The sequence below is a fragment of the Euphorbia lathyris genome, chromosome 2 (genome assembly GCF_963576675.1).
Source record: "Euphorbia lathyris chromosome 2, ddEupLath1.1, whole genome shotgun sequence".
Lineage (NCBI taxonomy): Eukaryota > Viridiplantae > Streptophyta > Magnoliopsida > Malpighiales > Euphorbiaceae > Euphorbia > Euphorbia lathyris.
In genome coordinates this window covers 75,432,787-75,504,875 of record NC_088911.1, presented here as the reverse complement: position 1 = coordinate 75,504,875, position 72,089 = coordinate 75,432,787, and the positions used below count along the sequence as shown (strand labels likewise).

General features: G+C 40.2%; 1 protein-coding gene and 1 long non-coding RNA gene across 7 annotated transcripts; both read left to right on the top strand.

Annotated features, from left to right (window-relative positions):
• The first annotated feature begins 35,484 nt into the window (after positions 1-35,484).
• Positions 35,485-39,338, top strand: LOC136218630 (frataxin, mitochondrial). 2 transcript variants are annotated; one of them, XM_066005641.1, is made up of 6 exons: positions 35,485-35,637; positions 37,250-37,546; positions 37,653-37,725; positions 37,830-37,877; positions 37,968-38,062; positions 38,927-39,338. In XM_066005641.1, exons 2-6 carry the CDS (start codon positions 37,299-37,301, stop codon positions 39,054-39,056), a joined length of 594 nt encoding a protein of 197 aa, XP_065861713.1. In that variant the 5' UTR covers positions 35,485-35,637; positions 37,250-37,298; the 3' UTR covers positions 39,057-39,338. The 2 variants fall into 2 exon arrangements, with proteins under 2 accessions (XP_065861713.1, XP_065861714.1); XM_066005642.1 differs by having other exon boundaries at positions 35,485-35,641.
• Positions 39,339-62,313: 22,975 nt separating this feature from the next.
• On the top strand, positions 62,314-66,367 carry LOC136218629 (uncharacterized). Of its 5 annotated transcripts, none has more exons than XR_010683864.1 (4): positions 62,314-62,695; positions 63,062-64,702; positions 65,209-65,381; positions 66,130-66,367. It is a non-coding gene; the product is annotated as an uncharacterized lncRNA (long non-coding RNA). The 5 variants fall into 5 exon arrangements; XR_010683863.1 differs by lacking the exon at positions 66,130-66,367 and having other exon boundaries at positions 63,062-63,248; positions 64,609-64,702; positions 65,209-66,101; XR_010683862.1 differs by lacking the exon at positions 66,130-66,367 and adding an exon at positions 62,831-62,962 and having other exon boundaries at positions 65,209-66,101.
• Positions 66,368-72,089: the final 5,722 nt, after the last annotated feature.

Genomic DNA, 72,089 nt, shown 5'->3' with positions numbered 1-72,089 from the left:
TAAACGTGATAAATAAATAAATAAAATAAAGACTAAAAATAAAAATAAATAAAATAATTAAATAATTAAAATAAATAACACGAGTCTAGTCCTCGGATAATACCTCAAGATCAGTATTGACAGTTGAAGTCGGTTGATTCCACGAATCGTGATTTTCCGGTGTTTTTTGTGTTTTTGGCAAAATTTTAACTTTTAGGAAATTCGGATTTTTTAGGAAAAAAAATGACTTTCTCTCTCTAAAAAATGTTTTAAAGTGAGAAGCTCCCAAAAATCCTCCTTTCCAATGCATGGGGATCCGTGCCTTTTATAGGCACGGATTCCAAAAAAATTTGGGCGTAGCCCGACGGGCGTCGGGCTACGCCCAAGATGTTGGGCGAACGCCCAACATTATTTGGGCGGACGCCCAACTTTTGTTGGGCGTACGCCCAACTTCTGTTGGGCGCGGCGCCCCGCGCTGTCGGGCGCGCGCCGACTGCCGCTAGGCGCTCGCACCACGTCGCTGAGCACTCGCGAGCCGTCCACTCGACGACCGCAACTCCTACTGACCTCTCGTTTTTTTATTATATTTTTTTGCTTTAAAACTCCCGGAACCAACCGCTTCAACCGTCTTGTCACAGGTTTTCATCACAGGTCCTCCGACTCGGTGTCTACAACTACATTTGCAACCCAAAGGGGATAGTCGATTACTTCGATGAACCCTGCTTCTAACTGTTTCTTCACTTCCTCTCTGATCTTATCTGCCCATTCCGGCCTCATACGTCGGAGTTTCTGTTTCACGGGCTTAGCATCGGGGTATGTTGGAATACGGTGAGTTACGATTGATTGATCGATTCCTGGCATGTCTTCATATGTCCAAGCAAACACTATTTCGTATTTTTTAATTATTCTCTCAAATTCTTTCCTCTCTTCAGTAGTTAATTCTTGAGCAATTTGTATAAGTTTAGGATTTTCATCCGTGCCAAGATTGAAAGTTGACATTTCTATTGTATTGATTTCAAATGTAGGCATGTTATATGAATGAGAATGCATGGAATGATCAGAATCAACATCAAGCAAGTAAGCAAAATCAGAATTCATTTCATTGGTAGTGTTGGCGAGTACATCATTGGATTCAAATAAAGCAGTAATACAATTTTCATCATCAGGGTTCCCGGGTTTCTCATAAGCCTTGGAGGTGTTGGGCTCGTCCTCCGCTCCCACAGTTGCCTCAATAGTGATGACCTGCTCCTCGGCATTCAGATTTAACATCATGATCTCCTCGACGAAGCAGTTTGCCTCTCCTTTGCCCCAGCTGGTGACATCATTGAAGATCTCAAAGCCCGGCAGAATCTTTCCTTCGGCGCTAGTCTCTGACTCGGGAGTCCCAGAATAAACCTTCCCGTGTCCCTCATTCACAAAATACTTCTTTAGGCCCACCTTTCCTTCACCACCTGTGTTGGACGGGCCTCCCAGCTCATATCCCAAACCCCTCCGGGTTTTCTGACTCTTGAAGTCCGGAGATTCTGGCAACCCTTGATGGTGTGCTCCCAAGCCCATACCGGGGATGAAACCCCCTTTCATCATCTTCACCACATCGACGGTCATGCTAGACTCGTATATCCCTGAAACTTGGAATCCGGAGAAAAGCTGAGGCTCAATTCCCAACGCCGCCACTGAACTCAACTTCTCAGCTCTAATCGTCACTATCTCCTCCCCGAAGGGAAATTTGATCATTTGGTGGAGCGTGGAGGGCACCCCTCCTAGCTTATGGAACCATGGGCGTCCCAACAACACAGCAAAAGTCACCGGTATATCCAGCACAATGAACTCTGTTTCTTCCTCGTGAGGCCCCACTTTCAGCTTGGCCTTAAAGACTCCTTCAATGTGCCTGCGGCTATCATCGTAGGCTCTGATCACGGTTTCCGAGGCAGTCAAGTCTCCTCTTTCCACTCCCAACTTGGACAAAAGTTTCAGCGGGCAAACATTAATGGCCGATCCATCATCAACCATCACACAGCTAGTCTTCTTCCTGTTAATTTCAGCTCGGATGTATAAAGGCTTGTTGTGAGCCTTACCCTCCTCCGGGAGATCTTCATCGGTGAAAGTGATTTCAGTCTTCGTCCGGGCCATAATCGCCCCTACTAGCGCTGCCGGCTCATTATCGGTAGAAATGACCAAATTCTGTAGCTCCTTCATCAGATTCTCACGGTGGTACTTGGAATGACATAGGACTTCCCACACCGTAGACTTAGCTTGTGTTTTCTTCAACTGCTCGAGGACTTGGTCATCTGGCTTGGGAGCCAATCCTTCCCCTATTTCTGTCTCAACCATAGGTGCCTTCCCTTCGGCCACCCGACCTGATCTTGTCATAACGGCGATCTCCGGCTCATCATCAGATTCATCCCAAATATTGATAGGAATTCTCCGATCAGCATCCTCCTCATCCGAGGAACTTTCCCAAATGTCCACCACCATCAGATCCATTACATGAGGGACGTTTGAATTCAAATACAAGGGATCTGATGATCCATACACAGCCCAGCCTATCAAATCATTATAGTCCCTGAGGGACACTCTGTTCATCCTTCTTGCCGCCATTGGAATTGCGCCTCTTTGTATGCACATGAGCTGCACCTTATCACTTATCATCTTTTGACACTGCTCGTAGTGGTACCTCTACCTCCTAGCGTAATCCACAAACGGTTCCTCGGGGAATTGCCTGATCCTATCCAGATCTTCCAGGGATCCCGTCCATGGAACATACATCTCATACCTTGACACAAACGCATCCCTAAGAGGTATCCAATGACCCATTTCTTCCTCTGATAGGCCTTGGTGCCACAACAAGGCTTCTCCCATGAGAGTTTCCGAGAAGTGTTCATGTAACTCACATTGAGGGAACCCAGCGTCATACATATGGTTGCGGAACAACCTCGCGTGCTCCACGGGATCCCGATATCCGCCATACTTGGGCATTGCCAACACCGCTTCAGGTGTTTCATAAGAGGGTGAGTCTGGTGTTTGCTCCGCAAGCATCCATACTGTATATTCCTTAATGAACCTCTTGGTCATCGCGGCCCAATCGCACTTGATACGCATCGGGAGAGATATATACCACATCAGCGGCTCCCCCATCAGTGAATTGCAAAACAGACTAGTGATCTCTTCTTCCTTAAAACCCAACGGCCCCATGGCCGACAAGTAGAAGTGAAGGTGCTCCATCGGATCCTTGTTGCCGTTATACTTACTGACAGCTGGTAACGGACGCTTAATAGGCCCAATTTGCAGCGCAAAACACTCTGCGGTCCTATCCTTAGTTTCTTGTACTTCTCTAGGAATAAATCACACAACTGTTCCCAATCATGCTTGCAGGAGTCAGGCAATGAGTGGAACCACCCCAAAGGCTCGCCTATTAACGAATGGTGGAACCACTAAGCAATCTCGTCCACCCCAAAGGATTCAACAAACATATCATGCATATACTCACGCAAGTGCACATCGGGATTCTCTCCTCCACTGAATAGACTCAATTCTGGCACAATAGTTCGAGACGACCCTTCCCCGGTCTCTTCAGCACTATCTTCATCATACGGTGCTCCGCCGTCTAACCCTTCATCCATCGGTTCACCCTCCTGCTCCTTGCCAAGGAAGGACACGTATAAACCATTTCCAATATTACTCTTCTCATCAGAATCCAACAACTCCTCTTCATTTTCCCTGAAGGATTCCATTACTAAACTTGCTCCGAGCCCAGACCCGATCATGCTCACCCTATGGTTAGGCAATGGATTACGCCTAGTGGAAGGGTTCGCTGACGAAGGATCAGCTATCTTCTTTTCCTCAATCAAATCCTGAATCTCGTGTTTCAGCCTCTCGCAGTTCTCAATAGTGTGCCCATAATTACTATGGAACTCGCAGTGTCCCCTAGCTTGTATCTGCGGAGTAGGCGGTACTTTTCTATAAGGAGTGAGGGCTTTCAACAATCCCTTTTTCTGCAATCGTTCGAAAACTTTTGCGTAGGTCTGATCAAACTTGGCGAACCGCCTCTTCTCGATAGCATTAAGATCAAGCACTTTCACTGCGGCCGATTCTGTACTCGCGCTTGGCCCTCCGGCACTATATCCAGACTTTGTCCACTTGGTATAAGCTTTCTTCGGCTCTCCGTCCCCCTCGACTGTCAAGGCGTAGCTATACATCTGATTGAAATCGGTAAAAGACATATACCGCAGCTCATTCTTAATATACGGCAACGTGTTGCCAATTACCATTCGGATCTGATCCTGCTCAAGCGGCTTATATAACCGCCGCCTTGGCTCTCCACCTCCTCACAAAATCGGAAAAAGACTCACCAGTTTGTTGCTTAGTGCTTTCCAGCTCCTTTAGAGTAACCTCAAGCATAGTGTTGAAACTATACTGAGCGATAAATGACTTCGCCAACTCTTTCCAATCTCTCTTCGTCACCAACGGCAACGCGTGAAACCACACGAGGGCAGCCCCCTCCAGGTAAGTATTGAACAGTCCAAGAACTTGTTCCTCAGTTAAGATCGTGTGTTTCATCACAGCAACATACTGATTCATATGGGCAGTGGGATCCCCAGTTCCATCAAACTTCTTCATGTCAGGGAGCCGAAACTTCAAAGGCAAAGTAGTTGCCGATAAACAATTCTTTAAATTATAAAAGTCTTGACTTCTGGAGCTTCCCCCACGCAGATCCTGCACCTCCTGAGTAATGTGCTGCTTCCATTCCTCTTCCTTACCTTTCTCCTTCTCAAGCTGTTTCTGGATGTAATCCTGATAGTCATCCTCGTTCCCGAAGCGGGGACCAGTGTTCACCTCATTCTCAGCGCGCTTACTACCACTCTTGTTATCCTTCAACGCCAGCTCAGCTAGCTGGGCCAAAATTGCGGCCAACTGATCATTAATGTTGTTCACAGAATTTTCTAATTCGGCCACTTTTTCGTCGGTCGCAGACATACTGGCAGAAGACTGAGTATACTCGGACGAAGGTGATTCAAAAGCCACAACTGCCGATTCGGAACTGTCAATCTGTAGCTGATCAAACTGCCTGACTAGCCGGTTACTCTCGCGAAACCACAACCGCTTAATGATGAAGTCTGCGTGAACGGCATCCATTAGTATGTATGCATGATTTTATATGCATGATTCATGGTGTGTGCGTTTATTTATTTACGGATATATAAGATAAGAAGAACAAATGTCAGTCTAATTACACGTATCACAACATCTCTCTTCCACCCTTATTCCTCCACACACTCGATGGTCCAAGTCTCTTTCCTAGGATTTTGGTTTGGGGCTCACATTGCGGTCCAGGGGACGCGTGATGCCATCGATTATTGCGGAAAAAGTAAATCATCTATCAGACAATACAGTTCGTTTTGACATATCAACGTTCAGTGACTAAGATATCGACCAAATTGGATTGTCCTTTCGGAGTAACTCATCCCTCGTTATTTTACAAGATGCATCAGTTCCGGTTTTGACACCCTTTGAACGCATCTCGGTTTTTAGACGTGGTACGAGTTATTCTTCTGGTTCAATCGTCCGTTATTCACAATGACTCGTTCCCTTTTATTCGCGTGGATTCGTGCCTCGATTTTTGGATTACGACGGGATCTTTTGGATCTATCGAGAGACGTAACCACGTGTTTATTCAGTGATGAAATCACTTTTTATTTTAGGGAACGGACTCATCGTGTAACGTGTTTGTTTTTAGCGTCAAGAATCTGTTTGCTCGTTTTGGCTATATGAGAAGACAGCGAGTCTTATTTGAGCGCACGGTAATCTTTCGGCTAGCAACAAGTTTTTATTTCTTCCAATCTACGGGATATATCACCCTAGCGTGGTTATAGAAAATCAACGTTTCGTTGAATCGCATGCTTATTCGAAGCAGAGATATCACCGTTCTTTTTCATTTAGGCACGAGTCAAGCGAATACGCAGATCGGGCCATACTTCTTGTAGTTTTGGTAACGGTCGAAATGATCGAGCCATTAGTCAAACCCACAGTCTCGTCCATATGGCGCAATTATGCAGTTTAGCTTAATTCGGCTTTATGATTTTAAACGGCGTACATACCGGCTCAAGGCACGTATTTAACAGTATTGGTTCATTTTCTTTAACTACCCTCGGGATGGATATACATCGCAGGTACAGAATGACTTTGGTCGTTTGTTTATTTTTGCTTTTCTTTTATTTTCTTAGTCACTTTTTGCGGATACGTCCATTTCTCTTAGGAGCAACATAAGGCGTAACGTAAGAGTTCATTTTCCGTTTAGAAGGGTCGGGCCACGTTTATGAAACTCTTTATGTTACAACGGGGTCGTTCGAAACAGAAATGTTCTTTGTTTTCGTTTTGTCATAATCTCGTTTTATCCCAACCTATTTAAAGAATGTGAATAACGGCTACTGTTAATATAGTCTTTTAAATCGAGATATAGCTATCCTCAATACCAAACCGATTCATACTAATACGTGCTTACGTCACAATGTATTTCCTGAACATATGCCTTCTTAGGGACACGGAAAGGGACCAGGCGGGTCGCACAAGTTCATTCATACGAGATGACTAAGTCGTCTTTAGTTCGAATCGTTTCGATGTTTTGGGGTAGTTTGTATATCGGTTTAAGAGTATATATTAACGTATCGTTTCATTTTCTTTACATATTTTAGGATTAGACACGTATCATGGCAATTTAAAAACACGAACTGATTCATTCATCACATCAAAAATGGTAATGGGTAATCCTATGGCAACTTCTAAGGCTACTATATGCTGACACGGCTGATCGCGGGACCTCACAGGACCGCACAAATTCGCCCCTAACGAATGGATGGGGACCCTTTGGCGCCTTACTGTAAGGGGGAACTTACACTAGCCTCTTTCGAGCAACGAATGGACTCTCGCTAGAGGTTTCGCGGAAATTACCCAAAAGGTTTGCAATAATGCTTATGAATGCATACGAAAAGAAATAATACGATCCGTCCCCGTTAAGGGCTTAATACACGCCTTCCGGAATCAAATTTCTCGCTTCCCCAGCAGAGTCGCCATTTGTAGGTGCCGCGGCCTCGCCCGGGCGGACCGGGGGGTGGACACCGTTGACGACAGATGCTGTGATTGGCGCCGAAAGCAACCAATCGTGGAATCAAGCTGCTCGGTAGAACCGGAGCCTGGAGTATGGAAGAGTCACCACCCACGAATGGGAAAATGAACACCGATCCCTTGCGGGAGACCGGTGAGGGTTCGGGAAACTTAGGTACGAGCCGAGAAGGCTAGCTCCTTTTCGGAGAAAGGCTACTAGGCACCCCGACATCGCCCGGTTATGAACCACCGGCCTCCTACTTAGCGTGTTAGGCGATAACGGACTAATCGTATATTTCTTTAAGTTTAAAATTCATTTGAAACCTTTTCTTTCTCGCTTTGAAAACCGTTTTGAGCATATTATTGAAAGCCATTTTATTAAAGAATCACCCATTTACAGAAATTTAAAGAATGTAGGAGAGAGAATGAGATAGGAAGCGGAGTTGATTCATTTACAGTGTGATTTATGCTTTTAAACTATACATTAACTCGAAGCTAATCTCACTCCCCAAAACGAGCTTATTTACATGGTTCGTGCTTTAATCGACGTTGGAACGATTTAGGCACATTTTAAAACCCCGTAGATTTATATGATGTCTTCTCGAGTCGCCGTTGGAACGACTCGAGTGTTTGAAAACGTGAAATAAGAAATTGTAACTGAAAACGTGATTAAGCATACAAGTCCATTTATTTTTCTACAAAACCGTTTAGTTTGGAAAACGATTCAAAACTCTATTATTTAGAAAGAAAACGATTTTAATTACAAGATTCGCTTAATCCGTCGTTGGAACGAATTAAGGTTTTAAAACGTGATATTTTGGAAATCAATTGAAAGTGATAACGAACCCGAATCTTTTATTTATTAGAAAAACCTATAGAGTACTTTTTAATTAAAAACTCAAATTAAAACCCCCTTTTTTACCTTTTAACTCCTCCCTTTAGACTTGAGCCCCTCTTTATCTAATTAAACCCCATGAATATAATTACAATATATAACCCATTAGACCCACAAATCACCTAGTCCATAATTACCCAAAAATATATACTTATATAGTCTAAGAATAAGAGTAACTAGTAAATATACACATAATAAAAAATAATAGTTATAACTATAAGTTAATAATGAAAATAGAGTAAAGGAATGATATATACTATAGATATATATGTGTATAAATAAAAGTAAAAATATGGCTATGTATATTGTACTTTAATTCAAATAAAAATATGTGAAAATACTAAATAATATTAATAGGTAGAAAAACTAATATTTGACCCAAAACACCCCCAAAATAGTATTTGTACATAAAATGTGCCAAAAATAATCAAGTAAATACACCCTCAATATTAATAAACCCAAAAATGCTAATACCATAAAAATATCAATTAATTAATTAACCCAAAAATAATTAAAATGAAAAGATAGAAAAAGTAACCTCATCCATACCCAAAAAAATATATGTATAGACAACCCTAAAATTGAGAATAAAATGCATTAAATATCTTAAAATACCCATATGCCTATTCACAATATTTCAACCCACCAAAACATACCCAAATAATTAATAAAGACTTAATAACCCGAAAAGTACATAAAAAAAACTCACTAACAGTCCCTATTTTAATTAAGAGTCTCAAATAAACCCAAAATAATAACAAAAAAATCCACACATAAATAACTAATATATATATAATGATAACCTAAATACACCCACCCCGCCATATATATATATACTTAACATAATAAGCTAAATTCACCCACCCCCGCCATATATATATATATATATATGTATAATGGCAAACATCAGGATCAGCCCCTGATTTATTTAAAGATTCAGAAAAGGGACCCAAAACACCATAAAACAAAAAGATAAAAATATCAGAAACAGTCCCTTTAAAATTTCAGATTTATCAAAACTTATTAGATCCACTCTATTTTATCGTTTTAATCCCCGAACTACCCAAATCGGGTCATGGTTTGTAACGGAGGATTCTAAAACGACGTTTTATTGAAAATAATGGTTCAAAACATTTGTAAACACACGGATCTACGACATTTGGATCCCGAACTACCCTTAAATCGGGTCACGGTTCGTATTGGGATCCAAACGAAGTTTTTTATTTCAAAACCAAAACCAAATACTTGTTCAAATGCAAAACGAAAAATTAATTTGACAAATCAAAACAATCAAAGTGCAAAAATAAATAAATAAGTAGATATAAACAACAAAAGTGTAATAAAGAATAAACGGGTCTAGTTCCTCAGATTATTACCTCTCAATCGGTAATGGAAATGTCAAATCAAGTCGATTGATAGTGTTTTGAGTCGAATTTTTTTATGTTTTTGCTTTGTTCGGGTCTCGTGGAATTTTTTCAGAGGTTCGGGTGTATTTTTCCCCCCCTCAATGCATTAGGCTCCATGCTATTTATAGACATGGAGCCCTAAAAGGGTAATTTGCCTTTGCTTGGAGCCGAGGTAGGCTCCAAGCAAAGATGAGCAGCTTACCCTTGCCTTGGAGCCAAGGGTAAGCTGCCAATCATCATTTCAATTTTTTCATTTTCTTTTTTTTTTAATAAATAGATAAATGATGCATTTGGCATTCGGCCAACACTTGGCCGAATGCCAAATGCCATGGGGCTGGGCCTGGGCGGCCCAGCTCCCGTCACGGGCCGTCCAACGGCCCGTGACGAAAATAGCGGCCCCCGATGGGGCCACGTTTACATATATAGAAAATAAAAATAAAATACGCCTAAAATTATCCAAAACTAAAAAATGATTTTTATCAAAAGTATTTTTACCAAAACCGATTTTATAAAATTAGCTTTTATAAAATTGGTCTTTTTACAAAACTCTCTTTTTATTTTTCGAGTTTTAAAACAAAACCCTTATTGATCCGAAATTTTATTAACAATGAAATACTCCGAATTTGGCGAAATGATTTAAGATTTCATTCGCGGAACCGATTCGCCCGTCATCTCGATTTGATTTCCGAATTTGATCAAACCGGTCTCCACGGTTCCTTTGAACAACGTTTTTTATTTATTATTTTTATTGACTCATCATTTATTTTAATCGACTGATTCGGATCCCTTTTTATAATTTTTCTTCATCGGTCCTCCGACCCCGGTGTCTACAACCGCCCTTTTTTACTTATCACTGTCTCCTCTTGAACATTTTCCCCCTTTGTATATTTTTGAACAAAAATCGAAAATCCTTTCTCTCCCGAGCAAGAAACTGAAATTCTAAAAAATGGACCCGAGAACTCCGAAAATGGACACGGGGTAACAAATCGATTCAAGAACTACAAAATAAACGTTTTGGCAAAAAATTGTTTTTTTCATTAATTTTCTCCCAACTGCCCTAGGGGCAGGTGGGAGTTCCACACGCCTACCCTAAGGGCAAGCGGGAAGTTCATTCGCCTGCCCTTAGGGCATACAGATGGCATAAGGGCTGCACATGCGATGGAGATGATAGAGCTTAAGGAAAAACTAAGAAATACTGAAGAGAATTTGCAGAACAATCTCAACAATATAGGGGAATTCAGCCATTGATCAACACGAACACCCATGAGGTACACCTGAAATCCATCACCAACGAGAAGATATTCCAGATCAAAGATTCCCTCCAGATGAAAGGAAGGACCTGAAATCCCAAAAGAAAAGCCAATGCGTTATTCTGAAGAAAAGAGTAAAAGTAGTAGGTGATCCCCTCATAGGCCTTGGTCGACTCACAAAAGATATGGTGACAAAAACAAACCAAAAGAAGAGGATGAAGATAAGTCTGTCACAAAAAAAAAGATGTACGAAATCCTTAGGAATGAGATTTTGAAGAGGTCCCGCCCATATACTGGACCTTCAACACGCACGGACACATGCACACATTTTGTCTAAGGAAATCCAATGTCAACTGATCCCTAGAGGGTTTCGTATTCCTACCTTCAATTAATATGGAGGTAGCAGAGATCCAGTAAATCATGTCAAAAAAAATTAGACGGATTATGGAAGCCACAACAGCCACAGATGCAGTTTTTTATCGACTCTTTCCCACAACTATAAAAGATCCAGCAACCTTCTAGTATGAGCACCCCCTTCCTAGAGCTATCTACAGCTTCAATCAAATGGAAGAATCCTTTGTAAACCACTTCATAACCTTCATTTAGAAGGGAAAATGATGCAAGACCTTAATATGAGTGTCCAAGCCAAAGGCAAAATCCTATATCAGTTTATCAGGTGATTTCAGCATAAACGGAGCCATCGATGCCATGACAAGCAATATCCAAAGCCGGGAATTCCAATAAAGCATCATCACTTCTAGACCCGTAGATATTTAGCAGTTAATGAAAATGGCAAGAAGTTACACTCAGTAGGACAAGCACAAGTCGAACCCTCTACTCAAAAGGGAGCTAGGATCAAACAATGATAAATCCTTCAAGGAGAAGGACCGAAAGGATAGAAATCAGTCGAGGCTAGGAGAGCAAAAGGATAAACCATGTGTCACCTTTAACGCACCTAGAAAAGAGAATCTCTTTTGGATTAAGGACAACAAAATGTGAATCGAATACCCACCCAAGCTTAAAAAAGGCTGAAGCAATGGAAAGTATTGCCACTTCTATAAGAGTGAAGACCATGAGACCGAATATTGTAGGCAGTTAATCATAGAATTGGTAAAGATGGTTGAAAGTGGCAAGCTTGACCGATTCCTCAAAATATATAGTGAAGAATCAAAGAAAGAAAAACAGAAGCCTAAAGGCCACACCCTTAAAGGAGTAATCAATGTCATAGCAGGGGGGCTGACCGAATAGAAAAAAAGAAGAAGAGATAGCCACCTTGGAAAAAGTAAAGGAGCAGTGATCTGATTTTTACTTCAGCAACTGTAGACACCGAGTCGGAGGACCTGTGACGAAAACCTGGAAACAAGACGGTGGAAGCGATTGATTCTGAAAGTTTCAAAAAGAAAAAATAATAATAATAAATAAATAAAATAAATAAGTTACGGTCGGTCGCTGTTGTCGATCGGATAGCTCGTGAATGCTTAACGGCACGGTACGAGTGCTTAGCGGCGGCTGGCGCGCGTTCGACGACAGTCGGACGCCCGCTCGACGACGCGAAGCGCGCGCTCGATGTCTGTCGGACGCACGCATCCAACCACGAATGGTTCGCGCTCGGTGTCCGAGCAATACACGAGCTTGGCGGCACGGGACGCGCGCTCGTCAGCCGCGAGGCGTGTGCGCCCGGCAGCGCAGAACACGCGTTCGGCGGTCAGGACGTATGAACGCCCGACGATGCGGAGCGTGAGCTCGACAGCCGCGGGGTGTGCACGCCCGACGACGTAAGACGCGCCCCGGCGACCGTTGAGCGAATGCCCGACCGCGTCAGGCGGAAGCCCAGCGGTAGGCGGGTGCGAGCGCCCAACCGCGTCGGGCGGACGCCCAACGGCAGTTGGGTGCGCTCGCCCAACGCTGTTGGGCGACCGCCCAACAATCGTTGGGCGGCCGCCCAACATGGTGTTGGGCGGCCGCCCAACGGCTTTGGGCGACGCCCGATTTTACTCGGGTGTCGCCCATTGATCCGGGACCCGTTTCCCTATAAAAAGGGGCACGGATCCCAATGAAGAAGAGGAGGAGGAATTTTGGAGCCTTTCTCACTCTAAACATTTTTAGAGAGAGAAAGTGAATTTTTTTTGAGGAAAATATTTTTTTTTCTCAAAAATTCCGAATTTCCTAAAGTTAAATTTTTACTAAAAAATATAAAAAACGGAAGAAGGCGACTCGTGGAATCAATCGGCTTCGACTGTCAGATACCGAATTTAAGGTATTATCCGAGGACTAGACTCTTTTATTTTATTTTATTTATCTTCTCATTCTATTTATTTTTATGCTATAGTTTTTATTTATTTAGTGATTCATTTATCTTGTCACGTTTTATTTAATTAGCGTATTTATTTAATTTTCGTTTCGTGTTGAATAAAATTCGGTTTTGTTTTAAAATAAAAAACCTCGTTTTGATATCCCAATACGAACCATGATCCGATAAAAAGGTAGTTCGGGTATCGAAAAACGTTGAGATTATAAGCTTTTTTGGATCTAAAAGAAATTTCCAAATAATGTTTTAAAATAAAAAACATCGTTTTAGGAACTTCCGTTATTGACTATGATCCATTTTTTGTAGTTCGGAAATCCAAGGCGGTTGAATTAGATTTATTTTAAAGCTTTTGAATAAATCTGGAAATAATTGGAGTGCTGCTGTAATTTGCCATTTCTGTCACTAATTGCTGTTTACCGACGGATTTTCCGTCGGTAAATCTGCCAAAACGTAAAAAATGCCATTTCAGTCCCTTTTTCTTAACTTTTAAGCTTTTAATCCTTAATATATATATGTATGGTTATGTAATGTATGTTTTTCAAACTATTTTAGATATTTAGTGTATATAATTATTTAGGATGTTTGTATATCATTCTTTATTTAATTTTTAAACATAAGTATATGTATATATATGTTCTTTTTTATTCATTTGAGTTATATTAGATCCTATTTTAAAGGTTATTTACTTGGGCATTTTGAAAAATAATTAGTAGATATTGGTATATGTTATTTTTTATATTTAAAACTATATTAGTTATGTATATATGTAGTTTTGGGGTATATGGGTTATGTTATTGATTATTATATGAAACTATTTTGGATAAAGGATTATTTTCTTATTTGTGAGATTTATTTACTATTTTCACATTTTTAAAGTATAAATGTAGTATATCTAGTATTTTCATACATGTATTATATAGTTCCTTCTTTTATTAACTTTCATTCTCATATTCTCTTTTTGATTTAAATGTATATATATATGCTTAAATTGTTTTCTTTATTCCTTTGGCCCATCCATGGGCCCGGGTTTCAAATGGGCTTTATTTGAGTGTGAATCTTGGTTTAGATGGGTTTATTATTATAATCATAATAGGTAAAGAGTCCATTAAGTAAGAGGGGAAAATAAATCACAAAAAGAGAGTTTTCAATTTAATCATTTACACTAATGAATTTTTAGAGGTTCCTAATGTAAATAAATGGAGTTATTTTTGTTAATATTTCTAAATTGGTTCCAAAACATCACGTTTTAAAACCTTAATCCGTTCCAAAGGCGGATTAAGCGAACATTGTAATTAAAATCGTTTTCTTTGTGAATAATAGAGTTTTTGAATCATTTTCTAAAAGGGTTTGTACAAAATAAAATTGACTTGTATGATTAATCATGTTTTCCTATTAAAAGGTTTTTATCCTAACGTTTTCAAACACTCGAGTCGTTCCAACGGCGATTCGGGTGAACTTCATCAACCGGGGTTTTAAAACGCTCCTAAATCGTTCCAACGGCGATTAAGGTGCGAACCATGTAAAGGAACTCGTTTTGGGGAAATGAGTTAGCATAGAGTAAACACACAGCATGACATTTAAATAAAGTCGTAAACCACTTCTTTCTTCCCCCTTCTCTGTGTATGTATCATATAAATGGGTGATTCTTTACTAATGTGGCTTTCTAATAATATATGCTCAAAACGGTTTCTAAAAAGAGAAAGAAAAGGTTTCAAATGAATTTTAAAGTTAAAGAAGTATACGATTAGTCCGTTATCGCCTAACATGCTGAGTAGGAGGCCGGTGGTTCATAACCGGACGATGTCGGGGTGCCTAGTAGCCTTTCTCCGGAAAGGAGCTAGCCTTCTCGGCTCGTACCTAAGTTTCCCGAACCCACACCGGTCTCCCGCAAGGGATCGGTGTTCATTTTTCCATTCATGGGTGGCGACTCTTCCATATCTCCGAGCTCCGGTCCTGCCGAGCAGCTTGATTCCATGATTGGTTGCTTTCGGCGCCAATCACCGCTTACGTCGCCATGAGGTTGTCCACCCCCCGGTCCGCCCGGGAGATTAGGCCGCGGAACCTCGTCTAACAAGTGGCGACTCTGCTGGGGAAGCGAGAAATTTGATTCCGGAAGGCGTGTATTAAGCCCTTAACGGGGACGGATCGTTTTACTTCTTTTCGTATGCATTCATGTGCATTATTGCAAACCTTTTGGGTAATTTCCGCGAAACCTCTAGCGAGAGTCCATTCGTCGCTCGAAAGAGGCTAGTGTAAGTTCCCCCTTACAGTAAGGCGCCAAAGGGTCCCCATCCATTCGTTAGGGGCAAATTTGTGCGGTCCTGTGAGGTCCCGCGGTCAGCCGTGTCAGCATATAGTAGCCTTAGAAGTTTCCATAGGATTACCCGTTACTATTTTTGATGTGATAAATGAATCGGTTCGTGTTTTCAAACCGCCATGATACGTGTCTAATCCTAAAGTATGTAAAGAAAATGAGACGATGCGTTAATATATACTCGTGAATCGACATACTAATTACCCTAAAACATCGAAACGATTTGAACTAAAGACGACTTAGTCATCTCATATGAATGAACATGTGCGACCCGCCTTGTCCCTTTTCGGTGTCCCGACGAAGGCACATGTTCAGAAAATACGTTATGACGTAAGCACGTATTAGTATGAATCGATTCGGTATTAAGGATAGTTACATCTCGATACAAAAGATTATATTAACAGTAGCCGTTATTCACATTCTTTAAATAAGTTGGGATAAAACGAGATCATGACGAAACGAAAACGAAGAACATTTCTGTTTCGAACAACCCTGTTGTAACGAAAAAAGTTTCGCACAAGTAGCCCGTCCCTTCCGAATAAAAGACGAGCTTTTACGTTATGCCTCGAGTTGTTCTTAAGAGAAATGGATGTGTCCGTAAAGATGACTAAGAAAATAAAAGAAAAGAAAAATGAACTAAACGACCAAAATCATTCCGAGACTACGATATATATCAATCCCGAGGGTAGTTAAAGAAAATAAACCAATGTCGTTGAATACGTGCCTCGAACGAGAGTATACCCCGTTTAAAATCTCGAAGCCGAATTAAGCCAAACCATATAATTGCGCCATATGGACGAGACTGCGGTTTTTGACTAACGACTCGATCATTTCGACTGTTACCAAAACTGCAAGAAATATGGCCTGATATACGTGTTTGCTTAAATTCGCGCCTAAAGGAAAGAAAATGGTGATATCCTCACTTCGAACAAACACACGATTTAACGAAAGGTTGATTTTCTATAACCACACTAAGATGATATATCCCGTAGGATTGGGAGGGACAATGAACTGTTGCTAGCCGAAAGGTTACCGTGCGCTCAAAATAAGACTCGCCGTCTTTCACGTAGCAAAAAGGAGCAAACAGATCCTCGACGCTAAGAACAAATGCGTTACGCGATGAGTCCGTTCCCTAAAATAAAATCCAAAAGTGATTTCATCACTAAATAAACGCGTGGTTACGTCTCTCGATAGATCCAAAAGATCCCGTTGTAATCCAAAAATCGAGACACGAATCCACGTGAATAAAAGGGAATGAGTCATGGACGATAACGAACAATTGGACTAGAAGAATAACTCGTACCACGTTTAAAAACCGAGATGCGCTCAAAGGGAGTCAAAACCCGAATTAATGCGTCTCGCGAAAGGACAAAAGACGAGTTATTCTAAAAGGACAATCCAACTTGGTTGATTTCTTAGTCACTGAACGTGGATACGTCAAAAACGAATTGTATTGTCTGATGGGTGATTTACTTTTCCGCAATAATTGACGGCATCACGCGTCCCCTGGACCGCAATGTGAGCCAAAAACCAAAATCCTAGGAAAGAGACCTGGACCAACGAGTGTGTGGAGGAATAAGGGTGGAAGAGAGATGTTGTGATACGTGTAATTAGACTAACGTTTGTTCTTCTTATCTTATATATCCGTAAATAAATAAACGCACACACCACGAATCATGCATATAAAATCATGCATACATACTAATGGATACCGTTCGCGCAGACGTCATCATTAAGCGATTGTGGTACCGAGAGAGCAGTCGGCTAGTTAGGCAGTTTGACCAGTTACAAATTGACAGTTCTGAATCGGCAGTTGTGGCTTCGGAATCATCTTCGTCGAGTATACTCAGTCTTCAGCCAGTATGTCTGCGACCGACGAAAAAGTGGCCGGATTGGAAAACTCTGTGAACAACATTAATGAGCAGTTAGCGGTGATAGCGGCCCAGTTAGCTAAGCTGGCCATGAGAGATGATAAAAATGGCAGTAAACACGCTGAGAATGAGGTGAACGATGGCCCTCGCTTTGGGAATGAGGAGGATTATCAGGATTATATCCGAAAACAGTTAGAGAAAGAGAAAGCTAAGGAAGAGGAATGGAAGCAACACATCACGCAGGAGGTGCAGGACTTGCACGGAGGAAGTTCCGGAAGTCAGGACTTTTATAACTTGAAGAAGTGTTTATCGGCAACAGCTTTGCCTTTGAAATTTCGGCTCCCTGACATGAAAAAGTTCGATGGAACTGGAGATCCCACCGCTCACATGAATCAGTATGTTTCTATGATGAAGCACACGATCCTGACTGAGGATCAAGTCCTGGGGCTGTTTAACACTTACCTAGAGGGGGCTGCCCTCACATGGTTCCATGCATTGCCTATGGTGACAAAGAAGGATTGGAAGGAATTAGCGAAGTCATTCATCGCTCAGTATAGCTTTAACACCATGCTGGAGGTCACTTTGAAAGAGTTAGAGAGCACTAAGCAACAGGCTGGGGAATCCTTTTCCGATTTTGTGAAAAGATGGAGGGCTAAGGCCGCAGTGATGAAACAAAAGCCGCTCAAGCAGGATCAGATTCGAATGGTGGTCGGCAACACGTTGCCGTATATCAAAAATGAGTTGCGGTATATGCCATTTACGGATTTCAATCAGATGTATAGTTGTGCCTTGACAGTTGAAGGGGATGGAGAGCCGAAGAAAGCTTATACCAAGTGAACGAAGTCGAGATATAGTGCCGGAGGGCCTAGTGCAAGTACGGAATCCGCAGCAGTGAAAGTGCTTGATCTTAATGCTATTGAAAAGAGGTAGTTCGCCAAGTTTGATCAGACTTACGCAAAAGTTTTTGAGCGTCTGCAGAAAAAGGGATTGTTGAAGGCCCTTACCCCGTATAACAAAGCTTAACCTACTCCGCAGATACAGGCTAGAGGGTATTGTGAGTTCCACAGCAGTTATGGGCATACAATTGAGAATTGTGAGAGGCTGAAACACGAAATCCAGGATTTAATCGAGGAGAAAAAGATAGCTGATCCTTCGTCAGCGAACCCTTCCACTAGGCGTAATCCATTGCCTAATCATAGGGTAAGCATGATCGGAATTGGTCTGACAGAACGTGTAGTGATGGAATCCTTCGAAGAGAACGTAGAGGAGTTGCTGGATTCCGATGAAAGGAACAATGTAGGAAATGGTCTATATGTGTCCTTCCTTGGCGAGGAACAAGAGGATGAACCAATGGAAGAGGGATTGGATGGTGGAGCACCGTATGATGAAGATAGTGCCGAAGAGACCGGAGAAGGGTCGTCTCGAACTATTGTGCCTAATTTGGGCCTGTTTAGTGGAGGGGGAAATCCCGAGGTGCACTTGCGTGAATATATGCGCGATATGTTTGTTGAATCCTTCGGAGTGGATGAGATTGCTCAGTGGTTCCACCATTCTCTGATAGGCGAGCCTTTGGGGTGTTTTCACTCATTACCCGACTCTTGCAAGTATGATTGGGATCAATTGTCAGATCTATTTCTAGAAAAGTATCAAAGGGCTGAGGACAGGGCCGCGGAGCGCTTCGCAATGCAGATTGGACCTATCAGGCGTCCGTTGCCGAGGGTCAGTAAGTATAATGGCAACAAAGATCCGATGGAACACCTTCACTTCTACTTATCGGCCATGTCGCCCTTGGGTTTTAAAGAAGAAGAGATCACTAGCTTGTTTTGTAATTCGTTGATGGGTGAACCATTGATGTGGTATATGTCACTTTCGATGTATGTTAAGACCGATTGGGCGGCAATGACGAAGAGGTTTATTAAAGAGTATACGGTATGGATGTTGGCGGATCAAACCCCGAACTCCCCCTCTTATAAAACGCCCGAGGCAGTGTTGGCAATGCCTAGGTATGGTGGATACCAGGATCATGTTGAGCATGCGAGGTTATTCCGCAACCATATGTACGACGCCGGATTCCCGCAATGTGAATTACATGAACATTTCCCAGAAACTTTAATGGGAGAAGCCTTGTTATGGCACCAGGGCCTATCAGAAGAAGAAATGGGTCATTGGATACCTCTTAGGAATGCTTTTGTGGCGAGATATGAGATGTATGTTCCATGGACGGGATCCCTAGAAGATCTGGATAGGATCAGGCAATTCCCCGAGGAACCATTCGTGGATTATAATAGGAGGTGGAGGCACCGGTATGAACAGTGTAACGAAACAATGAGCAATAAGGTGCAGCTTATGTGCATACAACGAGGTGCTATTCCGTTGGCTGCAAGAAGAATGAGCAGAGTGTCCCTCCGTGACTATGATGAGTTGATAGGTTGGGCTTTGTATGGATCGGCGGATCCCTTTTACTTGAATCTGAATGTTCCTCACGTCATGGATTTAATGGTCGTGGACATTTGGGAGAGTTCTTCGGACGAGGAAGATGCCAATCAGAGGATTCCTATTAACATTTGGGACGAATCGGATGATGAACCGAAAATCGCGGTAATGACGAGATCAGGTCGTGTGGCCGAGGGAAAGGCACCTATGATAGAAACTGAGATTGGAGAAGGGTCGGCTCCTAAGCCCGATGACCAAGTTCTGGAGCAGTTGAAGAAGACGCAAGCTAAGTCCACAGTCTGGGAAGTCTTATGCCATTCTAAGTACCATCGTGAGAACCTGATGAAAGAGTTGCAGAATCTGGTTATTTCCACCGATACTGAGCCGGCAGCGCTAGTGGGAGCAATTATGGCCCGAAAGAAGGCTGAAATCACATTTACTGACGAGGATCTCCCAGAAGAGGGGAAGGCTCACAATAAGCCTTTGTACATCCGAGCGGAAATCAACGGAAAGAAGACTAGCTGTGTGATGGTCGATGATGGATCGGCCATTAATGTTTGCCCGTTGAAACTCTTGTCGAAGTTGGGAGTGGAGAGAGGAGACCTGACAGCCTCTGAAACTGTGATTAGAGCGTATGATGACAGCCGTAGACACATTGAGGGAGTCTTCAAGGCCAAGTTGAAAGTAGGGCCACATAAAGAAGAAACTGAGTTCACCGTGCTGGATATACCGGTAACCTTTGCTGTACTGTTGGGACGCCCTTGGTTCCATAAGTTGGGAGGTGTGCCCTCCATGCTCCACCAAATGATTAAATTCCCCTTCGGGGAGGAGATAGTGACAATTAGAGCTGAGAAATTGAGCTCGGTGGCAGCATTGGGAATTGAGCCTCAACTTTTCTCCGGATTCCAAGTCTCCGGGATTTACGAATCAAGCATGACCACCGATGTGGTGAAGATGATGAAGGGAGGTTTCATCCCAGGAATGGGTTTAGGAGCACACCATCAGGGGTTGCCAGAATTTCTGGACTTTAAGAGTCAGAAAACCCGGAGGGGTTTGGGATATGAGCAGGGAGGTCCGTCCAATGTGAGTGGTGAAGGAAAAGTGGGCCTAAGGAAGTACTTCGTGAACGAGGGGCATGGAAAGGCGTATTCAGGGACCCCCGAGGCATGGACTAGCACAGAAGGGAAGATTCTGCCGGGGTTCGAAATCTTCAATGATGTTGCCGACTGGGGCAAAGGAAAGGCGAGATGCTTTGTCGAGGAGATTATGATGCTGGATTTGAATGCCGAGGAGCAAGTCATCACCATTGAAGCAACTGCAGGAGCGAGAGATGAGCCTAGTACCTCCAAAATTCATGAGAAATCCGAAGACCCTGATGATGAAAATTGTATTACTGCTTTGTTTGAATCAGATGATGTAATCACCCATGCTATCAATGAAATGAATTCTGATTTTGCTTACTTACTTGATGTTGATCATGATCATTCCATGCATTCTCATTCATATAACATGCCTACATTTGAAATCAATGCAATAGAAATGTCAACTTTCAATCTTGGTACGGATGAAAATCCTAAACTTATACAAATTGCTCAAGAATTAACTATTGAAGAGAGAAAAGAATTCGAGAGAATAATTAAAAAATACGAAATTGTATTCGCATGGACATACGAAGACATGCCGGGAATTGATCAATCTATCGTAACTCACCGCATTCCAACTTACCCCGAAGCAAAGCCCGTAAAGCAGAAGCTCCGACGTATGAGACCAGAATGGGCAGATAAGATCAGAGAGGAGGTGAAGAAGTAGTTAGAAGCAGGATTCATCGAAGTGATCGACTATCCCCCTTGGGTCGCAAATGTGGTGCCAATCGCAAAAAAGGACGGCAAAGTGAGGATGTGCGTTGATTACAGAGATCTTAACAAGGCATGCCCCAAGGATGAGTTCGCATTGCCTCATATCAACGTATTGATCGACAGTGCAGCGTCAAGCGTCTTACACACGAATGTGGACGGTTTCATGGGCTACATGCAAGTTCAGATGGCCGAAAAGCACAAAGCAAAAACCTCATTCACAACCGAGTGGGGGACATACTATTACAGAGTAATGCCGTTTGGTTTGAAAAATGCCGGGGTAACTTATCAGCGAATGGCCACAGCACTGTTCCATGATATGATACACAAGGAGGTAGAAGTCTACGTGGACGATATGATGGTCAAATCAGAGACAAGAGAAGGGCATTTTACCGCGCTCGAGAAGTTTTTGGCCCGAATTGCAGAATTCAAGCTAAGGTTAAACCCGAAGAAGTGCTTTTTCGGCGTTTCGTCGGGGAAAATCTTAGGCTATGTAATCGGAAATAAGGGAATCAAGGTGGATCCTGATAAAGTGAAGGCTATACAGGAGATGCCGGCGTCGATAAATGAGAAGGAAGTGAGAGGGTTTCTGGGGCAGGTTCAGTATATCAGTCGGTTCATAGCGAGACTCACCGCAATCTGCGAGCCAATCTTTAAGTTGCTAAGGAAAGACCAACCCGCTACTTGGAATGATAAGTGTCAGCAAGCTCTGGAGAGCGTCCGGAACTATTTGTCTAATCCGCCAGTGCTGAGACCGCCTAAACTGGGAAAGCCGCTTCTCCTCTATGTAGCAATTGAGGAGCGATCCATTGGGGCAATGTTGGCTCAAGAGGGAGACACCGGTGTGGAGCACGCGGTGTATTATTTGAGTAAGAAATTCCTGGAGTACGAGCTCAAGTACAACATGATCGAAAAGACATGTGTGGCAGTAGTATGGTTGACAAAGAAACTGCGGCACTATTTCCAATCGTATAAAGTGATCATTATTTCTCGGATGGACCCCGTGAAGTATCTATACCGAACTCCATCCTTAACGGGGAAGTTAGCCAGATGGTTGTTACTTTTGTCCGAGTTTGACATTGAATATGTGACGAAGAAGGTTATCAAAGGGAGGGCCGTGGCAGAATTTTTGGCCAACCAACCCCTGAATGCAGAGGAAGAGGAGACGAACTATGATTTCCCCGATGAGCACTTGAACGCAATCGAAGTTATACCGTGGAAAATGTTCTTCGACGGAGCAGTTAATTCGAATGGAGCCGGAGTAGGAGTACTACTTACCTCATCGGAAGGAGAAAGGATCCCGATGGCCAAGAAGTTATCCTTCCCTCTCACCAATAATATGGCCGAATATGAAGCGTGCATTTATGGTTTAGAGTCATTAGCGGCACTGGGAGCGTCATATGTCGAAAGGCACATAGATGGATTACAACTAAGATGCTTGGATGCGGGAGAAGCCCGCGAGGCAATGGAATCAGTACATTCAGGAATTTGTGGAGCCCATATGGGGGGAGCAGTACTAGCTAAGAAAATTATTAGGCAAGGCTTCTATTGGCTCACCATGGAAAGAGATTGTAACGAGTATGCAAAGAAATGCCATGATTGTCAAATCCACGGCGATTGCAGTCATCTTCCGGCCATAGAACTACATGTGCTAGCACCTATTTGGCCATTCGCTGCTTGGGGCATTGACATCATCGGCGAAGTAAGGCCTAACGCTTCAAATGGACATAAGTTTATTGCTGTCGCCATCGATTACTTCACCAAGTGGGTAGAAGCAGAGTCGTTTAGCAAACTGGGGTCCAAACAGATGAGAAAGTTCATTGAAAAACACTTGATCACCAGGTTTAGAGTGCCTCATCACATGATTACGGATAACGGGGTCCAGTTTCAGGGGGAAGTAAGAAATCTTTTCCGAGAATATGGCATTGAACATCACAGGTCTTCTCCGTACCGTCCCCAGGCTAATGGAGCAGTAGAAGCAGCTAATAAGAACCTTAAGAGGATTCTCATAAAAACGGTGGAATCACATCGGAATTGGCATGAGCACCTCCCCCTCGTGTTGTGGGCTTATCGCACGACAATTAGAACCTCAACTGGGGCAACGCCATTCTCTTTGGTGTATGGAACAGAAGCAGTCTTGCCGATTGAGATCGAAAAGTGATCATTGAGAATCGCAGTGGAGGCAGAAATTCCCGAGGCGGAATGGGTGAAGAGGCGATGTGAGCAGTTGGCTCTAGTTGACAAAAAAAGGATGGAAGCGCTTTACCATGTACAGTTATACCAGAGAAGAATGGCTCGGGCTTTCAATAAAAAAGTCAAGACCAGCCCTATCAAAGAAGGAGATTTAGTGCTGAAACAGATCCGTGTGACGCACACCGACCCAAGGGGGAAGTTTAGGCCTAACTGGGAAGGGCCATTCGTCATGAAGAAGATACTAAACAAAGGAGCGGTGAAGTTAACTACAATGGACGGCATGGAATTCTCCGAACCTACCAACCTGGATAGGCTTAAGAAATACTTTTCGTAAAAAAAAAGAAAAAGAAAGAAAAATTCCCGATAGGTTGAAAACCCGCAAAGGGCGACCTATGCAACAATGAGGGAAATCCCAATGGGTGAAAACCCGAAAGGGCACTCATTTAAAAATTCCGGGATAGTAAAAGGAGAGGAGAAAAATCGCTGGGATCCGAAAACCGAAAGGCGGGTCCTAGTAACAATAGTTATGACTTGAGCAATTACAAAAACAATGTATAAGAGACTAAGTATTTCTGTTGTTTGTAAATAAATAAAGGCATGAATATATTTGACGAGAATGATTGGAATCATCATAATCTACTGAATGCATGGTAATATGAATCACGAGTTATACATTTCCTATCCTACTTTTCACAAAAAGCCTACCTACTATCCACCCCACTCCCTATACATCAGCTATACAGCGGGGAAACTCCAATAAAAGCTACAAAGCAATAATGAAAGCTACAAAGCAATACATAACGAGCCTAATACGGAGGGAAATCCCAATAGTCCTCAAAATCTCTCAAGTGTGATTCCCGCTCCGCAGATAGTGCCTCCTCGGCAGCTCGCGCTCGTTCATCAGCAACTCGTGCTCTCTCATCGGCGACCCGTGCTCTCTCCTCGGCAGCGAGGCGTCCGATCGACTCATCGCGCGCCCTCTCCTCGACGGCAAGGGGACCCTCAGTCTCCCGTCGCATCATCCCTGACCAGTGGTCATTTCTCTCCTGATACACCTGACCGACCCGAGCGTCGGCCTCCCGCACCAACTCGCTCTGCCTCCGCTCGTGGGCATGCAGATCGCTCTAAAGCAAAAGAAAGGAAAAATAGATAAAAATAAGAAGCAGCGTAGGCACGAACATAAATCATACATACATGCATACATTCCACTACACTAAAGTAAAATAATGATACATACCAGGTGATCGGTGCAGTGCAAGCTGAGGCGGTCTCGGAGATAACCAGACAGCCCCACGTAATCCGTACAAGTCTCCCTCGTAGTCAGCGAAGCGTCTGAGGGATCAAATGGGACCCTCGAGGAGAAGATGGGAGGAGCCGCCTCGAATCCCGTATAAGCGGCCCCGAACTCGTCATAACAAATCGTGGCAAAGTCTCTCCCGTAGTCTGGTAGGGGCACACCTAGGGAAGACCTCTCCGGTCGGGCAGCGCTGGAGGACTCGCCGACATAGTAGGGCTGCTCGCACACAGGCGTCTGAGCTCGAGTGCCGTCAAAGAAATCGGATAAATGGGCACTCCTCCAGGATCCCTCCTGCAAAAAAAAACACACAATAAAAACCTCTAAACGTCTCATGAATGAAATGTAAAATGAGAAGGGGGCGGAACCACTTACCGGGACCTCCTCCTGACCAAAGACTGCCGCAACAGCCTCCCTCGAAAATACATCTGCCACCGGATCCACCTCCATCGCTGCCGCTGGGGCATCCCTCGCGCTCAGCAGAGTAGATAAGTAAAGCTCGCGGCCCCCGGAGTGAACCCACACCGCTCTACCAACGAACCGACGAGACAAGTCCCGACGAACGACCGATAGGGGCATGGTCCGCACCGCAAACATAGAGACGGGGATCTCACCCGGTGTCCAATGTGTGTCACTAACTCCGGTGATGCCTCGGTCCCCCAAATACCACGCCCGCACGCAGGGGCCGGTGAGCACACACTGCTGCTCCTGGATCATAGAAACATACGTATAATCGGGACCGAAGTCGAGGTCGTCCCACCTGAACTTAATCTAAAAAATGCACAAAAAGAAAGTCAGAAAGACTCAAACAAAAATCTCGCACGACTAGGCAAAATCTACCTGTCTGAGGGTCAACGAGTTGATCCAATCGAGGAGCCACGGCACCATCCGACTCCTCTCGGTGCTCAAGTCAAAATCTCTCCATCGGGTCATGAAAGGCAGCCTCGGTACTCTCGGTCGAGGTCGAGACCGGCTGGGGAGAATATGCCTCTCATACGCCCACACCTGCGGTAAAAACAAGGATTAGGAGTGTGAAAGACGCAAAGAAGATAAGACGGGCAAGTCAAAAAGGCGTCGCGTACCAGCAAAGCGAAGGTGTAACCACCGAAATCCTTGCGCTTCCGGCAAGTCAGATCCAAAAACTTGTAGAGAAAGGCTAAGCCTGCCCCCGCCCAATCATAGGAAGCCGCCGCATCTAGATCGCTGAGTGCCTGAATGAGACCCGCGTGTACCTTCCCGCCCTTCGTACGGAAAATCGTCTCACTCAGAGTATATACCAAGAAGCTACGAACCGCCAAGTCGGTATCGTCGGTCTCACAAAAATCTCGCCGACTCAAAAGGCTCGCGGTGGAAATAAACTTCGCCGGAGTAGATTTGGCGCATGGGCGAACTCCCGGTCCTATCAAAGCAGCGAGCCTAGCGAGGTCGACCCGTGGTCGCATCATATCGAAATGAAAGGGAACGGGAGTGCTGCTCCCTCGTAATCCTGTCAACAGTGAAAAATCTTTGGGCGAGATGGTCATCTCCCCGAAAGAAAGGTGGAAAGTGTGGGTCGAGTCAACCCACCGCTCACATAAGGCGCGTAAGCCAAAGCGGTCGCATACCCCGTTGGTGCGGGGCAACGCTGCAATAAAAGGCTCGAAGCCCAACTCACGCACGCGGGCTCTCGCCGCGGTGCCCAGCCTAGCATACTACGAGTGAATCTCGGCGGTGGTCCCAGAAATCTCAATAAACTAGAAAGAATAAGACAAGAAAATTTAAATACAGTTCCTAAAGCATGCAATCAATGAGGACGCGTTAAGACTATGCGTTCTTTCATTATCTAACCTAGAGACATCTGGTCAATTAGGGCCAACTTTCTGTAAAAGTCTCTCCCTTAGGGTCGCTCATGTAAGGTTTAGTTAATTCTTTAATCCACTCTCGTCCGCATTGACAAGGAGCATAGGTTAAGTTTACTATTCATGTGCATTAGTTAAGTTTTCACTATTCACGATTTTTTACTATTCACGTGCACTATTCACGTTTTTACTATTCATGTGCATTAGTTAAGTTTTCACTATTCACGATTTTTTACTATTCACGTGCACTATTCACGTTTTTACTATTCACATGCATTAGTTAAGTTTTCACTATTCACGTTTCTACTATTCACGTGCACTATTCATGTTTTTACTATTCACGTGCATTAGTTAAGTTTACTATTCACATGCATTAGTTAAGTTCTCATTATTCACGTGCATTAGTTGAGTTGTCACTATTCACGTTTTTACTATTCACGTGCACTATTCACGTTATTTTTACTGTTGGCATGCATAAATTCGTAGTGTCACTATTCACATGCATATAGCGCGCATTCTCACACAGAAATAAACAAGTGTTACTTGTAAGTGAAGAAATTCATGTTTTCTAGCTAAAGTCCTCTAAGGCAATCTAAAAGTTAGCATGCAAATCATGTTCGGATAGGAATGCTAAAGCCTGGAGTTTGAATCAAATAAAAGTGAGAAATTACTTACCTCGTTGTAGCGTGTCCGGCTCAGATGCGTTGTAGGGTCGTGGAAGGGATCCACTCTATCTAAGTTTACGTAAACCTCGTCCATGCCTCTAGTGTCATCCCATTCATCTAAATCCATCCCGAGAATAATCCAAAATCAAAGTCTAGAGAGAGAAAGAAGAGAGAGAAGGTGTGGGGTTGAAATGAAACCCCACCACCTTATATAGTAAGAGGGAATGACATTCCCGTAAATAGTGAAAAAGGTACGATTTGACATAAAGGTAAAAAGTAAATAATTAATTACTAGGTGCACAGACCTCCGATTTGCAGTCCGTTTCAGCCTGCATTTCTCCCAGACAGCAGCCAATATTGTCAAGATATGAACTCCAGACAACAGTCAATTTTTACAGAACAGTGACACCAGTCAAAATACAGACGACAGTCAACGGAAAAACAATCATTAGTCTATATCATTTCAGACTAAAACATGTTCCCATTAAACCTCCGAGATGCTAGCTCCAGTAAGAAAATACAGACAACAGTGTTGTAGAAGAATCCAGAGACAATCCCCTCTTTTGTGCCATCTTACTCACGGTCGCAGACCGGAGTTGCTTTTGAGCCATCTAACTCACGGTCGCAGACCGGAGTTGCTTTTGAGCCATCTGATTCACGGTCGCAGACCGGAGTTGCTTTTGAGCCATCTGACTCACGGTCGCAGACCGGAGTTGCTTTTGAGCCATCTGACTCACGGTCGCAGACCTGAGTTGCTTTTGAGCCATCTTACTCACGGTCGCAGACCGGAGTTACTTTTGAGCCATATTACCCGCGGTCGTGGACCAGGGTCGCTTTTGAGCCATCTTACTCCCGGTCGCAGACCGGAGTTGCTTTTGAGCCATCTTACTCACGGTCGCAGACCTGAGTTGCTTTTGAGACATTTTACCCGCGGTCGTGGACCAGGGTTGCTTTTGAGCCATTTTACCCGCGATCGTGGACCAGGGTCGCTTTTGAGCCATCTTACTCATGGTCGCAGACCTGAGTTGCTTTTGAGCCATTTGACTCACGGTCGCAGACCGGAGTCGCTTTTGAGCCATATTACCCGCGGTCGTGGACCAGGGTCGCTTTTGAGCCATCTGACTCACGGTCGCAGACCGGAGTTGCTTTTGAGCCATCTGACTCGCGGTCGCAGACCGGAGTTGCTTTTGAGCCATATCACCCGCAGTCGTGGACTAGGGTGGCTTTTGAGCCATATTACCCACGGTCGTGGACCAGGGTTGCTTTTGAGCCATCTTACTCACGGTCGCAGACCGGAGTTGCTTTTGAGCCATCTGACTCACGGTCGCAGACCGGGGTTGCTTTTGAGCCATTTTACCCACGGTCGTGGACCAGGGTCGCTTTTGAGCCATCTTACTCGCGGTCGCAGACTTGAGTTGCTTTTGAGCCATCCCATTAACGGTCGTAGACCGAAATTGCTTTTGAGCCATTCTTACCCATAACCAACGTACGCTAGATTCCGAGAAAAGAACATTCGTCGACGGCCGCGCCAGAGGCGACGACGGAAGGAATCAGAGAACAACACCAGAGCGCGTAGCGCGAAGGTCAGGTATGCTTCCTCCTACTCTTTACGTGTCTTTTACTTTTATATGTTTTACATTGCATGTGTTACGTTAGCAAAAAACATTTTCAAAACACACACATCACTGTCAAAATAGAAAAGTAGGGGCAACTGTAGACACCGAGTCGGAGGACCTGTGACGAAAACCTGGAAACAAGACGGTGGAAGCGATTGATTCTGAAAGTTTTAAAAAGAAAAAATAATAATAATAAATAAATAAAATAAATAAGTTACGGTCGATCACTGTTGTCGATCGGATAGCTCGCGAATGCTTAACGGCACGGTGCGAGTGCTTAGCGGCGGCTGGCGCGCGTTCGACGACAGTCGGACGCCCGCTCGACGACGCGAAGCGCGCGCTCGACGTCTGTCGGACGCACGCATCCAACCACGAATGGTTCGCGCTCGGTGTCCGAGCAAGACACGAGCTTGGCGGCACGGGACGCGCGCTCGTCAGCCGCGAGACGTGTGCGCCCGGCAGCGCGGAACACGCGTTCGGCGGTCAGGACGCATGAACGCCTGACGACGCGGAGCGTGAGCTCGACAGCCGCGGGGCGTGCACGCCCGACGACGTAAGACACACCCCGACGGCCGTTGAGCAAGTGCCCGACCGCGTCAGGTGGAAGCCCAGCGGTAGGCGGGCGCGAGCGCCCAACCGCGTCGGGCGGACGCCCAACGGCAGTTGGGCGCTCGCCCAACTCTGTTGGGCGACCGCCCAACAATCGTTGGGCGGCCACCCAACTATCGTTGGGCAGTAGCCCAACGTGGTGTTGGGCGGCCGTCCAACGGCTTTGGACGACGTCCGATTTTACTCGGGCGTCGCCCATTGATCCGGGACCCGTTTCCCTATAAAAAGGGGCACGGATCCCAATGAAGAAGAGGGGGAGGAATTTTTGAGCCTTTCTCACTCTAAACATTTTTAGAGAGAGAAAGTGAATTTTTTTTGAGGAAAATATTTTTTTTTCTCAAAAATTCCGAATTTCCTAAAGTTAAATTTTTACTAAAAAATATAAAAAACTGAAGAAGGCGACTCGTGGAATCAATCGGCTTCGACTGTCAGATACCGAATTTAAGGTATTATCCGAGGACTAGACTCTTTTATTTTATTTTATTTATCTTCTCCTTCTATTTATTTTTATGCTATAGTTTTTATTTATTTAGTGATTCATTTATCTTGTCACGTTTTATTTAATTAGCGTATTTATTTAATTTTCGTTTCGTGTTGAATAAAATTCGGTTTTGTTTTAAAATAAAAAACCTCGTTTTGATATCCCAATACGAACCATGATCCGATAAAAAGGTAGTTCGGGTATCGAAAAACGTTGAGATTATAAGCTTTTTTTTATCTAAAAGAAATTTCCAAATAATGTTTTAAAATAAAAAACATCGTTTTAGGAACTTCCGTTATTGACTATGATCCATTTTTTGTAGTTCGGAAATCCAAGGCGGTTGAATTAGATTTAATTTAAAGCTTTTGAATAAATCTGGAAATAATTGGAGTGCTGCTGTAATTTGCCATTTCTGTCACTAATTGCTGTTTACCGACGGATTTTCCGTCGGTAAATCTGCCAAAATGTAAAAAATACCATTTCAGTCCCTTTTTCTTAACTTTTAAGCTATTAATCCTTAATATATATATGTATTGTTATGTAATGTATGTTTTTCAAACTATTTTAGATATTTAGTGTATATAATTATTTAGGATGTTTGTATATCATTCTTTATTTAATTTTTAAACATAAGTATATGTATATATATGTTCTTTTTTATTCATTTGAGTTATATTAGATCCTATTTTAAAGGTTATTTACTTGGGAATTTTGGAAAATAATTAGTAGATATTGGTATATGTTATTTTTGATATTTAAAACTATATTAGTTATGTATATATGTAGTTTTGGGGTATATGGGTTATGTTATTGATTATTATATGAAACTATTTTGGATAAAGGATTATTTTCTTATTTGTGAGATTTATTTACTATTTTCACATTTTTAAAGTATAAATGTATTATATCTAGTATTTTCATACATGTATTATATAGTTCCTTTTTTTATTAACTTTCATTCTCATATTCTCTTTTTGATTTAAATGTATATATATATGCTTAAATTGTTTTCTTTATTCCTTTGGCCCATCCATGGGCCCGGGTTTCAAATGGGCTTTATTTGAGTGTGAATCTTGGTTTAAATGGGTTTATTATTATAATCATAATAGGTAAAGAGTCCATTAAGTAAGAGGGGAAAATAAATCACAAAAAGAGAGTTTTCGATTTAATCATTTACACTAATGAATTTTTAGAGGTTCCTAATGTAAATAAATGGAGTTATTGTTGTTAATATTTCTAAATTGGTTCCAAAACATCACGTTTTAAAACCTTAATCCGTTCCAAAGGCGGATTAAGCGAACATTGTAATTAAAATCGTTTTCTTTGTGAATAATAGAGTTTTTGAATCATTTTCTAAAAGGGTTTGTACAAAATAAAATTGACTTGTATGATTAATCATGTTTTCCTATTAAAAGGTTTTTATCCTAACGTTTTCAAACACTCGAGTCGTTCCAACGGCGATTCGGGTGAACTTCATCAAGCGGGGTTTTAAAACGCTCCTAAATCGTTCCAACGGCGATTAAGGTGCGAACCATGTAAAGGAACTCGTTTTGGAGAAATGAGTTAGCATAGAGTAAACACACAGCATGACATTTAAATAAAGTCGTAAACCACTTCTTTCTTCCCCCTTCTCTGTGTATGTATAATATAAATGGGTGATTCTTTACTAATGTGGCTTTCCAATAATATATGCTCAAAACGGTTTCTAAAAAGAGAAAGAAAAGGTTTCAAATGAATTTTAAACTTAAAGAAGTATACGATTAGTCCGTTATCGCCTAACATGCTGAGTAGGAGGTCGGTGGTTCATAACCGGGCGATGTCGGGGTGCCTAGTAGCCTTTCTCCGGAAAGGAGCTAGCCTTCTCGGCTCGTACCTAAGTTTCCCGAACCCACACCGGTCTCCCGCAAGGGATCGGTGTTCATTTTTCCATTCGTGGGTGGCGACTCTTCCATATCTCCGAGCTCCGGTCCTGCCGAGCAGCTTGATTCCACGATTGGTTGCTTTCGGCGCCAATCACCGCTTACGTCGCCATGAGGTTGTCCACCCCCCGGTCCGCCCGGGAGATTAGGCCGCGGCACCTCGTCTAACAGCAACATAAATAATAAAACCGAGGAATGGCATGATGACGCCCTAATAATTGAGATGTTGATTGCAGACTTCAAAATCCAAAGGATTTTTGGACACAGGCAGCTCCATCGGAAAGTCTTTGAAAATCTTGGTATTGGGGAAAATAAATTAACCACAACCACATCTCCTTTAGTAGGAATAAGTGAACATTACATACTTCTCTTAGGTAGTGTTCATTTGGAAGTCGAAATTGGAGGCTCGAGGCCTAACTAGGGAAGCACAGTGGAATTCCTCGTGGTAGACACCACTCTTCCCTACAATGCCATCGTAGGAAGACCCCTCTTGGCCAGTTCAGTAGGAGCCCTGTCCATTCAACATTTATCTTGGAAAATTCCAACCAAAAGAGGCATGACCATTGCACAGGGAAATCAATTGGTGGCTCATCAAACTTATATGGTATCCTTAACCATGAAGCCCTAGGTTGAAGATGAAAAAAAGGGTGAGAAAGTGTCGAGCCTGTGGGTTCGTTAGAGACGGTGTGGTTTGAAGAAGGCAAACCAGTTCAAATAGCTGCAGAGTTAGCTGAACCAATCAAAACATACATCACTAAATGTTTGAAGGACAACATCGACGCCTTCTCCTGGTGCCTGACAGACATCACAGGAATATCCCCTGAGGTCATGATGAATTCATTGAACATCGATAAATCAGTGGAAGGTATTCGTCAGACGAAAAGAAACCATGTCCCGGAGCAACAAAAGATATTTATTTAACCCTAATGTTTTCAAGCAAGATCAATTTTAGCTCTACGTTATCGAAAATTAGAAAAAACAGGTTTGATTGATATTTAACTATCACTTCAAACCTTCCAAATATCAATTATGTCTAAGATATTTAGTGTATTGCTAACAAAATTACAAAAATTTTGTTAAAATGCTAAAAACTAAATCTACTACATATAAGTTAATCACAATTTTTTTTTTCGAGTTGCCTAAAATATTTATTATGTTATTAATATAGTTAAAAAAATCAACTAAAAATGTATATGAAAGTGTTTTAATTTATCGACAAACTTGTTTGGAAGGTCTGATGTGACAGTTAAATAGCAGTAAAACAAGTGTTTTCAAATTTTCGATAGCACAAAGCTGACATTTATTTTATTTGGAAACATTAAGGTTAAATTTACACCATTTAATACGTTAGGACTAAATTTGGACATCACTTGAAACACTAGGGTTACCTCCTTATCCCTTTATTTTATGTATCGGTCATTTGGGGCAAGAAAAGCAACTAATTTCCTTTCTTTCTTTCTATTTATTTTTGTGTTGTATTTCTTTTCTGATCACCGGTGAGTATATATATGGTGCATTATGTTAGTGAATTTGAAGGAGAAACTGGTACTTTCATCTGATTGTTAATTAATAGTGAAATGATTTCTGGAAAAGTGGAGGCGAGGCACTCACCTCAAACAATATGCTAATTTGCAATTCTAAACGAGTTTTCTACCTTAGCTTTTCTTAAAGTGCCTTGCCAATGCAATTTTAATTAGATTTCTGCTCTACTAGCAATTTAATGTGTGACTAACAACTCATCATGATGAAATATTTATGCTTAGTGCTTCAACTATAATCAGAGTCGGATACAATCTAGAGCTTGGGGTCCCTTATATAATATTGCTTGCTTCGGTATTTGATAGTCCTCCTAATTTTAGTTTATGTGGACGTTTTTGTAGTATAATTTCAATATTTTAAGATGACTAAATTAGTTAAAATATATTTTTTAATTAAAAGATCTTGTATTCAAATTACTTTCTATATTTTTAAACCTTTTTCAACTATTATTTTTTCTAAAAATTTATAATTAAAAATAAAAAGATAAAAGTTTTATAATTTTAAAAAAAAAGCAATGTTGAATTTATAAAACATTAAATATATCTAGTTTTTTTCAGACTGGGTATTTTTAATTTTTTAGCATTCAACATACTAAAACCACAAATGTTGGAGGTTAAAATAAAATTTGCTCAACCCTACGCGGTCAACTTCGAAATTTTTTTCCAACTCCATAAATCTAACTGTGACACCGCCTGCAAGGTTAAATTTAACTCCCATATATCAATTTCTAGCTTCGCCACTGAATATAACGAGCATTTTAAACTTGTATTTCATCCAAATAGTCCCTTCTAACTATACAACTTGGAGGAGTTGTACCAGGTAAATAAATAAATAAATGTTAAAATAAAATAGCCAAATATTATACACACGACACAAGAGCATGGAAATCATGCACCTCTTTTTCTTGATTTGACATCCTTACCAGGTGCAGAGCCAATGAGGGTCGCAAAGGGTCGATCGACTTTTCGATCTGTCGGAACCCCTAGAAAAGGTTGGCCTGGTGGGTTCCGCCCTTAAGGCTATCATGATGGGAGTCCTCCAACCATGTAGGGTCGATCCTGGATCTAGGTTAGGTGTACATCCGTTTAGGGTAGTCCAAATTTTTTTTTATTAGGTTCATATATATATATGGGATAAAAAAAAAATTACATATATTAATACCATTTAACTTTAAAGGACTAAAATAATTGATCTTTTAAACTTTAAAAAAGTCTAATTGATTTTTTTAATATATATTGAGACTTAATTTAAATTTTTCTTTATGAATATATTGATTTGATTTGGAATAAATAAAGGTGAGAAGATTGGCAAAAAAAAATAATAATAAGTCTTCGAATTTTATCTGTTTTAAGAATTTAATCCATTATTTTTCTACATTAAGCATTTGATCATTAATTCTATTATAGGTCTGGCCCTTTTTGAACTTTTTTGTCGAATTTAAAAAAGGGGAACATCCATTTGGCGATTATAATGCTGAAAATCGTAAATTGAGAGAGAGGATAAGATTAAACTTGAAAGAACCTACTGAAAATTGATTTTTTTAATTTCTTTTTAGTTTTTACTCTCTGTCTATCCTAATTAATAAACTCTTATTTTTATTTGTTTACGTCAATAAGCCGAGTCACCCTAACAATGTGTACCGCCCAAACTTGACGAAAAAGTTCAATAAGAGCCGAATCCATAACAGAATTAATGATCAATGGTTTAATATGGAAAAGTAATTCATTAGGGACTTGGTCTTTAAAACATGTAAAGTTTAGGGACTTAATTATATCTTTGTTAAGATTTGAAGATGAGGTTCCTCTGCGCCCCTCATCTGTTCTAATTTTTTAAAGTTGGCATGGGAAACTACGTCGTTTTTCCCTGCAAACTTTAAAAGTAATAATAATAATAAAAAAAAAAAATCAGATTTCAGAATCTATTTCTTAGAGAAACAAAGAAAAACGAGAGAGGGGTAGAGAGGAGAGGAGAGGAGGCGAGCAAGACCAATCCCAACCACGTCGACCGGAGAGAGGCGTCAGAGGCGCAGAACAGTCGACCGGAGACGAGGAGCATACGATCGGCGACTGGAGAGAGGTAGGTTAGTTGATTTTTTTTATTTAGGGGTTTTCTTGTGTATATTTGTTTTAGTTAGGTTAGGGATTGCTATTAGTTAATTACTTATTTTGTTGTTAATTTTGTTTCGTTAATTATTAGAGATAAATTAGTTGTTGAATTGATGTTTCTCTAACTCAAATAGTGTGGATCCTCCATCCTTATTAAATTTGCTCCATTTCAGGAACTCGGTCTAGACGAAATTTTGTTCATTTTCATTTATTCTTCTTTTGTATCGGTGGTTAAGGTTTTTTTTATCAATTTATTCTTTTTCATCAGCCCTTATTTTGTAAGATTATCTCTTACATCAAATAAAAGCTTTCATATTCCTACGCCTAAATTGCACTCATGCTTTCACCAGTGTCTGACTTTGTAGCCCCCATTCCATGTTTCTGATAGTTTGTTACTTGCACTTAATTCAAATTTTTTGCTTAGTACTTGTTTCAGTTTATATCTGTTATTTGCTATGGAGAATCTATGTTTCCAATTCAGTTTGTTAAACTAGTATAGACTTCTAAACCCTCAATGTAATGCAGTAGACATGCATTTTTTGCTCGTATTTTTCATGGTTTATGTGTACTAGGGTGCTAACATTGTAAACCTTTTCCAATTATTGTGTGTGAACAAGAGAGTAATTTAGCTTAATCATCCCTTGTGTTATTGAACCATTTATTGTGTGAAAAAAAAAATCAAAGCCTTCAATCGTTATCCAATTTTTTTTTTCTACACGTGATGGAGCCCCGAACTTTAGGTCCTGGCTCCGCCACTGCTCATTACAAATTGTATAGTTGGAGAGCCTATTCATCCCAAAAGTTAATTTGAACCATTTTTACAGACAATACAAGATTAGAGTTCTTTTTGTAACTATAAGACTATATAATCATTTATTTATATATATTTGTGAGCTTTCAATATATAGTTGGTGAGATTGATGTATTGTAATGTTTGGAATCTGACATATAGACATCTCAAATTCATTCTATAAGCATAATTAGTCTAAACAAAGAAGAATCCATTATATTCATGAACACTAAGGATAACACAATTATATAATGAGTTCATCAATGACTTGTGATTTTATCCAAGAATGAAATTCAATTGAATTCTCCTAATTAAAAAAAAATTCCCAAACAAAGGAAATGGATTACTGTCAGATTATCTGAATTCAATGGTGAGAATGAATTCTTTTCTTGTATGGGATGGAAATTAAGACAGTCACTGGCATTATGTAAAGCATTTCCATTTTGCTTTTTTTTTTTTTTTTTTTTCTTAAATTCTTCTCACCTTTGTTTCTTTTGTAACTTCCTTTCTCATTTTCAATCATCTGTTTTAATTTTTGAAATACTGTTAATAATTTGGGCAGAAAGCGAAGTGAGCTTATTTCTTTGTTATAGGCTTGGCTGAAAGAGAATGAAAATTTCTGCCACCTTTTCCAACTCTTTTATATTCGTCCTTTTAGGCAGTTTTGTACACCTTGACTACTATAATACCATGCATTGTTTAGACATAATAAAACTTAATTTTATAATCACCTTTATATACTGGATAAGAAAATGTAACCTACTGTACCTTCCCAACTTCTTCACAAATGCAGGTTTGGAAAAGAACACAATTAAAGGAGAGGTGTTTACAAATTCTAAAAAATGGCATCGAAGTTGCGCTCTTTGAGAAGACTCTCAACACTTCTAAAACCTCACTCTTCATATCCTTCTACTTCTTACTCTTCAAAATTTCACCCGAAGAATCCTCTGCTTGTAGAGGTTTCAAGAGCTCTACATTATTGTTCAAACACTCCTGAACCTCGTCACCCTTTTGCTTTTTCTAGAAGCTTCTGCTCACCGACTTTTGATCTCGATTCTGAATCTCAAGGCCCTGCTGCCATTGATTATCGGTTTGTCTTGCAACATTTTGTCATCGTCTCTTTATTTAGTTTTGGTGATTGGATTTTGTAATTTTTATTTGCTTTTCAGTCGTTGAAAGATTTCATGTGGATACAGTTATCTTCTGAGTGAAGATGAATTTCACAAACTTGCTGATTCAATGATCCATGACCTTCAAGAGAAATTTGAGGTTACAATAAATTTTGTTTAGCTATCTTCAGTGATATGCATACATAGATAGACAGATAGATAGATCGATAAATAATTGTTAAAGTTGCTTTTAATACTTTACAGGAATATGGTGATAGCATCCAAATTGATGGTTTTGACATAGATTATGGGGTGAGATAGATTGACAAGTTTGGTAGCTGTTTATTCATTTCTTGAAATTTAACATTGTCTTAATTGATGCTTTCTTCTGCATTTTGGTAGAATGAGGTTTTGACTCTCAAACTTGGGGATTTGGGAACATATGTCCTGAATAAACAAACTCCAAATCGACAACTTTGGTTATCTTCTCCTGTGAGGTATTTCTATGTCACTGCTTCTTGGTTTAGTTGTCACATTTTTCTTTTCATATTAATATTGCTGTATTATTACCTTTTCCTTTTGCTTTTTCATTTTTGGCATAATGTGACCATCTAAGTTTTTTCCTGCCAAAAGTCCTGTTCCTCTGTCTCTGTATGGTTCAGTTTGATTGGTGATTATTTGTTAGTTATCCTCAGAATTAGATTGCACCCATGCATTTTTGAAACTAAGTGCCTTTTTTATTTCGTGGGACCATGTTCTCCGATTAAATGCTTTTATAATTATCACTTGCTATGTCCCACAAATATAGGCACATATGGTAGTTACAATATTTACTTAGGAATTGTTTCCTTTATATTCGATCTAGTGCAATTTTAGCATCATTTGGAATAGAACTTTTCATTCTCCCACAGAGGCTTGTTCTTCTTGTGCATGTGCAAGTTGAGTGATGTTTTTCATGATTCCATCATCATAATGAATTTCATGTATTATACAAAAGTAATACTGTAAGAGGGCGAGCCTTGGCGCAACGGTAAACGTTGTTGTCGTGTGACCAAGAGGTCACGGGTTCGAGTCTTAGGAGCGGCCTCTTGCCAAATAAATTGGCAGGGGAAGGCTTGCCTCCAGTACACCCTTATGGTGGGACCCCTCCCCGGACCCTCGCTCAGCGGGGACGCGTAATGCACCTGGCCGCCCCTTTTTTTTATACAAAAGTAATACTGTAAATTAGTTCCATTTTTTGCTTTTATAACTATATATAGGATTCTGGTGAAGTGTCATAGAACCAATTGATATAAAGTTTAAGGTGATAGGTAAGGTCCAAGATTAGTATTTATATTGAATGATGTGTGGTGTTGATGCAGTGGTCCATCTAGGTTTGATTGGGATAGGAATGCTGAAGCTTGGATTTATAGGAGGACAAAAGCAAATTTGCTGAAAGTTTTTGAAAATGAATTGGGGCAACTATGCGGCGAACCTATCAAACTTGTTTAGATGTCCCATTACAAGAGTTTTTGTATCTGACTATACAATGTTGAAGTTGGTTTCTTAAACCTGGAAGCAGGGACCACTTAAATTGGATGAGTTTTTTTGACCGGTAACAAGCTTCACATTTCTTGTACCTGCTACTGAAATTCATCACTCGTTTGTGACTGATAAATTAGAATGCTTTTACTTTTTTTCTTCTTTTTTAACTTTGTTTTAATAACTTTATGGAAGTTTAATTCCAAATGATTTTGTTTATAGAGTAAATAAAATATGAAATTTATTTGCAAATTGATTACCGTGTGTTGTTATTATTATTATTTTGGTAATCAAATAAGAAAATGATTGCTCCTCATTCTGACACACTATTGTCTTTCCTAATTCTTATAATTTATTAACAGCATTCCCTAAAATAGCAAGGCTCAAGTGTTTTTTCTTTGAGGGTTTGAACACCCATAAAACGAAGTTGTTCATTTGTACTCGCATTTTCAGTTAAGAAAGAGCGACGCCTGAAGAGATTATAGCAAACATTAACAAGGGTAACCCTTGAGGCCCTATCTCTCTATTCTTCGAGCTCTAATTTTTCCTTGCACATATCAAGGGCCATTCGTACGCCTCTTATAACTTGCACATGCGGGTGGTGAGTTGAGGAGAAGGGGATGATTTCATCTCTTATAGTGTTAGATATATATTAGAAAAGCATTTAGAGCATCATTGGAAGTTGTGTGTGCATTAATATTGTATTCATGCTTGTTTGTGGTCTTGGGATGCATGCGCATGAGAGACGCCTGCCCCCTTGCCAGAGACACATGCCCCTTTGAAAAGGGTGCATAACCTCTCAATGATTCATACGTGTTGGTTGATGCTCTTTGGATATATAGCAAAATTAAGGTCAAGCATAAACCTATCGCAACAAGTAATAAAGTGTGCAAGCACAGGTCGAACCCACAGAGAGACAGGAATGCAGAGCCACTAAGTCTAATCAAACGTCAAAGTGTCAAGACAAACAGAAATTGGACGAATTTGGCATTAACTGAATACGCAATTAATTATAAAGAATGGAAAATCAATACTAAGGATAACAAATGATGGGATAAATGGATGAGAAATCTGGGGTTTCGGATCCTTTGGCTAAATCATATATTTAGATTGAGAGTTAAGAGTTATTAAATCATGTCGAATTGTAACGGCAACCATTCTAGAAAAGGTATGAATGTGATCAGTATTCTAAGACCTCTATTCACATATGTTCAAACAATAGCTTGGTTAGGCAATATGTTCTCTAACATGTGAAGCATTATAAAGTTCTATTTGGTTGAACCCTAAGCCGTAGCCCGAGTAAAAACCGCACTCCTAGTGTCCTAGCGAGGTCTGACTGTACGAGTTCGGAATAGATTCTCTCCTCTCGGTCTCAAATCTATCTAGAATTCTATTTCCTCTCGGATAAAGACATTAAGTACAGACAATCAGTTTACAATTGACAGTCAAATCAGGCCTTAACTCCAAACCTAAACATAATCATTCACACCAAATTCACCTCCATCCCAGATTGGATGGAGATTAGCTCATGGATATACAATTTAACACAATCACAATGATAAAAATGAAATCCATAATTATATTGAAAATCAATAGGAGAGTACAAAGGAGAAGAGAACTAGACTGTCACTCTAGTGATCGTGTGATCGTCGCCGAATCTTCGATTGAAAGTTATCAATTGTTATAAAATGAGCCACAAAAACTAGCTTCCAGAAGTATGATTTTCTATAACAATGGCTGCTTAAAAAGATGTTCCAGCAGAAAAAGAAAAGGAAGAAGACTCAAAGATAAAAACCTAGTTCCCTTTTATAGTCCCAACAAGAGCTGCAAGGGCAAAAAGGTAAATTACAGGAGTGAAAATTGATATTTTCAGGTCTTCATAGGGGCAATTTAGACAAAAAGAGCCGGATTTGCGTTGCTGGTTCGCGCTCTGTCTCGGCGAGACAGAAGTTGTCTCGGCGAGACAGCATGCGGCCTGGTCCGTTTCAGCTCCTCGTTCTCTCGGTTGATGCTTGATTGCTTCCTAAAGCTCCGAGGAAGTCCAAAAAGTCCTGAAAAACACTAATCATGCCATAAGATAATGGAAACACAAAATTGACTTAAAACACGAAAACAATAAACAAACATAGTTGAAAAAGGCTAAAAACAGTGGCTAAAATGTAAATAAACACCTATGAAATATGGAAATATCAACCTCCCCACACTTAGATCTTGATTGTCCTCAAGCAAGAAGGACGGACATTTTAGAAAGAATTAAATCACATAGCCCTCGGTCTCTTGACATTTCCGGATTATTTCCAAACAAGACATTTTACTGACTACCTTTGAACCGAAAATGGTAGAGTGGTTACCTTGTGACAATTCATTCTCAAAAGTAATTTCAGCAGCCCCAACTCTAAGAAAATAGATAGAAACTTAATTTCGTTTAGCCAGAAATGAACAACCAGACCATTCATCGTGAACCTTCGAGTTAGATTTCTATGGTTGCTAAGCTAGAAGTGATTAAAATAACAGTTCGGCAGTGTGAGGGGCCTTTTGTACTGGAGGAAACGCATGGGTAACGTACCCCCAGTCATACAACCCGATCACAGAACCAAGGTGTTTGAAGAATTAGATTCCCTCTTTCCATTTTCTTTCCAATGTGGGGGGCCTTTTGTACCGGTTGAAACGCATGGGTGACGTACCCCCGGTCATACAACCCAACCACAAAACCAAGATGCTATGCATACTCATACCCAGAATTTATTTGTGCAATTGCACTTATTGAATGTAGGCATTGGAGTAGGGCGAAAAGAGGTTTTTTTTTTGTTTTTTTATTTTTTTATTTTTTTTTTTATTTTTTTTTCGGTAGCACGATTTCAGCTTAGGTTGACACTCAGATTTCACAATTTCGGCTTCCATCATTTTCTTAAAGGTGGGCTACTTAAATTGCACTAAGTATCAAAATTAAGTACTGGAAACACGACTTCATCATCAATTATTCAAAGGTAAAACTAAGATGGCCTGTTTGTGTAATTTGTCTTTCGATGAAGTTTCCGAGGGGATATGTAATATAACAATTCTAAAGTGTTTCATCCATGTCAAGCGAAGAACCAAGACTTAAGGTTTTAAGGGGGGGCTTGGATATTGACTCTACAAGACATAACAAAACATCAAAGCAGGCAGACAGACACGGGGACAGCAGATAACACACAAACAGTTTAAACACACATAAGACAGGAAGACTATCGACATGTAATTTTCTATCCAAATTTTCCCCTCCCCACACTTAAAACAAGCATTTACTCCTGAAAATGCAGAAAAGTAAAGCTACAAAATATATCAAAGGGAAAAGAAAATAGGATAGGGACTCCCTCAAGGGTGGCGATCCATCCAGCCGCGCATATCGGACATGAATCCGTTGACGTCCATGCGGAAATCGCGGAATTCATGTGTCAACTGCTCCAAATTGGCTTCCATGTTAGTCATTCGCTCCTCAAAGCCGCTTTCCGGTTCCTCTTGATATTCGTCATCCTCCTCTTCGGAGCTAAGCGCCATCGGCTCAGAGGAACCTGTACCTGCAGGTTGAATTTCTGTCCACCACAACCCCGACTTGTGGAGGAGCTCAGCACGCAACAGATAATTCGCATCTAACAGTTTAAAATTTTCAGATTCTTTTAACTTGAAGGTGTCCATGGTTCCCTCACATACTGCTAGACGGGAGATGATATGGCCAAAAGGGAGGGAGGTGCGCTTGGAAAAGCGAACTCCGGCCATTAAAGTCCAAATAAAGTGGGCCATTCGAGGAGGTTTGTTTTGTGTCATACACCAAAGGAGTAAGAGGTCGGCCTCACTAACTTTGTCGGCCTCGGGGAGGCCGACTAGGTTGAATGTTATCCATTTATGCATTAATCGGGTTTGAGGGTCAGTGATATTCTTATTTATTGTTTTATTTTTCTTAAACTCAAAAATTCCTGAAAGCTCAAACCAAACATCTTTATTAGTGAGGTCCTTATCCCATTCGGTGTAATCACCCTCCTTAAAACCCATGACCTTATTAAACTCGTCCTCAGTCCATTTTGACTCAGTGTTATCAATTCTATAGTGTAGAGTTTTTGCACCCTCATCGTCAGTGTCGATTCGTAGGGTGGTAAAGAACTCTACAACATAGAATTTATACAATTTATACCTTCTATCATCTAGTTTCTTCCATCCCATTCGGGTTAGGATCTCTTTCATCCCCTCATCCTTACCCGTTTTCTCAAGTAAGGGCCAATCAAAATAACGAGGGTGAGCAAGTTTATAATCCTTGAATTTCAAGTATAGTTCGCCCTCATCAACAGATTTTATGGAAAATGGGCAGAGATACTTACGTGAGAGTTCAGAAGGGTATGGAGTGTCTGCTCGCTGTGACGAGGCTCGGGGCCGAGGAGGACGGGGGGCCCTCCATCGGAGCTGCCCAGGGTCGGCAACTGGTGTTTGCTCCTCGACCATTCGTTTCTTGCCCTTGGAACGCGTGTGCCTGGATGATTCCGCCATGACCTGGAAATAGGAAGAGGAAGAGAACATGAATAGAAAAATTGGAGAAGAAACTAAGATAAATGCACAAGACAAATAAGCACCAACATTGAAGAAAACTACATCAAAGTAAATGACTTGTAAGAAAACTTACCAAAATGGAAAAGAAATCAAAAGAAAAATATGTTAATGGTGGGGAGAGATGAAGAAATGAGGGTTGGGTGAAAGGGGAGGTGAAGAAAGAGGTAGGAGATGAAGCTTAAGGGTTAGGATGGAGGTGTAAGGAGAGAAAGTAGTGTTTTGGGGAAGAAATTGGGGGTAAAGAAGGTGGGGGTTCGGCTAGGGTTTGAAGGGAAGAGTTTAGGGGGTATTTATAGGGTAAAGTGGGTGGATCCAAAGCCCATCGGCCTGGATCCACGATGTGTCTCGGCGAGACAACTGGTGTCTCGGCGAGACACACAGTGTCTCGGCGAGACACACGGTGTCTCGGCGAGACACAGCGCTGGACGTGCTTCTTGTGATAGTAGTGTCTGCCTTGTCTCGGCGAGACACAGCGTGAAAAGGAAGAAAAAATTCTCAAAAATTAAGCATAAAACTATGTATAATTAAAATGTTCAAAAGTGAAGGAAAGAGTACGAAAGAAAAATAAAATTGTAATGCAAAGAGGTTCTAGTCTGGGGTGCCTCCCAGGAGCGCTCAATTTTATAGTCTATGGAGCTTATAGACTGTCCTTCTCCCTCAGGACGGATCATCCAGACGGAGATGCTCAATTACTCGAGGTCCGTCATCATAGCATTTCAACCTCTGACCGTTAACCTGGAACGTCTGATTCTTATCGTCTTTGATTTCAACCATACCAGATGGGAAAGCTCGAACTACGGAGAATGGGCCGCTCCACCTGGACTTCAGCTTACCAGGCCATAGCTTTATCCGGGAGTTAAATAGCAGAACTCTGTCCATTGGCTCAAAGTTACGCTTTATGATCCGCTTGTCATGCCACTTCTTCATTCGCTCCTTGTAAATCTTCGCATTCTCATATGCTCCTAATCGAAATTCCTCCAATTGATCCAACTGCAACAATCGCTGTTCACCTGCAATCTTGTTATCAAAGTTTAGAAACCTGGTGGCCCAAAAGGCCTTGTGTTCTAGTTCTACAGGCAAATGACATGCCTTTCCATACACCAATCTGTAGGGAGACATGCCAATTGGCGTTTTGAACGCGGTCCTGTATGCCCACAAAGCGTCGTCGATTTTTAAAGACCAGTCTTTTCTAGAGAGATTCACTGTTTTTTCTAAGATGCTTTTCAACTCTCTGTTAGTCACTTCTACCTGGCCACTAGTTTGAGGATGGTAAGGTGTGGCCACCTTATGTGTGACTCCATATTTCTGCAAAAGTTGTGAGAAAAGCTTATTGCAGAAGTGTGAGCCACCATCACTAATAATGGTGCGAAGGGTGCCAAAACGTGTAAAAATGTTCTTTTGCAAGAACTTAGTTACAACCCTCGCATCATTACTTGGTAAGGCAGCAGCTTCCACCCACTTTGACACGTAATCGACTGCCACCAAAATGTATTCATTGTTAAAAGACTTGGGGAAGGGACCCATGAAATCTATCCCCCAGACATCAAAGATTTCACATATCAAAATAGGACTAAGGGGCATTTCATGTCTCTTTGTTATACTTCCAGTTCGCTGGCAATTATCACATGACTTCACAAATCTAGCAGCATCGGCAAAAAGGGTGGGCCAAAATAGGCCAGATTGTAATACCTTAGCTGCAGTTTTGGTCGGGCCATGATGCCCACCTACCTCTCTAGAATGGCAAAAGGCTAGGACTGATTCTGTTTCGCTTTCAGGGATACAACGCCGAATGATATTGTCGCCACATACCTTCCATAGGAAAGGATCCTCCCAGTAGTACTATTTTACCTCATGTAGGAATTTCTTTCTCTGCTGATAGCTCAGATCTGGAGGTATGACCCTTCCTGCAATGAAATTAGCATAGTCAGCGAACCATGGAACTGATAAAATTGCCATTAACTTTTCGTCGGGAAAAGATTCCTTGATGTCCTCAGAGAGGATCATCTCGTCCTCTTTGTTCTCCAAGCGGGATAGGTGGTCAGCTACCATATTCTCGACTCCTTTCTTGTCCCTTATTTCTAAATCGAATTCCTGGAGCAGCAGTATCCAACGAATGAGTCTAGGCTTTGCGTCCTGTTTAGAAAACAAATACTTCAAGGCAGCATGGTCAGTATACACAATAATCTTAGAAAGCACAAGATAAGACCTAAACTTGTCTAAAGCAAAAATGATAGCTAGCAATTCTTTCTCTGTGGTGGTGTAATTCACCTAAGCTTCATTTAAAGTCTTACTAGCGTAACAAATAGGTTGACAAATTTTATCTTTCTTTTGACCCAAGCATGCACCTACAGCTGTATCGCTCGCATCACACATTAGCTCAAACGGCTTGTCCCAATCTGGACTAACCATAATGGGAGCTTTTACCAATTTCTCTTTAAGTTCATTGAAGGCGTTTAAGCATTCAGTGGTGAAAACAAAGCCAGCATCTTTCAAAAGCAATTGAGTTAAAGGCCTAGCAATTCTTGAAAAATCTTTAACAAACCGCCTATAAAATCCTGCATGTCCCAGGAAACTCCTAACTGCTTTAACATTACAAGGGGGAGGTAAATTATCTATTACTTCGATTTTTGCAGGGTCGACCTCTATCCCCCTTTCGGACACTCTATGTCCTAACACTATGCACTCTTTGACCATAAATTGACACTTCTCCCAGTTAAGAACTAGGCTAGTGTCCTCACAACGTTGCAACATCAACTCTAGATTTTTCAGACAACTTTCAAAAGTAGGTCCAAATATGGAAAAGTCATCCATGAATATCTCCATGAACTGCTCAACCATGTCACTAAAGATTGCTGTCATGCATCTTTGGAATGTGGCGGGTGCGTTGCACAGGCCAAATGGCATTCGTCTGTATGCAAAGGTCCCGTAGGGGCATGTAAAAGTGGTCTTTTCCTGATCTTTCAGATCGACCGGTATTTGCATATAGCCCGAATAACCATCTACAGTGCAATAAAAACACTTACCTGACATTCGCTCTAACATCTGATCTATGAATGGAAGTGGGAAGTGGTCTTTCCTTGTGGCGTCATTCAGCTTCCTGTAGTCTATGCACATACGCCAACCAGTCACCTTCCTCACAGGGATCAGTTCGTTTTTCTCATTCAACATCACTGTAGTTCCGCCCTTTTTTGGAACCACCTGCACAGGACTGACCCACGGACTGTCAGAAATGGGAAAAATTATACCTGCATCTAAGAGCTTGATCACTTCAGCCTTCACCACTTCCTTCATTTTGGGGTTCAATCGTCGCTGTGGTTGAACAGTTGGTTTAATCTCGTCCTCCATGTAAATCCTGTGGGTACACAAGGAAGGGTTAATTCCTTGTATGTCTGCCATCTGCCATCCAAAAGCTCTCTTATGTGTGCGTAGAACGGTAATTAACTGTTCCTCCATATCCCTGGTCAGCTCAGAAGAAACAATTACAGGCAAGGACATAGGTGGTTGTAGAAACGCATACTTAAGGTGAACAGGCAAGGGTTTAAGGTCAAGGGTCGGCGGCTCTTCAATGGAGGGTTTTGGAATGGAACCAGAATTACTTACTAATTCCTCAACATGTCGAATCCAATAACACTTTTCCGCTTCTAACTCACTTAATTTGATAAGTTCACTTTCTGGCACAGTGATCTCAGCAGGTGTTAGACTTTGTTCCTGATCTTCCTGGAAGACATCTTCAACAATGACATCATTAGTACAAACAAAATTACAAGAAGAAGTGTCTACCGGATACTTCATTGATTTCACAACGCTGAATTCCACTTTCTCATCGTGTAGTCGAAAGAATAGCTTTCCTTCTTCCACGTCGATCAGTGTCCTTCCTGTTGCTAGGAACGGTCTTCCCAAGATGATGGGTACCTGATCATCCTCCTCAATGTCTAGGATTACAAAGTCTGCAGGGAAGATGAACTTGCCAACTTTCACGAGTAAGTCCTCAACAATTCCGGTCGGCCTCCGTATGGAACGATCTGCCAGTTGAATACTCACTGAAGTTGGACTCGGATCTCCCATTCCCAATTTCCTGTATACAGAGAGTGGCATCAAATTAATACTGGCACCCAGATCACAAAGTGCATATTTGAAATGTGTACTACCTATGGTGCAAGGAATGCTAAAGCTGCCAGGATCTTTAGATTTTTTGGGCAAATTTGTGCTTAACATGGCAGAGCATTCCTGGCTCAACATTACGGTCTCATGGTCCCCTAACTTCTGTTTTTTTGTGATTAGTTCCTTAAGGAATTTCCCATAAATAGGCATGTTTTCAATTAGTTCAAGAAAAGGAAGATTGATTTCAATTTTCTTAAACACATTTAAAATTTTTGCATATTCCTTATCTAATTTAGTCTTGCGACTTGGATAAGGTAGGGGTACCTTGGTAGGCTGAACATTTGGATCTGCAAACAGTTTAGGGTTAGAGATACTTACCTGGTCTGGAGCGGGAGCGACTAGGGGACTTTTATCGGTGAGGTGCGACCCAGAGGGGGCGTCTCGCCGAGACACTATAGTGTCTCGCCGAGACGCCTCCAACGGCGGGTTGTCTCGCCGAGACACTATGGTGTCTCGCCGAGACAACTTGGGTGGAGTCGCAATTTCGTCGACCGAGTCTCCTAGTCCGCTTCTTACCTGATTGCCACTTCTAAGTTGGATGGCATGGACCCTTTCCTTCGGATTTTGCTCACTGTTTGGGGGTAGTTGTCCCACAGGACGTTTAGAGTTATTTCTCGCCATTTGACCCAACTGCGTCTCTAACTGCTTCGTGTGAGCTTCATTCTGGACCATGCGAGTTTCCATTCCTGAGACTCTCCCATCTATTGCTCCCAACACTTTTATCATGGCGTCCACCTTGTCTTCCAGAGTGTCTTTCTTCTTTTGGTATTGGTTCTGATTTTGCTGAGGTGGTGCCGAAGATGTCCCTTGATTGGAGTTCTGAAATCCAGGTGGGCCTAAAGCTGCTTGATTGTTGGACCAACTGAATCCCGGGTGATTTTGTCTCCAGGCGGGGTTGTAATTGTTCTGGTAAGGGCCATTATGTTTCATATAATTGACTTGCTCTAGCACTATGGGGCATTCTGTGCTTCTGTGCTCTCCCACACAGATTTCACATTTGAAGACCGGTGCGGGTGTTGGTTCAGACTTTTTCATTTCAGCCAAGACAAGATCAAGATTTTCCGCCAGAGCTGCTACCTGAGAATCCGACTCTGATGTTCCTACTGATTTTGATGACGGGGCCTCCACAGCAAATACACCCCGCCTTGGAGTTGGCTTCTCTATCTGCCAGTGCGCACTACGCTCTGCTAGCTCATTCACAAGGCTATAAGCGACTGCAGCAGTCTTACTGAATAAGTTACCACCTGCAGCTGCATCCAAAGAAGCTCTGTTAGCAGAGGAAATACCAGAGTAAAAGAGTTGTACCAAATGGTGCTTTTCAAACCCATGATGTGGGCACTTCCGTAGGAGTTTTTGGAATCGTTCCCAAGCCAAGTGTAGATTTTCGCTCTCAAACTGTTTGAAACAGTTAATATCGCTCTTGAATTGGGCTGTCTTGGACGGCAGAAAATACTTGGCTAGGAATTCACTGACCGTGCTGTCCTAATCTGCTAGGGATCCCGGCTCCAATGAGGCGAGCCAATCCGCTGCTTCATCCTTCAAGGAAAAACGAAACAATGTCATATAAACATCTTCAGCAGTAACATTGTTATACTTGAAAGTGCTACAATAAAGGGTGAATTTGTTCAAGTGGGCATTAGGGTCCTCGTGATATTCTCCACCGAATTGTCCCGAATTTTGGATCATTTGAATCATTGCTGGTTTGATCTCAAAGGAAGCTGCCGCAATGGTGGGTTGCACCAAGCTAGAGGTGGCTGCAGGCCTTGTGGCCTTGAGAAGGTCCATAATAGAAGGTGGGTCGGCCATCTCCTCCGATTGAGGGGCTTCTTCCTCAAGGGGGTTATCAATTTCTTCCAACCTAATCTGATGTCTGCGTTCCTTTTTTAACCTGCGCGTAGTTTTGTCAATGTCAGGGTCAAAACGCAAAGGTGAATAACTTCGAGAACGTCGGTGCATAAACTAACAAGAAATAAAAGCAACAATAAATTAAACGTCAAGATCAAATTTCAATTCTTTTGACTTAATGTGCACTCGCGTGCCTCCCCGGCAACGGCGCCAAAAACTTGATGCTCTTTGGATATATAGCAAAATTAAGGTCAAGCATAAACCTATCGCAACAAGTAATAAAGTGTGCAAGCACAGGTCGAACCCACAGAGAGACAGGAATGCAGAGCCACTAAGTCTAATCAAACGTCAAAGTGTCAAGACAAACAGAAATTGGACGAATTTGGCATTAACTGAATACGCAATTAATTATAAAGAATGGAAAATCAATACTAAGGATAACAAATGATGGGATAAATGGATGAGAAATCTGGGGTTTCGGATCCTTTGGCTAAATCATATATTTAGATTGAGAGTTAAGAGTTATTAAATCATGTCGAATTGTAACGGCAACCATTCTAGAAAAGGTATGAATGTGATCAGTATTCTAAGACCTCTATTCACATATGTTCAAACAATAGCTTGGTTAGGCAATATGTTCTCTAACATGTGAAGCATTATAAAGTTCTATTTGGTTGAACCCTAAACCGTAGCCCGAGTAAAAACTGCACTCCTAGTGCCCTAGCGAGGTCTGACTGTACGGGTTCGGAATAGATTCTCTCCTCTCGGTCTCAAATCTATCTAGAATTCTATTTCCTCTCAGATAAAGACATTAAGTAAAGACAATCAGTTTACAATTGACAGTCAAATCAGGCCTTAACTCCAAACCTAAACATAATCATTCACACCAAATTCACCTCCATCTCAGATTGGATGGAGATTAGCTCATGGATATACAATTTAACACAATCACAATGATAAAAATGAAATCCATAATTATATTGAAAATCAATAGGAGAGTACAAAGGAGAAGAGAACTAGACTGTCACTCTAGTGATCGTGTGATCGTCGCCGAATCTTCGATTGAAAGTTATCAATTGTTATAAAATGAGCCACAAAAACTAGCTTCCAGAAGTATGATTTTCTATAACAATGGCTGCTCAAAAAGATGTTCCAGCAGAAAAAGAAAAGGAAGAAGACTCAAAGATAAAAACCTAGTTCCCTTTTATAGTCCCAACAAGAGCTGCAAGGGCAAAAAGGTAAATTACAGGAGTGAAAATTGATATTTCCAGGTCTTCATAGGGGCAATTTAGACAAAAAGAGCCGGATTTGCGTTGCTGGTTCGCGCTCTGTCTCGGCGAGACAGAAGTTGTCTCGGCGAGACAGAGGCTGTCTCGGCGAGACAGAGGCTGTCTCGGCGAGACAGAGGTTGTCTCGGCGAGACAGAGGCTGTCTCGGCGAGGCAGAAGTTGTCTCGGCGAGACAGCATGCGGCCTGGTCCGTTTCAGCTCCTCGTTCTCTCGGTTGATGCTTGATTGCTTCCTAAAGCTCCGAGGAAGTCCAAAAAGTCCTGAAAAACACTAATCATGCCATAAGATAATGGAAACACAAAATTGACTTAAAACACGAAAACAATAAACAAACATAGTTGAAAAAGGCTAAAAACAGTGGCTAAAATGTAAATAAACACCTATGAAATATGGAAATATCATTGGTCATGGCTGGAATCTCCCCAGTTAAACCCTAGATTTGTCTGTAATGTATTAGGGTGTGTTTGGATAGAGGGTTGTTAGGAGTTCATAAAAGAAGGATTAGTAAAAGGGTGTGATTGGATGGAGGGTCGTTAGGAGTTCATAAAAGAAGGATTAGTAAGGAAAATGAGTGGAAATAGTAGGAAAGTAAGGGATTAAGTTTACCTTGTTTAGTTTGAAGGGTTCATAATATTCATCATAGAAATGAGAGAATAAAAGGGTGTGATTTGAATTAAAAATGAGAGGTTAGATATTAGAGAAATTGGATAAGGATCATGTTATAAAATGAATTTCAACCTCCTAAACCCTCCAATTTGGAGGTTAAGAGTTTGTGGTTTTTATCCCTTATAAATTCTTTCATACCTCCATCAATCTAATTGCTCTCCTTCTAATTCCAACCAATGATTATCATCAATCCTTACTAACCTTCCTTTATGAACTGCACTTAGCTATCCATCCAATCACACCTTTAAACTGACCCTTCTGATACAAGGTTGAATTCTTTTTATTATTTTTAAGGTCTATTTGGTTCAACTGTCAAATAATAGTTATTACTAACGGTAATAGTTATTATTATTGTTGTTCGTTGTTACTAGTAGTTACTTTATTAGTTGGTTAATTATTAGTATTTAATAAAATTATGATTAGTTGCTGTTGTTGTCAATTAAAGAATATAAAAATAATATATAAATCGGAACTTAATCTTAATATACCCGGACAGTTCGCATGTTAGTGGACCTAGTGTCCAAGTTTCGACCCAATTTTATTTTCCTTATGGAAACCAAGTGTAATCGAACTAAGATTGAAGCAATAAAACAAAAAATTGCTTATGCTGGTCTCTTTTATGTTGATCCTGTTAATTGTGGTGGTGGTTTGGCTCTCTTTTGGAAATTCCCTAATTCAGTAAATTTGCTGGGGTTCTCTTCCAATTTTATTGATGTTAAAGTCTTGGTTCCAGGTTTGCCGGAGTATCGATTAACCGGTTTTTACGGGTTCCCTGAGAGATGTCGCCGTAATGAGTCGTGGCAAATGTTGAAATTACTTGCAATCTCTTCTCAGTTACCTTGGTTCTCTATTGGTGATTTCAATGACATGCTTCTTCAGTCAGATAAAGCAGGGGGGTTGAGGCATCCTCCGTCGCTGTTACGTGGTTTCCGCGAGACTATTGATCAGTGTGGGCTTGTGGAAGTTCAAACGTCGGGTCATAGGTACACTTGGGAGAAGAGCAGAGGTACTGCTAGGTGTATTGAGGAAAAACTGGATTGGGGTTTTGCTACGCCTAATTGGCTATCTCTTTTCCCTGAGGCCTCAGTTATCCATGAAGATGCAGCTAGCTCGGATCACGCGGCTCTGTTCCTTTCAGTGGCTCATGCAAGTAGCGTTCGTCATAGTCGTTTCCATTTTGAGACGTCGTGGTTAAAGGAAGAAGGATTCCGTGAACTTGTTGGCCGGTCATGGACTGAAGCATCACCCGACACGCTACTGCCGAAACTTCAGACATGTGGTCAGAAACTGCGAGTTTGGGGTGATAAATTACGACAGGAATTCCAGCAAAAAGTTAAAGGATGTCGGGCGGATATCAGGAGATTAAAAGGTAGACATACCCAACAGGCACAGGAAGAGTTTCTAGCTGCCAGACTACGACTTGAATCGCTGCTCCTTCAGCGTGAGTTGCACTGGAAACAACGCTCCCGACAACAATGGCTTGCAGCAGGTGATACCAATTCTAGGTATTTTCATGCACCGGCCTCTAACCGAAGAAGGAAAAACACTATACAACGCCTCAAGGATGAATATGGGGGTTGGAGAGAATGGAATTCGGGCCTTGACTCACTGTTATTTGACTATTTCACTGAAATTTTTACGGCTAACCCAACTGACGCGGATAGTATTCTTGACTGTGTCTCCTCAAAGATCACAGCTGACATAAATGCCGAGCTGCTAACTCCATTTTGTGAAGATGAGGTACGTATGGCAGTATTTAGTATGCATCCTGACAAAATCCCGGGACCTGACGGATTTAACCCGTGTTTCTATCAGACTTATTGGGATGTGGTCGGACAGGAGGTTACATCGGCTTGTCTTGACTGGCTAAACTCTGGGAATTTCCCTGCTGAAATTCATGATACGTCCATTGTGTTGATTCCAAAAAAACCCAAGCCGACACGGGTTTCAGATTTACGACCTATCGCATTATGCAATGTTATCTACAAAATTCTGGCGAAAATGATTGCCAACAGAATGAAGAATGTCCTACATTTGATTATCTCGCCTAACCAAAGTGCCTTTGTACCTGGGCGACTCATTACTGATAATATCATGTTGGCTTTCGAGGTTAATCACTGGATGCACAGGAAGACTCAAGGAGCGATGGGATTTACTTCCCTCAAGCTTGATATGTCCAAAGCATACGACAGAGTGGAATGGTCCTTCCTTAGAGGTATGATGAAAAAGCTTGGCTTCGCTGATCAATGGATTGAGTTGGTAATGAAATGTGTAACTGAAGTCCGCTACCATATTGTACAGGGGAATCATCATATCGGTCCGATTCAGCCACAGAGAGGTCTGAGACAGGGTGATCCTATCTCTCCTTACTTGTTTCTCTTGTGTGCGGAAGGTCTATCTGCATATCTGACATCACTTTAAAGCAGGGGACTTATTCATGGTTGCAAAATTGCTAGACATGCTCCTTCTATATCTCATCTATTTTTTGCAGATGACAGTTACTTATTTTTCAGAGCCTCTGCTGCTGAGTGTGAAGCAATCAAGGAGGGTTTAATGAAATACGAAAAGGCTTCAGGACAAAAGATAAATTTTGAAAAATCTTCCATCTCCTTCAGTAGAAATTGTTCGACAGAGAGGTGTGCAACATTATTTGCTATTCTTGGGATTAATATGATATCTATTCCTGATAAATATTTGGGGCTCCCTTCTATCATTGGCCGCAATAAAACCCAAGTCTTTTCTTATTTGGAAGAAATTTTCTCCAAAAGGCTGCATGGCTGGAAAGCAAGATTCCTGTCTAGAGCTGGGAAAGAAGTATTGTTGAAGTCAGTCCTACAAGCCTTGCCTACATATGTTATGAGTATCTTTCTGCTGCCCCAACTCTTATGCTCTGATCTTGAGAAAATGATAAACTCGTTCTGGTGGGGAACTAATGGTTCGAGCCGTCAATGGGTTCACTGGCAGTCATAGGATAGATTATGTGCGCCGAAGAAACATGGTGGAATGGGATTCCGTAAGTTGCATCAATTCAATCTGGCTCTCCTAGCCAAACAATGCCGGTGTTTTATTCAAAGGCCTGACTCACTGGTGGCTAAAGTCTACAAAGCCAGGTACTTTCCAAAAACTAATGTCTTTGAAGCCCAGATAGGTAACAATCCAAGCTATGTTTGGCGAAGCATCCTTGCTGCGCGACCTTTGCTGCTGTCTGGTACTAGAAGGGCTATTGGTTCTGGAGAGCAAACCCGGATCTGGAATATTCCTTGGTTACCTGATGAGAACCCATATATCATAAGTGGTTACAGAGATGAATTGCGATTGGCTACTGTTTCCAGCCTAAAATCTGGCGATACGGGTCAGTGGGATCCTGGAGTGGTGCATGACATTTTTGAGGATCGAGATGCCAGTCTAATTATGCAAGTCCCAGTTTCGGTATCAGTCCAATCAGATTCATGGTATTGGAAACTTGAAACATCTGGGCAGTATAGTGTCAAGACAGGATATTATCAGCTAATGCGAAGACGACCCCCACATGCCCCATTACTTGGTGATGCAACTTGGAATCGGCTTTGGAACTTATATATTCCACCTAAAGTCAAGAATCTAGTGTGGAGGGCGTTAGCAGGTTGCTTACCAACGACGGCTGCTTTGCGAAGCAGGGGTGTTGAGATTGATAGTGGCTGCCCGCGTTGCTCAATCCTTGTGGAGGATACCTTTCACGCGTTGGTTGGTTGTGTAAAAGCAAAAGAACTTTGGCATCATTCACCTTTGGGAGATCGCAGTGGAGGTTTTACTAACTACCGGGAATTCTGGTCTAATCTTCAAAACTCGATAAACCAACAGAACCTTGAGGTAGCTGCAATGACATGTTGGGCTGTCTGGATAAGCAGAAACGATTGGGTCTGGAACAAGGTGGAGATACCGGCTGTCAATCGTGTCCACGAAGCCACAGTACTACAAACGGGTTGGAAGCAAGCTCAGGCAATTGCTTGCCATCCTCAAAATGCAAATTCCACGCCTCCTAGTTGTTGGATGCTGCCCGATCCGGGCTTCCTCAAGGTTAATGTCGACGCAGCGACGTCTCTGATTCCGCAACGATTGGGCTTTGGTCTTGTGGTTCGGGATGACCGGGGAAGCTTCATTGCAGGAAGATGCGGACTGATGAGTGGCCCAACTGATGGCTTCACAGCGGAAGCACTTGCTATGCGGCAGGCCTTAAAATGGGTTAAAAGTATGACCTGGTCGGATGTAATAATCGAAACAGATTGCATGCTTCTAGTCCGAGAGATTCTTGCGGATTCGACAAATACTTCAATGACAGGTTATATTATTTCTGATTGCAAATCTCTTCTACGAGATATAACGCGTAGTAGCGTAGTTTTTGTGAAACGTTCAGCGAATCACTCAGCTCATGCTTTAGCTAGAGCGGCTGTTTCTGCGTCTGAACAATGGACGTGGTGGTCTGTACCTCCTCCCTTTCTGTGTAATACTTTAGTTGATGAGCTTCAATGATAATTCTTTCATTCTTTTCAAAAAAAAAAAAATCTAATCAATATTATATTAAATAATAGAGTAATATAGAAAATAATAGAGAAATTTAGTAAATTATATATTAATATAGAAATTAGTAAATGATATAGAAAAAATTATTAAATGATATAGAAAACTAATATAGAAATTTTTAATATTCTATAGTAATAGAAATTAAAGAAATTTTCAAAATATTTAATATACAAAACATTTAATAAATTGAAAATACAAATTAAGAAATAAATGACTAATGTATATTTTGAATCAATTAACAAATAATATGCATCTTTCAAAAAAAAAACAAATAATATGTATATTTTGAATCAATGGACAAATAGTATGTATAAGTTGCGAATTAAAACAATTGCAGCATCCTTGGGTAAGGGGTAAATTACATCCGTATCATTGAATTTTACTCATTTTTATAGTATGATCATTGAACTTTAAGCGTAGAATAAAATCTATTTAACTTTATATTTTTTACCATTAGGTTGAAGAATAAGTTGAAGAATTGGGGATTTGGTTACTTAAATACTGATTTTTTTGGGTCCAAAGATCTGATTATCACATTCCACGAGCGTTGCAGCTTTTGTATTTCACGTTTTTCTTCAATTGCAGTTCATGTCAGCAATTTGGGGTTCTATTTTACAATGACAAGTTTGAGGGGTTCTGTTTTACAATTGGACAAGTTTGAGGAATAAGACAAGTTCAGGGGGTTGTTTGTGTATCATGCCTTTCTAAAATCATCATTTCTTGAGTTTTTTCTCTTTAAACATTCACTTTGTCTCTCCTAATATAACAATACATGAATGATCCTAAAACCAAAAAAATTAAAAAATTAAAGTTGTTTAGAATATTATTAATTCTTGGAATTTTTTATTTTGAAATTGACAATGGTCATTTTGAAGTGATTTTTGTATTAAGTTTTGAAGTTTAATGATTATATTGTAAAATGAGTAAATTTTAGTGACCATGAATGTTATTTACCCAATTTCATAACGTATAACACCTTTTGCAAGTATATGCATTGTAAACAATAACAATAACAATTCAAACATCATATTTCAACCGTCGTTTGGGTTTTCAATGCTAACTTAGTAGAAGACACACAATACTTTGTATGGTTGCTTACAACTTATGGATATTCTATCACTACAAGAAAAACGTTGATCAGTACGGAAAATTTAGTAGCAGAATAAGAATAATGAAATTCCATAGCAGATGACGGTCAGTTACGGATCTCCTACAAACACAATTCCGTAACAGAAAGGTTCGTAGGCGATTTTCTCCTACAAAAATCACATTCAGTAGGAGAACTCTCCTACAGAAAGTCACCTACGGATTGTTGTAGGAGACATTTCCTACAAACTTTTTGCTACAAAAACTCATAGGTGATTCTCCTACGTAATCATCTACTACGAAATTCGTAAGAGATTTTTTTTATTTCTCTTTTTGTAAAATGTATTGCTAAAATAAAATTAAATAAAATTTGGATTGAAGGGATCTCTCTCTCTCTCTCTCTATATATATATATATATATATATATATAAAGTCAAAGTATGTCAATATATTTGGAGAATAACATCGACAAAGAGTCATTGAGAGAATACAAGGGATGGGAATATTCCTAAATCAGATGGTAAATCTTTTTGTAAGCCAAACTTGATCTTAAAGCATAATTTGATTTTAATCCTACAATTTTTTTAGAAACAAACAGTAAACAATGTTCCCCATTCCAGAAACCAACACAAAAGGCAGATTCCATCAACTTACCCAACATGTTGCATTGATGACACTATGCTTTGTAACGACGAATTATCTCCAAACCCATCAACAATTTGATAACCAGATAAGTAAAACTCAGCATGAGACTGGAAATCCATATAATTAGATTCAAAATGAGAGAGGATGACTAAAATTTAATCATAAATTTTGAAAAGATTGGAACATAAAATCAGAAATGACCAACTTAGGAAAGAGATCTCTCCTTCCCCTTTGTATATTATCAAATATCTTTATAAAAGATAGCAGAAACAAGAAAAAAGGTAAATTAACAAATCTCAGCAGTCCTTTTTTTTAAAGCCAGTTTCAGTTAGAGAATTACTAAGAGGCCTCAGAACTCTAAATTTCTCTGTCACATGTAATACAATTAGGAGAAACAACTAATTTGTAAGAGATTATATGTGAGTTATGGAGGGAATCTTCCCTCCAAAAATCTCTTACAACATTTTACTTTCTGTAGGAGACTCTGTAGGCGATCTCCTACAAAACGCGTTTGTAGGAGAAAGAGTAGCTCTTTCCTATATTTCCTATGGATTTACTTTTTGTAGCAGATTTCCGTAACAGATCATTGTTTTTCTTGTAGTGTATTATGAATCTAGTTATTTATTGCTTTTTAATATACACAATCTTTTGATAGAAGTCATATTTTTCTTATATCTGTAATTTTTTTACAAAATTACCATCACACTCATCCAATCCGAAAAAATAAATCCAACATAGAAAAATATACAAACAATAAAACTAGAAATTAAAAGGAAAGAGTTAGACAAATCTGAGACTTGTATTAGCAGTTCCCTTGAGACAGATGTCGTCGCTATTGACGATCGTCTCCCAGGATACAACAGATTACACAAGCGAACTCAAACCGGAGTAGGAAAACAAGAACATTATGAACAGACAAAGAGTTTTTTTCAACAACTTTTTCAACAGCTTATGAATTTGACAATTCATTCTATATAAATAGAACTCGAAAGGATATGTTTGTTCACGAACGAACACAATTATACACGGACAGACACGAATGTTCACGTACGAACAAGACTGTTCACGACGGACACGACTGTTCATGAAAGGAGGTGTTTGTTGGTATTTAAATTAATATATAATTTTATTCAAAATTTTCCAACAATCCCCCACATGAATAAAATTATAAGCGAGACGATTACGAGGTGGTGATAACTTTCTACAGTCGATATCTGCATAGGATAGGTAGCTAATGTGCCTTGAACCTTCCCTTGTGAAAGTATATTTACTTTACTAGCTGACTAGTAGACGCGATGTCTTTGAACTATTCTGTCGTTTGTGTAAAAAATGATATACCCCACACGGATACCAACATAACACAGTATAGCGTTGGTCCCTTGTGTTGTGAGAATAAGTTCCTAAGGGGAGGAGGAGGGGGGGGGGGGGGGTTTAAAGGAACTATTTAAATTTTTACTAATTTTGACTTGGTAAACAAATACTTTCTCACAAGGCTCAATAGCATGACAACATTATGTGCGGTCAGAGGCAGCTTTAGTTGATTAGCAACTAAAGTTGTTTCTGATATTGGTTCAGAAGATAGCACCTAGAGGTCTATTTCTGAACACAACACTTTTGTCTAACAACTCAGTAAGCTAAGTTAGGTGATGGGTGTCGAATCCACCAAAAATAATTAATACTTTACTTGACCGAAATATGGATTTGTAACAAGGGTAAGCAAAGGTCGAACCCAAGGGAATATTACTGACTCAAAACAATAATGACTTGATAAATAAACAAAGTAAATAAACAGAAAATTAGCAAGAGTAAATATGATTTGTAAACAACGTTTTGGAGAAATCCGATCAAGGGGGTTCGCAGGTAGGTAATTCACTCAGTATCGATCACAGACAGATAAAATAGACTCTTATACACATACCGGATCGGTTTGGAGTATTCTTCATTAATATTAAACTGGTCAAGCACGCGCGTATAATCAGTTCCTAATCAATAAATAATCCTGCCTTAGCGGTCAAGATTTAATCTATTGACAGCCTGATGAATTAGAAAAACCCGACCTTAGCCAATCGACACTCAGCGTAGACGATTCAGAAACTAAATTACTTGTTCATTCGACTCAAATAAACCTAATTAATTTTGTATTAATGTCACATGAAAGACAATCTCAGGTTGTCAAATCTGAATCTATTCTTTCAAATACAAAACTAACTCAATTTATATTATCGATTGCTACTATGATTGGTTCATTTAGGTAAACTCTAACTTTACCAATTCAGCCGTATGACAATCCAATTCAAAAAACGATCTGCAGTTATCATTCGAAGATTGTTTAATCAATTGAGAATAAATCCCTAAATACAATGGACAAATAAACGGTAGATTAATAAGAATAATTAAAGCACAACAATCTCACGATAATGAAGAAAAACCTCCTTTGAATTAACCCTTAACCGAATATAGAAGTTTAGCTACGAATAGCCATGGAAGAACACATGTTTCTGTTTCAAAGGGAGAACAAAATAATACTGAAAAAAATAATAACCTAAAAAAGAACCCATTTTAAGAACGTATATCGGGCCTTTTGTAGAGAAAAGCCTCTCCTAAAAATTAGCTAACAAAAAGATAGTTTTTCCTAATCACAAATCTTTTCTAATCTGTCATATCTCCTAATTTCGTGCATGCTTAGTCATTCCCAACTGTCCAGGTTCATTCTTGATAGAATAAGGGAGAGTCCTGATCAATTCTGGAGTCTGCGATTCCCGAAATCCTTAGTCTTGGGCAAGACTAACTCCATTTTCGTTTCAGCTCCTCTGAATCAGCTCCAAATTCCCTTTTAGTCCAAATTTGCATCAATTAAGTCCAATTCTGCTCCTTTTAATCATTTGAGTCCTGTGGAGGCAAATCAAACCAAAACAAGCAATAATACCCAAAATAACACCAAATTAATTAAATAACCTAGCACTAAAGTGGACATTTGAACGTTGAATTGGACACTTATCAAATACCCCACACTTACCCAATGCTTGTCCCTAAGCATATCAGATCATGTCAACAGCTCTTTACTCTTATGATTTCGTGTTAACCAACCTTTCCCAATCCCCCTCATAATGTAAAGATTATCAGCCATCAATTCTCAAAGCCAAGATATTATTCATGTTTAAACACACAACGTAACTACTTAAAGAATCTCAACAATTAAGCTTTTGACCATGTACATAAGGTATGAATTAAAATCAACAACACCCTCACGGAAGCCACTCATTGCACTCAAGTGTTTGGGCTATAATTAATTTCAAGAAATCATTCAAGTCGCAACCTAGAATGAAATTACCATAAGCTTGCCAATATATCAAATCTCCACCACTTAGTATGAATTCAAGACACTAAATCAAAGGGACTTAAAACATGGTGTAACGTTGGCTAGGGGTAAGGTTTGGAAAGGAAATGAAGGAGAAGGGTAATTGATGAAAATGGAAATGGCCAAAAATGAAAACCAAAACAAAATTATGTACAAATTACTTACAATTCTCAAACTTCAGAATGAATGAATGAGACAGACTTAATCAACTATAAACAAACTGAAATGAACAAACTAAACAAAAATTTGTTTTGTTCTTTTTGCTTTTTTTTTTCTTTTTTTTTCTCCTGCCTCTGATTTTTTTTTTTTCTTTGAGGCTTTTTTTTCTTTTCTTTTTTTTTTACTAAAGATAATACTTCAAGCTAGAATAAGAAAGAGACTGCTTTTCAAGCTAATGTCCATTTAGATACCTTTTGAAACACAACCACTTATAACTAAAGGATTTATACTAAATCCTTATACTTTGATGAATTTGTGGTTAATTTGAAGGAATTGCTTAAAACAGCAACTAAACACATAAATAAGTGAGAGAATATACAGACTCTGATGGCTAGAATGTCCTTGGCCAAGCACTACAACAAATCATCACTTGCGCCACGAATCATGCCACGGAAATTCAAAATTCGTGTCATATTTTCATTTAGCCACGGGAAAAATAGATTCCACTAGAAACTTAGGATTAGATGATTTATTTATGCTACGGGTAATGTTTTTTCGTGACAAACATATACTCATGCCACGAATTTTGCCACAGTAATTTATTTTCGTGGCTAAATCTACTTATGCCACGGAAATAATTTACTCATAATATAAAATCATTTAAAAAAAAAACATTACTAACTATAAAAAAATACAACTATTATTATTAAAATATGCGATGGAATTAATTTTGAACTCTCAATTTTTTAAAATTATCCTCAAAATAAAAATACTAAAAATTTCAAAAGTAAAAGTTTAAAATTATTTCGTGGTTTTGACAATTATTTTTAGCGCTACATGTTCCCTCCAAAACAAAAATACTAAAAAGTAAGAAAAAAATGCCTCAGACCCGTATCTTCTTCCCACCCTAAAACTTTTCTTGTTCTTTCTGTGATATTGACTAAAAAAACGATGTAAAAGAAAACCTTTTAACTTCTAGGGTATTTGTTTGTGGTTCACAATACCTAAATCGACTTCAGCAACTGATATAAGGGCGGCAACTGCTAGTGCATCGGCTATGGGATAGGCTAAGATTGAAAACGGGTCAAGTCGGATGTGGAACCTCAGGCGATTAAGCTCTTCACGGGTTGGATTTCATTTTTTTCATCATCCCGTCAAAGTCTTGTCGTGAGCCAAGTAAAGTGCAGAACATTGACAGGGAACCGCAAGGATAGGTCAGATCAAATGGAGAGAACTTCGGCTTCTGGTGTGGTTCAATTCAGGTGCGTTATATAATTGAAACCCATGCTCAATTCATTATTAATGTTGTCTTCCAAATCGTAATGAATTGTTGCTCTGTTGTATGTTTAATTTAATCTCATAATTAAATGTGTAATTTTGTTAAATAATGTGAATAGAAATATCTTGAATGAGAAAGTCGTTTCCATGATGCTTGAGCAACTGTGATATTAGGGGAATGTTCATGTAACCTACAAGAGATTGTGCAGACTGTTGGGTCTTGATGTGTTAAATTGGAGACAGTTTACAATGTATGTGCAATTATTCTTGATATATTTTCTGTAAAACTGCATAATTGAATGAGTGTTGAGGTATTTAAATATATTTTCATCAACTGGTTAATTAATTAGGGTTTATGGACATCAAACTGCATCAGATTCTTTAGGCATTTCGCAGCTTCATCTTAGAGGCAGAGTTTTGATAGTATATGAATGGAATCTGAAGAGAACAAATTGTGATGCTGCATTTTATCCCCAATCGTACTGAGATATCGAGCAAGACAACTTCCTTATGGGTTCGGGTAGATGTGTAAATCAGGTCTGAGTTTGTTGCTGATTCCTATATTTACCATTTGTTTGTTTCTGGATTTTTGGTAAATTACTAGGCATCTGCTCATGTACTTTGTACATGTCTATATTATTGACTTCTGTCATGCGGAGGAGTAAACAGACACTTCAACACATCATCATAATCCTTATAGGTTAATTATTTTTTAACTAGATTTAGACTGATATATTTAATTTTTATTGTTCTTAAGTCTTGAATGTTATATCTTATCACCACATTAGTTCTCTCTAGCTTTTGGAAGCCAGCATGAATATCCCCATTTAGCCATAGAATGAGCAGCGGAACTGATTCTCTGCCTTCATGTATGAATATTAAAGATTTAAAAAGAGATACAAGAGACTTTATTTCATCAGTAAGATCAGTCATTAGAAACCTAGGATCAGACTGGGCATTGAGGGGATAAGGTACCAAAATAGGTTTATGGTTTTTGAGCAAGTATCAATTTAGGCTCTACGTATAAAATAGCACCAATATAGGCTTAACATTTAAAAAGATTACCAGTTTAGGCCTCAATAATGGATTGGACACGTCATTCCTATTAATCCGTTAAGTTAACTTAACGGATTAATAAGAATGACGTGTCCAATCTGTTATTGAGGCCTAAATTAGTACATTTTTTAAAACGTTAATCCTATATTGGTGCTATTTTATATGTTAATCATTCGGAGGGCAGCGCTAATCATAACACGGCCCAAATAGTCTCGAGCTACCACCCCAACTGTGCATTTCAGACCATTTAGCAGGAAAGTGGCATTACAATTGAACTTCACAAGCGAAGAAGGGCGCTTCCTAAATGCGAAAAGCATGCTGGATAGAATTGGATCTGCAAAAAACTATTTTTCTGTTACATTTTATTGGAATTGAAAGGTGCCAAAATTGATTTTCTTTGCACGGGATCCAATCGAGTGACATGGATGGATTTTCTCATGATTTCTTTTATACCACAAAAGCCAAATAATAACATAAAAAGGCTTAAAATCCTCCTGATCTGTTCGGTCAAAAACCATCAGCTGTCAATCCATATAATCTCTTCAACCCACTTTATTCACTTTCAAAAGAAGGCTACTAAACTTCCACATCTTATTAAGAAAAAATCTTAAAATCCTCCATGATTAGCTTTTATTTCCAATGCTTTTTTTACTGATTAATTTTATGCAATTTCCAATTAACATGTTACTTGGCTCAAATTATATATGTAAATGAATACATTCAACCTCATTTCCACATTTATATTACAGAGAAAATAAAAATTTGATTGGAACAACGAGAGATATGGTAGCATGAACACTCATCTTCTCATTTTCATCGATTTATCTTCTTTGACTTGTAGTATTTATACCTTGATGTCCTATTATTTCCAAAGGCCCCTGACACCTGACCAAGTTCTGGTATACCTCATTGTACTGATGTTGAGAAACAGTCAGGTAATTCTGCTTCTTCTTTAAACTCAAGTTTTATATTTTTATTAGTGTTTGCACAGGTAAGAGATATATTTAGTGTGTGATTATGTAGTTAATCATAGGTGGGGAAGAGGGTATACTAGGTTGGTCTTCAATTGATCCTTCTAGAAGGAGAAACTTTGGTCAAATTACTAGTTCAGGGAATTTTTCTAAATAAAAGGGTCATGTTGCAAATGATGATATACCCTTATTCAAAGATCACATGGTATGTTATTCAATCATAGTGCTATGCTTGTGTGCTATGTTGTCAATTAGACATGGTCATTAGTTTGTCCTACTTTTGAAACTGGCTTCTACACCATCTTAAGATTGATTAGATGCTTAATTAGATGTAAATTCCAACTGGCGTGATTGAGATGAGTAAACAAACTATTGAGTAAGTTACTTAATTTATGTTCTCTGTGAGGGTAGGGAGTAAGAAGTTATCCTGCTTATTCTTTGTTTTGATACACATTTTTTCTCCTCTCCAGATCATCAAATGAAAGAGCGACACAGTTTGAAAACACTTCTTGTGTTGTTGAAGCAGGTGCAGAATCTTCTAAGGAAGCTATTGTTGCTGCATAGGCTACTTCTTATCTAGCCAATAAAGACTTAAAGCAGGCCCCTTCATGACCTGGTTTTGCCTCAGACATCAATAATCATGGTAATCTAATACACTACAGTGTATGTGAATTATGGTTGTGTAGCTATGATGACAAGTGAACATTTGAAAGAATTTCACAAGGCCTTGAATTGCAAATATAAAATACCCTTTCTTATGGACAATTATAAAGGATATCATAATATGGGATTCAATAATGTTGCCTGAGGGATTTCTTGAGGAGATTGGTGAGGGAGAGAGTTGCTAACAAGATTGTGTTGATAAGAAAAAGTGATTGCACATCCACTGGTTGACGTTTTCGTAGTTCATTGAGGATGAAATCCTACTATGGAAGTAGTAAGTCATGGTGTGCAATAATGTGCTGGTCTTTTTTTTTTTGGCTTATCAACAAACCAATTCCGATGTGAAGCGAGATGAGCTCGAGATTCTTGTTAAGGAAATGATGGAAGGATAATTGAAAGAAAATAAGGGAAAAGGATCTGAAGTGGAAAACAAAAGCTATAGAAGGGACATATTTGGTTAAAACAAGGGAAAAGGCTTTGGAGTGGACAAAATATATGTTCTATGCTTGGTCACATTTTTATAATTTATTATAGTTTCCAAATGAGACTTGATAATCACGTTGACGTTTACTAATTATCTATGTGACATTTTCTAGCACATATTATGCTACTATTTTTCTGCTATATATTGCAGTAATACTCAAGAACTATTTTTTCTGATCTACTCTGTATAAAATTTGGTGTTATTCTTTGCTACTTACTTTCTATGTTTTTCTGTATATTCCAAGATTATGTCAACTTGAGCAGCTTGAAGAGTTTGAATATCCTAGTCAGAATCTTTTACAAGAAACTGTCTTCGTGTTTGAGAAAGTGCATGTGAAGTAAAATAAAATTAGGATCAAAGACATGATATGGAGGAATACAATTTTGAGGTCTTGTCACTCTTGTACTTGAGAATAGAGCCCTAGAATACTTTTAGAAGATGATCATAAGATGTGTTATATGGTTCTGTAATTTGATATTTTAAGTTAAATTATTGTACTTATTAGAAATTAATTAATGAAATGCTTTCTATTTTATATATTTATATATATATTCTTCTAATTTTGTTTTATTTATAATTAACTAATGGAAAAGAAATAATAATATTAAAATGTTTTATTATATGTAAATTTAATTAATTTAGTCACGATTATGCTCGTGGCAAAGAAAAATTTCTAGCCACAAGTGTTCTATTTTTTCCACGGTAATGTTTGTGGCTAAGTGAGGTTGATTGTCAAGGGTTGATATGTTTTGCCACGTGTATTTTACTCTTGCCACATTTTTACCCGTGGCAAAGAGGTATGATTAGCCACGAATTTTACCGTGGCATAAAAACCAATTTATGCCACAACCATTATTTTTCCGTGGCAACTACCTAGCCACGCTCACTTGCGCCACGAGAGTTATATCTTGAATTTCCGTGGCTAAATATTATAGCCACGAAAATATGATACTTGTGCCACGATTCTACCTGTGGCGCAAGTGATGATTTGTTGTAGTGAAGGGACTCGAACAAAGATGTGTCAAGAATGGAAAAAAGGCTTAAATGTGGCTAACTAAGGGCTGATACTGTTATTTTTGTTAGTCTTGAGCAAGACTAAGGGTTCGAATTTTATTTAAAATGGCTAAGAAAAGAAACCTACTGCCCTTATCATTTTTAATGTTTGAATACATCAGTGTGGTCTCGAAATGCATAACATGGCAAGTTCTAGAGTTTCAAACTAGAATTGGATAACACTCGAAAAGAATAGAACAAAGTGTAATGTTTTTGTTCTTGCATTTAGGCTCAAAAACTTTCCAAAAATTGGGGTCAAACTGGTGTTGTTTCATTCAAAACGTCTGTCATGTAATGTGAGATTAGTCAAGTGGTTCATATGCATGCTTGAGACAATTGTGCAATCCCGACCTTTTGAAATCGACAGCTTTATTCAAAACAAAACTTAGAGGTTTCAATACTGAGTTGGCAACCTATTTTCAATCGAGTGCAAAACTGAGAGCTAGCATTGTTATTTCTAGGGACAAAACAAAGGGTGGACACCCCACACTAGACTCGAGCATATTTTTCGGGTTTTTTTCACTCGAGGTGGACACCTCACACTAATTTAGCACATATTCCATAAAATTAAACCCAGAAAATTGCAGCAGTAAAATAAGAAAATTTCAGCAGCAGTAAATTTTCAAAACAGTCAGAAGCCCTTCAACAAATTAACCATCACACTCAGCCAATTAACCATGAAATCAAACACTTCTATAGCAAAGATCCTTCCCCCACTTTTCTCCTCGCATTGTCCTCAATGCGGAATTCAAACAATCAGGGGAGAAGGACAACAAACAAGAGGAAAGTAATAAATTGAAAAAGAAAAATTCACTTACTGCCCTATTTGGAGGAACCTGTCCTTAAGCCCACTTAACAAGAAACTAAAGCTTATTCCACCATTTTCAAGCTCTTTGACACCTGCAAATTAAATCGAAAGGAAACACATGCCTATTGAAGAAGATGATGGTAGTTAAGTCAGTTAAAAAAAATAATAAAAAAATAAAACAAAACATAAAGGATAACTTGGATCTTTGAGCAAGACCAACTTGGGCTGCCTCCCAATAGCGCCGCTAGTTAACGTCTTTGGCTAGACACTCTTGAACTCTAAGGCTAGTCTCCTGGGTCAAGATATTGAACTTCTCCAGAGACTCCAATTGGGATATTCTTGTAAAACGGCTTGAGTCTGTGGCCATTTACTTTTTTCACTTTCCCATTCTCCATGCTCTTAATTTTCACAGCACCTTGAGGGTAAATCTTCATGACCATGAAAGGTCCTATCCACTTGGACTTTAATTTTCTGGAAAACAATCTCAATCGATAATGGTGTAAAAATACCTTCTGTCCTATTCGAAATTGTTTCTGGATAATCATATCATCATGAAATTTCTTGGTTTTCAACTTATTGATTCTCGGGCTTTCGCAAGCTTCATTCTTCAACTCTTCAAGCTCCTGTACTTGTAGCTTCCTAACACTTTCAATTTCGATGCTCTTTTCAACAACCACCTGTAATTCATCTTCCCTATAAAACTCAGAATCATGTTGGGTTATGGGTTCAATAATATCTATGCCACAAACAGAAGACACTTCATTAGGAATTTTTATGGCCTTATAAACATCAAATTGAACAATTTTACCATCAAACTCCATAGTCATTGTTCCTTTGTGGACATCGATTTTTGTCCGAGCAGTTGTTAGGAATGGTCTACCTAACAAGATTTCCGATGAATCCGAAGAGCGATCTTCATCTTCCATGTCTACGACATAGAAATCAGCTGGAAAAATTAAACCATTAACCTGCACAAGAACATCTTCCAACAAACCTTCGGGATAAACTATAGACCGGTTAGCGAGTTGGATTACTACTCCTGTTTCCTCTAAAGGACCAACATTTAAAGATGAATAAATTGATTTAGGCATGACATTAATTGACGCTCCTAGATCACACATTGCTCTTTTAATACTAGTATTTCCGATTTGGCAGGAAATAGCAAACATACCTCTGTCCTTGCACTTTTGGGGCATTTTTCCTTGTAGGACAGCAGATACATTCTCGCACATTGTTATCTTTTCATACCCAATTGTTTTTATCTTGTTAGCACACAATTCTTTAAGGAATTTAGCATATCGAGGGATTTGTCTAATAACATCAAGCTATAGAATATTTACCTCAACCTTGCGGAACATCTCAAAGATGTCCTTCTCCTCCTTTTCTTTCTTTGATTTGGCCAACCGACTAGGGAAAGGTGGTCTAATTACCAAGGGTGTGTCTTGATTTGTGGCTTTTTCTCTAGATGACTTACCAACTGAACCTTCTTTCTCTTTTTCTCTCACCCCCTCTTTAATTGCAGATTTCTCTGACACAGGCTGTTCTGATTCAGAAATAGACTTAGTCTTGGGCAAGACTAATGCTTTTCCGCTGCAAAGTGAGATTGCACTCACATTCTGTCTCGGATTCGCCTCAGTTTGTGAAGGTAACTTCCCCTGGGATTGTATTGCACTCAGAATGGTCACTATCTGACTCATTTGCTTCTCTAAATTTTGGAAATTTGCTTGAACATTTACATTGATCTTGCTTTGTTCTTCCTGAAATTTCAACAAGTTAGAAAGAACAGATTGGTCATTAGGATTTGGCAGCATACCTGAATTTGGATCTGTTTGAACAGGTCTATATTGTTGAGGTCTTTGCTGATATTATTGGGGAATGTTTGGTTGAAGCACATTATTTTGCTGCTTGTAGCTGAGGTTCGGATGATCACGTAATCCGGGATTATATGAATTTGAGTATGGGTCATACTTATGTGGAGGTTGCCCCTGATATCCGAGGACAGCATTAATCTGTTCCGGTGTTCCTTCATGCAATGTGGGACATTCATTTGTGGCATGTCCAGTAACTGTACAGATCCCACATGCCTTAACTTGAACTACCTTTCCTACAACCAAATTTTGTACAAGAGATGTCAAAGCATTTATTTTTTCTTCAATGGAAGAAGTACTTACCTCATAAGCTTTCCTTGGACCATCTTGCTGCTTCCCAAATTGTTGGGAAGTTTCTGCCATACTTTTGATCAAATCTTTAGCCGCATTTGGTGTTTTTATCAATAAGGCTTCCCCCACTAGCAGCATCTATCATCTTTCTTTCCATGCCTAACATTCCCTCATAAAAATATTGAATAAGAGAATGTTCAGTTATCCCATGTTGGGGGCAGCTTGCACATAGCCTCTTAAATCTCTCCCAATAATCATGGAGTGTTTCTATATCTTTTTGTCTGATACCGCTGATTTCTCTTCGGATCATTGCTGCCCGCGAAGCTGGGAAATATTTTTCCAGAAATGCTTGGGTCATTCCGACCCATGTTGTGATGGATCCTGAAGGTAGGTTGAGGAACCAATCTTTTGCTGCTTCCTGCAAAGAAAAAGGAAAAGCTCTCAATTTAACTTGTTCCTCAGTTATTCCTTGTGGGCTCATACCTGAACAAACAGCATGGAATTCCTTTAGATGATTGTGTGGATTTTCACTTTCCATCCCGTGGAACTTAGGTAAATAGTGAATCAGACCCGATTTAAGTTCAAAAGCCACATTTAGGACTGGGTATGTGACACATAAGGGCTGATGATTAGCCTGAGGTGCATGAAGTTGTCTTAAAGTTCTGGCTGCCATCGTCTCCTCTTCAGATTGTTCACTTTCTTCACTGGAAATTTCTTCTTCTTCACTAGAACTTGAAGTTTCAACACCTTGAAGTTTCTGTAGCTTTGCTTCTTTTCGGAGTTTCCTTACTGTTTTTTCTATTTCTGATTCAAAAAGAAGTTGTTCCAAATTTTCAGACCTGGTCATAAATTGCTTTAAATCAAGTTAGAATATTCCCCGGCAACGGCGCCAAAATTTGATAGGTGTCGAATCCACCAAAAATAATTAATATTTTACTTGACCGAAATATGGATTTGTAATAAGTGTAAGCAAAGGTCGAACCCAAGGGAATATTACTGACTCAAAACAATAATGACTTGATAAATAAACAAAGTAAATAAACAGGGGGTTTTGATTTGTGAGATTTAACCAATTGAGAATTTCAAATAAAATAAAATTAGCAAGAGTAAATATGATTTGTAAACAACGTTTTGGAGAAATCCGATCAAGGGGGTTCGCAGGTAGGTAATTCACTCAGTATCGATCACAGACAGATAAAATAGACTCTTATACACATACCGGATCGGTTTGGAGTATTCTTCCTTAATATTAAACTGGTCAAGCACGCGCGTATAACCAGTTCCTAATCAATAAATAATCCTGCCTTAGCGGTCAAGATTTAATCTATTGACAGCCTGATGAATTAGAAAAACCCAACCTTAGCCAACCGACACTCAGCGTAGACGATTCAGAAACTAAATTACTTGTTCATTCGACTCAAATAAACCTAATTAATTTTGTATTAATGTCACATGAAAGACAATCTCAGGTTGTCAAATCTGAATCTATTCTTTGAAATACAAAACTAACTCAATTTATATTATCGATTGCTACTATGATTGGTTCATTTAGGTAAAACTCTAACTTTACCAATTCAGCCGTATGACAATCCAATTCAAAGAACGATCTGCAGTTGTAGACACCGAGTCGGAGGACCTGTGATGAAAACCTGAAAATAAGACGGTTGAAGCGATTGATTCCGAAAGTTTCAAAAATAATAAAATAAATAAGTTATAGTCGTTGTTGTTGTCGATCGGATAACTCGCGAATGCTTAACGGCACGGTGCGAGTGCTTAGCGGCGGCCGGCGCGCATTCGACGACAGTCGGACGCACGCTCGATGACGCGAAGCACGCGCTCGACGTCTATCGGACACACGCACCCAACCATGAATAGTATGCGCTCGGTGTCCGAGCAAGGCACGAGCTTGGCGGCACGGGACGCGCGCTCGTCGGCCACGGGACGTGTGCAACCGGCAGCACGGAACACGCGTTCGTCGGTCACGACGTGTGAACGCCCGACGACGCGGAACGCGAGTTCGACGGCCGCGGGGCGTGCACGCCCGACGGCACGAGGCGCGCCCCGGCGGCCGTTGAGCGAGTGCCCAATCGCGTTGGGCGGAAGCCCAAAGGTAGGGGGGCGCGAGCGCCCAACCGCGTCGGGCGAACGCCCAACCGCGCGTTGGGCGCTCGCCCAACGCTGTTG

Bases quoted from the DNA above. Each gene is read 5' to 3' on its own strand.
- LOC136218630 (XM_066005641.1), top strand. From the start codon at position 37,299: ATGGCATCGAAGTTGCGCTCTTTGAGAAGACTCTCAACACTTCTAAAA. The intron at 37,726-37,829 runs GTTACAATAAAT...AATACTTTACAG, and splicing joins ACCTTCAAGAGAAATTTGAG to GAATATGGTGATAGCATCCA. The intron at 37,878-37,967 runs GTGAGATAGATT...GCATTTTGGTAG, and splicing joins GTTTTGACATAGATTATGGG to AATGAGGTTTTGACTCTCAA.